Raw genomic sequence first — 72,089 nt, 5'->3', positions numbered from 1 at the left:
TTGTTTTGCTCTCATTTTGTTCTGTTTCAAAAGCTCAACTCTTTTTTCATATTTTCTCAATCTTTAGGTATTGATGTAATCCTAAGTCACCTCAAGCCATCAATAAAAATTAGAATATAGTTGGAAGTATTTTAGGTCATCTTCCAAGAGAGAAAATGTATATAGATTTTAAACCAATTACCACAAGTTAACAATGATTCAAGAATATCTAAGAGTACAAGAAATAGATGTTTATAATTTCATATTTATGTGTAAGGAAATGAATATATGAGATGATGAGCTCAAGTTAGAATTTCTTATGATAATCCTTAAATTCTAGATGTGCAATCACACTTATAATCACAATGGGCTTAATGAAGAATACTTCAAAACCTTCAAAGTGTAGTGAATTATTGAACCCAATGATTACTTAAGTATTTAAGTCAAGTAAATTAAGTGGTGAAAAAACTTCTTAAATCAAATTCATATAAACTCATAAAGATATAGCTAGAGTCTCAAAAGAAATCTGAATAAGAACAGCAGGAACATATGAATACATTCGATAAAATTAATATATATATATATATGTATGTATGTATGTATGTTAAGAAATAAAATTTAACGAATAAAAATGTTTTTGCTGTTTACGTGTCATTTTCTGAGGCCGTTAATTTTATAATTTGGTTTTGCTGCTTCATATTTAAAATGAACTTCAGATTAAAGCACCAGTTTGGCTTTCCCTAAGACATGCACAGGCAAAGGAGGCAATAATCAGTTTGTTGATCTCCTTAATTTATTTAATAATAAAAATAAAATAAAAGATAATAAATAAAGACAATGAAATATGGAAATTAATAAACAAACTGGGTTTCTTGGGGCAATCACATCGTTATCTATCAAGAATCAATCAGCACGCGAAGATAACTAATATTTAACTCGTTGCGTCATAGAAATTTCTCAAATATAATATCAAGTTCAAATCTTATAAATTAAAAACCCATGTTATAAAATTTCCTCTTACGTAAAGCCTGACACGGCTCAATTATAAATTAATTCATTAATTAGCAATGCCAAAAACGCATAATTGTTCTAAAAAAGTGAAAAACAATAATTTAATAATTGTTACTCCATCCATTCAAAAATAAAAAGCATTTTTTAAAGAATTGGATGTTAAAATATATAAGGTATTTTTATTATTTTAAGATATAATTATTTTTTTTAGAGTATCCTTATTGATAATAAATTTATATTTATTGCAAGGTATTTAATAAGGTTAAATATAAAAAAAAATAGAGTTAGTTTGAAAGTAGGCAATAATTTTATTGAGGATGAGATTCAGTTAAAAATATTTTATATTTTTTAATGGAGTGAGTATTTGTTAAGATGTGAATCCTCAATTAATTATTTTTTTTAAAAAAATTGACATTCAAATCTAGTGTAAATATATAGACTTACAGGTATTCCATTGGGGGGGGGGGGGAATCAAACGTGAGCACTAAAGTAGGCATATCTTTTTTAGTTGAATTCAGTTGAGAATGATTGTCCGCAAAATTGTAGTTGAAAATTAAGCATAATATAATTCTATGAAAAAAAAATTAAATTTAAAAACTTACTCTGAAAGAGAAAAGCAGCAATTTTAGCTTGAGTATTGATTACTTTTTATAGTAAAATATCTTTAAAATCAATGAAGGAAACTCTTTTTTCATTGGTCAATATGATGTATAATTTAAAATATTTTCCAGAAAATATATTAATTCAATAATTAATATTCTCTTAGTTTAAAAATGTAAGGCATTTTTAAAAATTTAAATGTTCAAAAATATAAGATAATTTTAATCTTTTAAGGTGTAATCATTCTCTTTTTTTCAAAAGTGTCCTTATTGATGGTGACTTTATATTTATTATAAGATAGTTAATAGGAGTAAATATAAAAAGATATGATTAATTTAAAAATAAATAAGAACTTTATTGATGAGTAAAATTTAATTAAAAATATTTTATATTATTAAATGGAAGGGATAAAAAGATAATTTCTTTCTCGATTGACTTAATAATAGGAATCTTTTATTTTTTTGTACAAAAAACGTAAGATGTGAGATATTTTTCTGGAAAACTAGCCGTTAACATGTTTGTATATATGCATGTGTCTCCCTCTGTTTTTTTTTTTTTTTTTGGGACAAGCTTAGGAATTGATTCCCTCTGTTTCCAAATATAAACAATTTTTTTATGGTATAGTTTCTTGATTTTTTATAAGCAAAATAATACATTTCAAAACAATATTTACGACATATTTCCATTTAATTGTCCTTCGTTAAATGACATTGTCATTAAATTGAGAAAAATATGAAAGATTTAATCACAATGATATTTTAATCTAAGCATTTTAATTTTAAATATGATTATTAGGATTGATCAATTTTTTAAATTGTATGATTTGATTAAAATTTATTTATATTTAAAAACTGAGGAAGGAATGGTAACAGGAAAAAAAGAAAACTATACATATATATATATATATATATATATATAATATTAATTAATTTGCTTGTTGCTGCAAAACTAAGTTGTGGAAACTGCCAAGGCCTTCATATTCTGCAAGCGTGCCACCTGGCTTCATCCTTCATTATTAATTTATTCGTAAGTCTTCGTTATTAATTTCCTATTCTTGTATATTTTTGCAGTTGCTGGATATTTAATTATTATGCCTCCAAAAATTTATACTCTCTTCACTTCTTAATATAGAATAAATTTTGAAATTTTTGCAGTCCTCAATATAGACAAAGTTATAATAAGTAATATTTTTAATTTTACCTCTTATTTTTTATATTTTTTAAATTTCTAGAAAATAATTTATTATGATTTTCAATTGAAAAGAAAGACAAAACTCAAAAGTTATATACTTTTTGTAGTTTTAATGATATAATCACTATTTTTCAATAAATGTGAAATTAGTTAATTTTACGTTATATTAAAGACGGAAAAGAGGATATGCTTTTTATTCTGTTCTATTATTGTCTTGACCAGCAAGGTTTTCTTATTATTAAATCTTGGTTTGGCCCTTCATTAAGCTCAAAGAAATACACCTTCTGTTAAAAAATATAAAATATTTTTTTTATGTTAGATGTTTAATAATATATGACATTTCTAGTTTTTAATGTATAATTGTGGTGTTACGTAAATTAAGAGAGAACATATAATAAAGACAGTTTAATAATGCTGCATGACGTATCACGTTATTTACTGTTATTTATTATAATTTTCCTCTTTTATTCAGGTTCAATGTTGATATAGAAAGTTCATGTGTTGATGTAGGAAAGTTTGAAAATTTTTCAAGAATGAATTTATTATATGTAAACTGTAAAGTAAGATATTTTTTAAAAAAAATTTTAGACAAAAATGGATATTTTAATATGGAATAAGTGAATAAATTACTTCCTAAACTTTAAGTTCAGTAGAATATTCTGAATTCATTTATTATATAAATTATCCTCTCAACTTTTAAAAATGATGTAATCTGGCTTGCTAACAAAAAGTTAAATTAGATTGTTAATTAACTAGAAAGTGATAGAAAATAACCTTATAAGTAATTTTTGAGTTGTTCATAATTTTTTTGGTTCTTTTCAGTAATTTTTAAGCCATTTTTTATTATTTTTCAGTCAACTAATAATTTAAGTTAACTTTTGTTAATGATAAGAGTTAGACATACTGCAGTATTTTCAAAAGCTGATGAACAATTAGTATAATAAATAAATTTAAGGTCTATAATACTATATGACTTAAAATTTAAGGGATAATTTGCTCATTTATTTTTTAATAAAATAATCAAAGAACTGAATTATTGGAGCCTTGGCCGGGTTGATAGTGTTAAGTTTGTTTCTTGCTAATATATATTACGTAAAGACTCTCACTTAAGTTTTTATTTTGTGTCATATTCTTGTGCCCAAATTTTATAATTTGTTGTTTCGTTACGTTGCGTGTTTAAAATAAGCTTCTCATAAAGGAACATTTGGCGTTTACCATGACATATACATAATCCAGCGTGATTATTTAGTTAGGTCACTTTTGGATTGAGAAATTTTAATTTAGATTTTACATTTAAAATTTGATATTTAAAATCTCATATTTTAGATTTATGTAATTATTTTTTTTTACGTAGTGTAAAATGTTTTAAAGGTAGGAGAAAAATGAGTCGAGGATCAAAGCAAAACCAAAATATTGAAAATAAAAACATGCGGATGACGAGAGGATTAAAGTTGCTGTAATTAAAAATAGCAAGCGTAAATAGTAAATTTGAAATTATAATAAAAAATGAATTTAATTTAAATCTATAAATTTTTATATACCCAAATGAGATATTTAGTTTAAATTTAAATCCAAATCAATCTCCACTAATCCGACTATAACATTAAATATTTCAAAATGAAAATATAAAATAAAACAAAATATAGTTAAAGTGTTTTCTTGTACAAATCAAATATCACACTGCTGCCTACGAAGACTAAATTAATAGTGTGATTAGAAAAATTAAGGGATATTTATCACTCAAAAAAAGAAAAATTAAGAGATTTTTTGGATAATAACTAAGGAAAATTTTGTTTAACAGTTACTTTGTCTTAAATTATAAGACAATGTTAAAGATATTTTGTTGAGATAAAATATAAGACAATTTTACAAAATAAGGTTTAATTAATTATATTTTTTTAATATTACCTTTTAAGGGCAGATAATTGAAATGATTATAAATGTAAAGTCATATTAATTGAATGATATTTTTAGATGTATATATTTTTATTTTGAAAAAATAAGTTTATAAAATGTCATTATTGAATTTTATTTATATGCATAATTTTGTCTCAAATTATTTTATAATTTAAACATAAACAATACTTGATTGGATATGATGACGCATTATTTTTTTTAAGTTAATGAGCATCTTAAATTTTAAAATATTGCGCAAATAATATCTTATATCATAAACTTTTACAATATGCAAAAACTCTCCTCAACTTTTTTAATTGTGGGGTCAGGTCGTATGCTAATGTGATACTCATCTTGACTCTTAAAAATAATAGTAATTTTCTCTAAATTAACAACATGATTTTAAGCGCTTATAATTTAAAAGTTGAAAGGCGCTTTTGTATATTTAAAAAATATCACTAAAATCATTTATAAAATCAGCATTCTTAATCCCATGTGACAAAGTCAAACATAAGCATCAGGCCAAGTTTATCTTCTTGTGATTATTAAGTGTATTTAATCATAAATTGAAGCATTTATTAAAAAAATTATACAATATCAATTCTGTCTTATGTCAGCAGTAGAGTTTTTCATCATTTAAATGAGTAATTAAAAGTTCAAATAATACTTAGTCAAGAAAAAAAATTCAAATAATACCTCCTATAGAAATAACTAGTGTTCGTTAGGAATAACAAATTACCAGGCATGCTAAAGACACAGAGTCTCAATTGATAATAAAGGGCTCTTAGGCTCTCTTACCATAGTTTATCCATATGTAAAAGATACGCAAGACTTTGTAGAACAAATGTTTGATTATTACTAAAAGGTTACAAAACGTAAATGGTTATAAGTCTGGAAGGAAAATAAAAAAAACTAAATGATAAAACTAAGAACTATGGGTGCAATGTGCAAGTCTTTCGAGTCATGTTCGTGTCCCTTCTTTTGCAATCTGGTGTTCTATTTATAGTAATAGAGTGATGGTAGCTTCATCTTTAAAATCTAGAATGTTCTTACGAATAATTAAGAATTTTGCAAAACTCATGGCACGGTCTTTATCACTGTTTTCCATTTTTAGTAACTAGCTTGTTTCACCGAGACACTTGGGCACAATGATGCTGTTCTCGTGAGATCTGGGATTATTTGAGATTGTGTCTTTATGTACCAATGGTCTATAGAGTGGGTTTGCAATTGGCGGGATTTCAACATGCTTATCTGGTTGTGGCTTTCCATTGAGCTCGGGGCTGGCCCTTTGTTTAGATTATTAATTGAGCTTGACTTTTCAATTACTCAACCCATATGGCTTTACGGCCTATTCAAATACTTTGACAAGCAACATTTCATATTTAGCTTAAACAACGCCCCCGCGTGCTAGTGGCTGATAAACATAAGTCACGTGGCATGTTTGAAAAAGACTGAAATGTTGCTTTGTCTCTGAGCTCCTTTTTGTCTATATAAATTCTTGTTTTCTTTTCCTGGTCATTCTCCTTGCCCTCCTTGCCGTTTCTTATTGTTCAAGCTTTTGCATTTCTCGCTTTTTTCTTTTCTTTGCTCAACAAGGGTTCTTCTTCTGCTGCCATCGCATCTACTGTTACCCCCTCCAATACTCCTACTGAAAGTTTACCTAATTTCTTGGTCACAATTTGGAATCCTCTTGCTTTGTTAGAAGGATTGATGATGGTATGTACTTTATTTAATTAAGTCCTTCATTTGATGTCTCCCTAATTTTTTGCTTTAGGAGGATTCATCTTTTCATTCCTCTATCATCTTCTGGTAAGCTTCTTGCTTTTTACTTGGTCTTTATGTTTTTAGGCATAAAATACTAATTATTTTTTATCTTTCCAGTACTTCTCTTTGGAGCTTTCAAGTTGCCAATAAGAGTGATGTCAGGTATTTGACCATCTCTCCCGACCTTTTTGAGGCGACTGCTCCCACCCAACCAAATCCATAGTCGTTAACCTCAGTTCACAATTTGATTTTGGCCCAGATGACTTTGACCTTCATTGAATCCTCTTGTCTGAAGCTTCGAAATTGGCCCCGGTTTCTATACGCTTGGTTCAACTAGGTAAAGTACTTGAGACAAACTTATAAACTGTAGTGGAAGGAGATAGGTCTTTATGACCTAATCTAGCTTTCATTGGCCGATATCGACATTTTAGTTAATTTGCCGATGGCCCTTCTAAGTTTTTGGGCACCCAGTTATAACTCCTTTATCTTCAAGTTGAGCCTTATGTCAATCACACTCCACGTTGTGTTCATGTATTTGGGGCTACCGATCACTGGGAAGGAGAACCTTTTTTGCTATCCCTAAAAGGCACGACTCTTATATCACTCTTCCTACCGACCTGGAATCCAAAATTAAGGGTGCTGGCTCCTACACAAAGATCATGGAGTTGTTTTTTGAGAAGCCAACTGACGAGCCTGTAACCCCTGCGGAGCATTTAGTCTTCACGTGGATCTTATTGAGCCAATGAATCCTGGCCCCTGTAGGAGAAAAGCTCGTGCAACTTCACCTGTGAATTGCTCAGTTTATACTCTATGACAACTAACTGGCCTTAGGGACCATATTTCTATGCCGTCTATATGATGGCATGAGGAAGTCCCTACAGAAGAAGCCCTTCAGTAATTTTCATGGGCCTATTTAGTTTTTGAAGTTATGGATGACTGCCTACTTTCCTCTACTCTGTCTGGAACTTTTCCTTAGGGATGATCATGTCGCTTACCCTTTCATGGGCCTATTGGGTGCCCATCTTCTTGATGAATTGAAGAATTTCTTTTAGTTTTTTTGTCAGTAGAATTGGTCTTTTCAAACAACCTTAAAGCCTTTCAACATTTCAAACCGCCGTCTTCCTACTTGGTACAGATTTTTAGTGGATCGAAAGAATAAGCCTACTTCATTGCTAAGGGACAAGGTCTTTTTCTCAGCCACTATTCCTAGAAAAATGTGGCTTCCGTACACCAGCTCTTGCTCTAAATTCTTAAGGATTTATCTAGATTCAGATCAACCCTAATTGGTGGTGGACCAGTTCGAGTTAAGCCAATTCATATCTTGAGGATTGTCCCCCCAAGTTAATGTAGAGTTGCTGGACTAAGAGGCCATTGACTAAGCGGCCATTCCACACACTACTCAAAAGCAGTGTAAGGAGGAACTGGTGGACAGATATACCTGCTTACATTTTAACAAATGGTGGCCTTGGTGCTTCAGACACATCATAAAGAGTCATACCAATAAGTATTGCCTACTATGTTTGCCCTTTTGTTACTGATATATTCTGACTTGTTTCTAATTTTTATAGGCTGTGATTGGACATAGTCAAATGCATTGGTGAATTTCTTAAGGGGCAACATCGATGCTCTTTTTGGAGATCGAGACGGTCCCTTTATTGGGGTCCGTGGTTAAAGAAATTGAGAAAGACGATGCTCTTCTCATGTCTTGGTCTTGAAGAAACTCTAACTTAAGAAGAGTCATCCCTCAAGCCACACGAAACAAGGAAGATGGTTCTGATAAGAGAAAACGGGCTCTGTCCCCTTTGTTTGATCCCAAGAGGAGAAAAAAGACCTTACTCCCTTTAGTGTTTTCTAATCAACCTTCGTCTACACCTAATTCTTAAGGGGACAAGCCCTCACAAAAGTGCCAATGCTTCTTAAGCCCGGTGGCCAACTCTGATGATAGCAGAATGAGCCCCCTTTTCTTGGAGGTTTAGAGGTCCAAGCTCCAGATCCTCAAGGGGTCACCTCCACTACCATTCCTGAGGCAATTTTGGAAGATTTAAAGACTTTCAAAGATCTTATAGAGATTGCCTATAATGTGGCCTAAGAGGTGGCAAAAAGCTTATAAGATTTGGGGGCCTGTTGTTAAGGCTTGGGATGCCACTACTGCTATAGCCTCAAATGGTGCTAGCAATTTAGGGGGCTCGGGGCCTTTGTTGAAGTCCAAGAGGTTTCCTTAACTCCTATTATTGCTCCAGTGGGAGGTACTGAGATCGTAGGTTCAGAAAGACTTGTGGAAGAGCTATCGAGAGCTATCGGTGCCTATTCAATAATTGCTAGCCCTTTAATCTCAGAGTGTGTATAACAGCATGGCTCCCAGCCCCTTACATTGGCGAATGCGGTGCTAGCACGTGTCACCTTACAGGCCCATGTGTGACTTTTTCCATGGTAGTAAATGGGTTATTCCTCACCCCACCAAAGAGGTCTTTTAAAACCTTTCTAGGGATCAAGCCCCTAACCTCTCCTACCTTAGCAAAGTTGTGGCCAGACCTTTACTAAGGTAGGAGATGTTGGGGCTCGATTCTTGGGGAGGTTCCCCTTGTGTGGGAATAACTCATGTACTATTATGAATAAAGTTGGCTTCTACTGTCATGAGGTGGGTGAGCCTAGCATTGCCAAAGCAAGGGTCTGGGTTGCTATTACAACATTTCAATCATCAGGCTTGATTTGCATTCTGTTATCATCTTTTGCACTTGTTGTATCGATATACCCTTAGAGGGTGGTGGTCCAAAATATTATCTTACACCCATGCCTTTTGAACTCCCCTTATATGGCTGGGATGCTCTTTACTTCCTAAAGCTGTGGTCAATATATCTTTTCTGTCAATAGATGTAAAGGTCCCCTAAGAGGTTGCTTTTGTAAGAGAATTTTAGAACATGCAAGCAACCAATACAATTAGTATATTTAAATCTTATAATCTAGATGTTGACTATTAAAATACTTACAATCTTTGCAGCCACTTCTCTAGCCTCAGTAGTAATAAACTCTCCCCTTTTGTTTTTTTGCCCTCTCTTCCACGCTTCAGCACGACTAATAGGAGATGGAGGGGATATGTCTCTAATATCATCAACCCCTGTTGCTTATTTTTGAGCTTCCCACTTCTCCTAAAGCATTATATTGTAAACATTTTTATACCATCATCAAGCCATAGTATGATTGTATGGGTTTTTCTTTTGATGCTCTTGACGCTTTTACTTTTTTTTCTATTAAAAAAAATGAAAAGTATTTATTAAAGATGAGAATTTAATAATAATAATTGAATATATATTTTTTATTTCACTTACTAAAAATTTGAGATTATATTTACTATCGACAAATTTTATCCACATCTCATAATCAATGAAAGGATACTTATCCCATGGTTGTTATTTGCTGCTATCATTGTCACTGCCATCTTCATTTTTACTATTAATCTTGGAAAACACGTAATCTCTAGTAAGTTTGAATTTGAAATCTCTTTATTGGCTAGTGGCATGAAAGCCACTTGTAATTGAAAGTGTCAAATGTATCATAAGTAACATGTAAAATAACAAATGCTAACAATGAATTTAGTAACAATTAATAATTCAATACAACAAATAATAGATATGATATGAAAATAATAAATTTTAAAAATAGATACGAATTTACTAAAAATTAGAGATGTACATGTATAGTGTCCCAAACTTGATCTCTTTCACTTTCTTTTACATTATCTCATTCATCCTCCATAATGCTAATTTTTTGACGTGCTACAAGTTTGACATAACTTTTAAAAGGATTTTCTTTTTTCCATCAATTGGTTCGCTTATCTCATTAAAACCAAAGTAGATCTTCCCATCAATTTATGCCAACTTAGTAAGTCGTGTGGTTCTATTTCTATTTATTTTAGGCTTGTTTTTTTTAGTGCAAGTGCTAGTTACATTCTCCATATTACTCCTAAAACAAATAAGATAATGAGATTAATATAATGTAATAAATTTAATTAAATTATTATAAAAATAAAAGCATCAAGAAATAAAATATTATTCTAATGTTGTAATATTAATTACCATTGTAACTGTATTTTAATTCTCCCATAAACCTTCAACATGATTAGTTCTCACATCATATATGTTATCTTCTTCATCTTCCACATCTAATATAGGCTGGGCCAGCATAAAAGGAGGAATTTTATCAATATCAAAACTTGATTCATTATTCTCATCATGAGTAAGGAGACTTTTTCCCAATAAAACCATAAACATCTTTTTATCTACTGCATCAGTGACATAAAAAACTTTTTTTGCATGAGTAGCCATAATAAAAGATTCCTCATTATTACTTGCCTTATTAAGGTCCACTAAAGTAAAACCCAGCTTATTAGTTTGAACATATTTCTTATCAACCCACCTACACTTAAAAATAGACACCTTAAATTTGAAGTAATCAACTTCCCATATTTCTTTAATAACTTCAAAATATGACATGGATGCTAATGTCGGATGTTTATCTTTGAAACTAAAAAAATATGTTGCTTCACTTATTAGCATTACCCTACTATTTTGTATAGTGCTATTGTTATCTTACTATTTTGTATAGAATGAACCCTCATTAATGTCATATCCACTCTAAGTTTTAACATTAAAGTTAGGACCACTAGCTAACCATCTTAATGTATTAGAAGTATTGGACTTTCCACACAATCCTCCTTTACTTTTGTCCTAAACCAAAGTGAGAAACGTTTGTTATGCTCATTTAGCAATCATTTCTCTATCTTTTTAGGATTCTGAACCTTTAATTCCTCTTGATGTATGGTTAAGTAATCCTAAACTTTATTGGTATTATTTGAGATACACAAATGTGCTTGTTGCACTTTCTCACATGTCATGGGCTTTACTTTCATCCCTCGTGTCCCTTGCCCTTTAATTCTCATCCCCTTGTGGTGAGACTCAGGAACTCCAATGAATTTTACTTCTGATAGATAATTGATACAAAACTCAACAACCTCCTTAGCAACATACCTTTCAACAATAGAAGCTTTTGGTTAATGAGGATTCTTCATATATCCTTTAGAATTTTCATACACCGCTCAAATGGATACATCCAACGTAGATAAATAGGGTCGCACACCTTTATTTCTCTTACCAAATGTACAATTAAGTGTACGATTATGTCAAAAAATGATGGAATAAAATACATTTTAAGTTGACATAAGGCAATGACATTATTATTTTGTAAGTCATCTAATTTATCAAGATGAATGACTTTGTTACAAATTTCATTAAAGAAGACATATAATTTCATAATTGACTTTCTCACCTTTTCCTTTAGTATGTCTAAAATTGCTATTGATAATAATTATTGCATTAGTACATAAAAATCATGAGACTTTATACCTATTAATTTTAAATCTTTTATCGATATAAGGTTCTTGACATTTGAAGAATATACTTGTGGCATTTTAGTACCACATAGATACTCACCAATTTTTTTTAATAATCAGTTATTGATACCACAACAGGCCATTTATGGCTTGTAAAATGGCCTGTCGTAATATCCAATCATTTTCTTAAAAAATTTTATTTTTTTAATAATCAACTTTAGAATATCATGACAGGCCATTTACAAGCCATAAAAAATTTAAGAAAAATAAATTATTAGGGCATCACGACAAGCCATAATGGCCTATTGTGATATCCTAATAATTAATTTATTTATTAAATTTTTTTTATCAACTGTGGATATCACAAGAAGCTATTATGGCCTTTTGTGACATTAACTATTTTTTAATAAATTTCTTTCTTTTTCAATTCTGGTAAGTAGAGCTTTGGGTTTCATTTATTTTTTTAAAAAAATTTATTTCACACGTATGGGATATCAGACAGGCCATTGGCCTGTCATGCAGATATCTTTTATTTTTTTAAAAAATTCCTCTTTTATAAGTGTATCAATATCATTTAATTTATTTAAATAATTTATTAATTTATTTATATATATAACTTAAATTTGAAATACTTCTTACTTAAATTTTTTTTATAATTATAACAATATTTGTTTTATTTAACTGTCATTATAATTACATAATTTCTAGCTTTAATTACTGAAATTGCTATTGAGTACGTTATAGCCACAATTACTTCTATAATAGTGGTCAAAAGTTTGTCATAAAAATTATTTTTTGTACTAGTGTTAAGTAGCTTCAACCATTAGCAGTTGTGAAATACACTAGCCACAATCATCTGCGATTAAAAATGCAAATAAAAGTCCCTGTTTTGATTTGAGCCTTACAGTTAGGCTTGATTTTTTGGTGCTTTGGAGCTAGATTTGAACTTTGCAATCCTTTGAGGTAAGTTTTTTTTTCCTTCCTTTCTACCATTCTACACATTTTCTTTGAGTTTGAGGATGATTTTTAGATTAGGATTTTCCTATGAGGTAGATAATCCAAACTTATGATGATTTATTATATTTGTTGAGGTTGTTGGGAGTATAATAAATGCTATATGACATTTCTTTGAGGTTAAATTTTGAATTTAAGAATTAAGCAAATAATATATATGGAGATATTTGCATTTTGAAATTCTCAGTAATCAAACATAAATTTTTTACATGAAATAAACACAACTTACAAAGTGGTAATAAAAATAGCACAACTAGTCAACTACAAGAAACAAAAAATATAACTAAAGTCTACACCACATTTATCAAATTATATAATTTTGTAATTTCAAAATGACACAAGTAAACAACGAAAAATCACACATACACAACTTATATAATTCCTTGCACTTCTTAGTAATTTAAGACTACATTTAGACCGTTAATGTTAGATTTAGATAGTTTAAGTTTCATTGATTTTTCTAATTTTGAAAGTCTAAATTCAATCAGAGATCATAGAGACGTGTATTAGGGCGAGGGATTCTCCAGCATGGATTTTTTGGGACATCCTAAGATTCCTGTAATATTCGTAAGAGAAAAGAAGAAAGAGACGAGGATGATGATTAGAGTCCACAAGCTCCTCAGGTGATTCTATGTCTCCCTTCTTTGGTCCCAACAACAATGAAGCTATTGACACTCTCACATTTGCTTCCTTACACTCTACTCTGTGTTTGACTGTCGCAAACCTTCCATTGCGTCATAACTACACACATCAACTCCCTACTTTACATTGATTTACATAGAGTCTGAGAAATGAGTTGTATTATTCACTTCATAATTTATAAGTAACAAAATTTGTTTACACACATAGATACATGAAATTTGATCCTCTTAACCCCTCAATTTGTTTCAATTTTAAATTATAGTTTAATTTATCTTTTTGATATATATGTAGTTCAATTAAAATAAGAAATAAATAAATATTACATTCCCTAGATTTAGGAAGGGAAAGAAAACTAACAATTGAAATTTATAATCTAATGAAATAGGGGGGGCACAGATTTTGCATCCCCTGATTTAGGAAGGAAAGAACAAAGTAACAATTTAGATCAATCAACTAATACCATTCAAGCAAGCTTGTGAAAATTATTCATGCTTTCAATAATTTTGATTTGGAAGAACTTCCACTAATAACAAAGGGAAAATTGCAATCAAGGACGAGGGAAAATAAGCAATAAGATTGAGGACCGGAAAATCTTGAAATTAAATCTAAGGACAATGGTCCTTTTTTGGAGTTTAAAAATAATATTTTGACTAAAAGACCCTTTACACTGACTAATTGTGCATCTCAAAAAAAGGTGTTTTACTTAAAATATTATTTTTAAGCTACAAAAAAAGACCATGATCCTTAAATTCAATTTCATGATTTTATGATCCTCAATTTTGATTGCTAGTTTTCTAAGGCCCTTAATTGTGGTTTTTCCAATAACCAAATGTCCAAACAAACTTGTTGAGGCCAAGAGATGCAACTTACATGAGCAATATCACCAAGAATGGCAAAGAAGCTTCTTGGGCAAGGAGGGACATCAACAAATGAACCAGACTCATTATTAATCACTTGAAGCCCTCCAACATTTTCATCATCTTGTAGAATAGCGATGAAGCTTAGGTCTGCGTGCGTTTGCACGCCACATGACCCTTTCGTTTCTGGTGTAAAATCGTATTTGTTAATCCTGGAATAACATGTCTATTTCTTGAAATATCTATTTGCTTCTTTCAAACCCAAACTCTCTGCCATCCTTTCTAATACATCCATCTACAACTCACGTATTGCTTTCCCATATGATTCTATCACTTTCCTGCATGCCACACATCACATATACATACACTTCTTGGAAATTGGATTCAGTAACAGTCAATAACAATCTTGAAAGATCAATAACATGCTTAGTAGACTCAATAGGTAATGAGGCTAGTTTACTTTCTGCTTGTGCATAAACAAAACTAAGGGTATTACGTGGTATGCCCCATCCTTTTTTTTTTTGAAGTAAAAATGGAGAATTTCTTTCCTCAAAATATAGCTAAACAGCACATGGTTTTATACCAAAAAAGAACTAGGCTGTGGGTGAACTATACAATAGAAACAAAAAGAACAAAGGGCGAAGCATCTAATCGAGAGCAGAAAGCTTACGTTTGGTGAGGAGAGAAATCTCGAACCGCGTGACAAGAAACCATGTTGTTGAGTCCCAAGCTCTCGTAGAAAGTGACCGGGAACGCGGAAACAGAATCGTGCTATTTTAGGAACAGAACCCTAAAACAACAAAAATACAAGAACAAAAGAAAAGGGACGAAATTTATGACGAAAATAAAGAAAGGTATGAAGTAAACAATAGGATAATGATCAAGGAGAAGATCCTCTAGAACACTTGCCTCTAGTAACCTCAACCTTCGAAAATATCACAAGAGTTGATCACGCTCTTGATCACGTCTGTTTTTCACACGGGATGCTACCACAAAGCACTAAGGCTCACAAGAGTTATAAACTCTAAAATGAATAATTTCATTTAACTTCTGTGTCCTTTACAATAAGGAACATGCCTAATTTATATAGGCTCATAGAAAAAAATATTTCCTAAAATTAAAACCCTAATTTCCTAATACTAAAAGGAGAAATAATATAAAATAATGATAAAATATTTAGCCACATAATTTAGGAGATATAATCCTAAAATTATGGGATTACAAAATTTAGAAATTAATACTATAATTAATTTTAACCTTTGACTAGACTCAAAATAGAAAATCAAATCAAAGGACCATTAAAATAGGAAATAATTTAGGAGACAATTAAGGGATCATAAAGAATTTAAAATCACGCCACTCTTGACTTCTTTACTAGGGTTTCATGCCTCCTTGCTTGCAAGAGGCTTAACTTGTAGTCTTCCTTGCATTGGACTAAGGTTTACATCTCTTGGGCTTGACTCTTCATGAGTTTGGATCTTAAATACATTATACACGTATAAATGCTCTCCTTTGGGCTTGAGAGGAGTACCCAATGCTCTCTAAGCTCTTGAACTTCTTGCACAAGACTGAACAAGGCTTGCTTCATGGCTTTAGTTTGGATTGAAAATATTGGGCTCCTTCTATGTCACCATACTCATAATTATCATCCTCAAGCTTCGTTGCCATTAATGTCATGTTACCCGTGCTATGGGGTCCATCAGAAAGGATTCCTAGAATTTGGAGGAATTCAGTGTTTCACATCTTGATCTCTACAGGAAGGTCGAGCAGAGATCTCACAGCCTTCTTCATCTCCGCCATGAGACTTGAATCAATACGATGGTTCGTCAATCTGAAACATCCCCACTCCTCGCACGCCTCTCTCAGCTTCTTCTTGAGATTATCTCCAGAATCTTGCAGATCGATCACTGGCATGACGTTCATCTTCACTATTTTCCCCGTCTGTCTGGATTTCTGGTGGCTGTACTGTACATATATAGCCATGAAGAAAGCGCGATGCAGCCACGCATGACTTGTTGCTGGATTCCCGCGCTGATCACATGATGAGCACCGATTTGTTTTAATATTAAATATTTTTACAGTACATATGCGCTCATCAGAGTCCGGTTTTGGGGCTGGTCAATTGAGCACTGAGCAATTTGGACGTCCGGATTTTTTATTTTTATGTTTTTGTTTCATATTTATTACAAAAATTTTGATAATAAATTTATCTTATATCAATATAGACAATACTAGAATTTTACTTCGATGATTCAATATAATATTAAAATTTTTAAAATTTTTATAAATAGATTATCCAGTTATATTTTAGACAGTTAAAAGTGCCAGTTTGAATGTTATTTTTATTTTTATATTATATTTATTAAAATAAAAATTTAAAAATATTTTAAAATATTAATTATTAAATCCAAACAGTTCAAAATACATCTAGATAATTAATTTATAAAAATTATAAAAAATTTTAATATTAAATTGGATCATCTATGTTAAATGTATATTATCTAAATTGATAATGAGATAAATTTATTAAAATTTTATAATTTTTTATAATAAATATAAAAATAAAATTTAAAAATCTGGACTCTAGAAGGTCTAGATTGCTCATCAAGTGATGATCACCAATTTTCATATTTTGTTTTAAATATTTTATTTTATATTTATTAAAATAAATATATAAATAATAATGAACTTATTCTATCATCAATTTGAATAATGCGGACTTAATTTTGATGATCTAATTTAATATTAAATATTTTTATTTGTTATAAATTAACTATCTAAATATACTTTAAACAGTTTAAATTTAAAATTTTTAAATTGTAGCTTTTTTTAATATTTTAAAGTGTCAATTTAAATATTATCTTTATCTTTATTTTTATTATTATATTTACTAAAATAAAAATTTTTAAAATTTTTAAAACATCTTATTATTAAATTCAAATTATTCAGAATACATCTTGATAATCAATTTATAGAAATTATAAAAAAATTTAATATTAAATTAAAGTATTCATATTAAATTGTATTGTTCATATTGATGATAAAATAGATTTATTAAAAATTTATTATTTTTATAGTAAATATAAAATATAAATATAAAAATAAAATCTTAAAATTTAATTTGAACAGTTATAAGTACCAAAACCGAACGCCTTGCTGCTGCTCTCTGTCTAGCACCCGAATTTTGTCATGCAGCTAGTTGTGAGTTTGTAATTGTTTTCTGAAAAATGGCTCAAGTATATTTTAATCTTCTAATTTTATATAAAATTTTAATTTAATATTTTAATTTTATAAAATATTTTTTTATTATTTAACTATAACACTGTTAGTTTTAAATAACTATTTTTTATATCAATAATTATTATTTTTAAAAAATTAAATTGAATATGTCAATATTTGAAAATATTTTGTCAACATTTAAAAGTTTCATATAATTTTTTTTTTTGATAAAACTAACCATGTTAGAAATGAAGGATTGAAAATATACTTTATAAAATTAATCGATCAAAATGAATTTTTGTGCAAAATTAATGGACTAAAATATATATTTTAGCTTTAAAAAATTAATCATTTGTTTCTTATAATTTTAATTTAATATTTGACTCACTAACTCAATTTTAATAGTTTTGATCCGACTGTAAATTAATTGTTGCCATTAATTCTGTTGGAGGCAAGGCAATGGGAATCTCTCCTCTACCCTTACCCTTCGTCTGGATGGAAAGAAACATTAAGAGGAAAGAAAATAAGAGTAAAGAAAATAAAAAGAAGAGAAAACTCAAAAAAAGAAAATATTATCTTTGATTGTGTTTGGATGAATAAAAGAAAATAAAGAGTAAAGAAAATAAATAAATATTATAATAATTATAATGCCTTTATGTCAATATATTATATTTCATATAATTAAACGTGAATAATTTATTAAAATTAAAATAAAAGAATTATAAATCATTTCGCTAAACTGAAATTCAACAGTAAAAGGATCTAGAAAAGGGAAATAAAGTAAAAATTGCATACCAATTTGGCATTAACATTGCACTGTGGATTGTTACCATGAAATTGAAAAAGAAGAACTAAAGTTGAGGAAGAAGTGTGCATGATAATGTCATGGAAGCTGCCTGGGTTGATAAAGAACATGCATCGATAGAATATGCTACTGCTGTTTGGCTTAAAGATGATAAGTCTTCAATAGAGGGGATAAAACTAGCGACGCATCTAGAAAAATAAATTGATAGGGGCATAATTTATTTTAAAATAAACATTAATATTTTATTAAAAATATAAATTTAATTATTTATTAACTTATATTAAAGGTATAATTTAATAAAATTAAGTGCTAAAAACAATACATAAAACATAAAATTATAATAAAAAATTATCTTTATATAAAAAAAATTTACGTCTATTCATTTCATGTTTTTTTATTTCTATTAAATTAAATCTATATACCTCTTTTTTATAGAAGAGAATTAATTTGTGATAAAATTTTCTATAAACAAAATATTTTATTAAATTATTACTCTTCTATTGTAAAGCTATTCCTACTTAAGAAATAGTATATAGATAAGATTTTAAGTTATCAAATTTTTAATGAAATAAGTAAATTTTTTTAAAGAGACAAATGAATTTTTTAAAATGATGGGGGCAATTGAAATTTTTTAAAAGGGGTCACTAAAACATTTTAGGGTCATTTTGTATAATTTTCTCTTGGCTAGTCTATCCATAACGTGGGTACGTCCCTCGGTAAAACAATGGATAAAGAGAGGGAGAGATGAGGGTTTGAGGATGGAATAAAAATTTTACTTTCAAATTTCTCTACTTATGGATAGAAAATTTGAAGAAAAAATGTGATGGGCTTCACATTTCATTTTCTCCTGCACTTTTCTTTTCTCCTACTTTTTTTTCATCAACCAAACAAGGAAAAATTTATTTCTTCCCATATTTTCTTTTCTTTCATATTTTACTTCCATCCAAACAAAACATTAGTATAGTGATAAAGTACTTGTGCAAGAGCGCTCGCTTCTGTTTAAGAAAGCGAGAAGGATTCACTGCTGTGGGAAAGACTCAATGCAGTTGAGTTTCTATTATTTTAATAATTTAAAATTTTAATTCTTAAACCTTAAAAATAAAATTCTAAAAATTAAAATTATGTTTACATTTAAGAACTAATTTTAAATCACTAAAATTTTAAATTGATAAAGATTTAATATTTCTATTTTTGTGTTCTAAAATATGGCAATTAATATTTAAAATGGTTAACATTATTGGGATTGAATTGCAGTGGATTAAAGTTTAAAACCTAAATTACAATTGAGGTAAAACTTTATGAACTAAGTTATAATAAGTTAGAATTTAAATATTGAATTATGAGTTAAAATTTAGGGAATGTGTTAAAACTAAATCAAAATTTAAAAACTAAATAATTAATTTTTCATTTATTATTTTTACTGAAAACGTGTCATGTTTCTATTTAAAAAAAAAAACAAGAATGGGCGCTGATAGGAGGACACAAGGGTTCCCCCAATGTTCCACGTTGCTCAATCTGATTTCCCTTTATAAAAAAAAAAAAAGGAAAAATTGGGATCCAGGTCTTATGGCAGAAATATTATAAAAAAAAACCATAATTTTTCAGCAAAATAGCACTAAAAAAGAGTGTCAGAAGTTAAAAAATAACCTTTAATGACTTACGAGAAAATCACTTTTAAGATTTCATGTAACAAATCTAAATATAAAAAGAAGTCCTATAAAACATAAAATTACTTTGAATTTTCATGTCCAATAAACTGACGGTGTCAATTATTGTGAACAATTAGCAGCAGAATTTTTCTATTGACAACTACATAATAACCATTAACAACGATCCAACAATAATTGCCAATTTCAAAAGACATGAAATTTTAGAATAATTTTATGATTTCACAGAATTGTTTTGCATTTAAATTTCTTGTTCGTGCTAAAAACTTACTAGTTGAAATGGTTCGGAGCACTCCTCAAAATGTGCCAGGCGTGCAAGAGAAGCTATGTTTATCACAATTGTAAATTCTCAAACTCCTTTACCACAATTTCCTTGGAATTGGGGAGGGGGTGGGGAACGCATTTGCATGTTTAACACACAAACATATATATATATATATATATATACATACATATATATATATATATATATATGAGTGCGTGCTAAGAATAACAATTTTCACTATTAAAAATAACTACCATCAAACTCTCATACTATGGATGATTTTGAGTATAAATAGCTTGACGGACTCTAGAAATTAGATATTTATATGAATTAATTCCCTGCACACATCCTTAGTTCTTGAAGACTACATTTAGGCTGTTCATATAAGATTTAGATAATTTAAGTTTCATTGATTTTTTTCATCTAAACTGTCTAAATTTAATCAGAGGCCATAGAGACACGTACTAGGGCAAGGGCTTCTCCGGCATGCATTTCTTGGGATATCCTAAGCTTCCTGTAATGTTCATAAGAGAAAGGAAGAAAGAGATGAGGATGATGATCAGAGTCCACAAGCTCCTCAGGTGCTTCTATGTCTCCCTCCTTTGGTCCCAATAAGAATGAAGCTATTGATACTCTCACACTTGCTTCCTTGCACTCTACTCTGTGCTTCACATTCCCAAACCTTCCATTGCTCCATACCTACACACATATTTGCATTATTCATTTCATAATTTGTAATAATCCCAATTTGTTTACACACACAGTTACATGAATTTGGATCCTCTTAAGTTGCAATCCCCTCAAAGGTTTCAATTTTAAACTATAGTTTGAATTAATTAAATAGTTTAGATTTATCATTTTTTATAGATATGTAGTTCAATTAAAATAAGAAATAAATAAATATCACATTCATTTAGGAAAGGAAAATTGTAACTAGATCCCAAATAAGAAAATTAATTATTTTTTCAATTTATTTCCAAGTCAAATTTTGAATTTAAAAAATTAGATTTCAACACTTAAGGCCTCGTTTCGAATGATGGGAGAGTTTTTAATGGAATCGGAATTGAAATCGAAATTGAAATTGGAATCGGAATCGGAATAGAATTGAGTTTTAAAAGTGTGTTTGATATGAAGATGGAATTCTAATATAATATTAATTTATATAGGTACTTAAAATAGGAAAAGACTAAATTGCCCTTTTTTTTTAAATTAAAAAGACCTATCTTATTATAAATGGACAAAAAAGATGAGGATAGTAGGGTCCACAAATTGAATTCAAGGGAATTGAAGCAATTCCATAGTCAATATGATGGAATTGGATTCTAACATTTTTGATGGAATTGGGATTCTTAAGAATTGCAATTCTTGCATACCAATCATGCCTAAATTATGATTCCATCTTTGATTCCATTTCCACCTTGTCAATTCAATGCTACCAAACATGACTTAAGTGATTGGGATTTACAAGTAACTAATTTTCTTGTATGGGACTCATACGTAATTCTCGTAAATTTGAATTTAGAATCCATATGGAATAGGGGAAACATAGCTGTTGCATCTCCCTAATTAGGAAAGAAAGAACAGAGTAACAATTCAGAATTTCAGATCAACTAACTATTAAAAATTAAAAATTAAAAATCCAGACAAGTTAAGGGAATTGCAAACTAAGATGATTCAAATTCCACAAGTATTATCATTTACGCAAGCTTGTTAAAATTAATCAAACTTTCAATCATTTTAATTTGGACAACCTTCTTCCACTAAAAACATATGTCAAAACCGCACACATTTCAGAACTTGATGATGATCACTTAGGATTGAAGGCCAAGAGATGTAACTTACATGAGCAATATCACCAAGAATGGCGAAGAGGCTTCCTGGGCAAGGAGGAACATCAACAAATGAACCAGACTTGTTCATGACTTGAAGCCCTCCAACATGTTCATCGTCTTGCAAAATGGTCAGGAAGCTTGAGTCTGTGTGGATTTGTACACCAGACGACCCAATTGTGTCTGGCGTGAAACTATACTTATTAATCCTGAACTGACATGGCCATTCCTTGAAATATCTATCTCCTTTTTCCAAATCCAAACTCTCTGCCATCTTTTCTGATACATCCATCAACAACTCATGAATTGCTTTCCCATATGTCTCTATCACTTTCCTGCATTCCACACATCACATGTATATACACTTCAAGCAAAAGCACTCTTTTGTTCTTGGAAATTGGATTCAGTAAGAGTCAACAACAATCTTGAAAGATCAATAACATGCTTAGGAGATCTAATAGGTAATGAGGGTAGTTTACTCTCTGCTTGTGCCTTGTAACACACATAACTATTGAGTAAAAATGGAGAATTTCATTCCTCAAAAAATAGCTAAACTGCACATAATTTTACATAAAAAATGAACCAGACTATGGGTGAACAATACAAGAGCAATAGAAATAAAAGAACAAAGGGCGAAAAAGGATTAATGCAATGTTTAGCTCACGAAAAAGTGTTTTCTACAAAGGAAATAAGAAATGTACCTAGAATTTTTTTTTTGTTTTTTGTTTTTTTAAAGGGGGGATAGGTGCATTGATCATTTGTTTTCCAGAAAGCAGTTTTCTACCTACCAAACATTACATAAAAATTCAACATAACAGTGACGTTAAGAACCTTGGAGGTGTGTTGCACAAGTGCTAGAACTTGATTCAACAATCCATGTTTGGAGAATTAAGCATTAGCAAAAGTCAACTTGTTTCTATTTTCCCAAAATTTCCAACACAACAAGCCACAAGTAATTCTTCAGCTTCACTTCTGCGATGAGGATTAAGATTGGCGACTAACCATTTTTCAAGAGGGAGGTTGAAGAAGTCACTCAAGTCACGGTCCGTTATTCCCCATCTTCAATACACATGCTATATTACGATCTATTTTAATGGCTTCACATTAAATTCATTCAAGTCCATTCCAACTGTCCATTTGAAACCCATATGATCATGTCATTTTCATCCCACCCATCCGTACGTATAATGTAGATGGATGGGATAAACTCCTACAATCCCTTGCTGGATCCATGTCATTTCCAGTGCAGAATATTAAATAAATAAATAAATGTTATGCATCAACTAAAATGCTTTCAGAAACAGAATATCAGACTTTCCCTCTCTAAAGTGTTCTTCTTGGTCTTAAACTTTTCCAACATGTTCTAAAAATTGGTGGTCTCCACAAACAAACAGGCACAGACACAGACAGATTTTTTTTCAGAGTTTGTATGCTTACAAGGAGACAAAATTTTTCCAAAATTAATTGATGATATTTACTTAATGGCAGATAATTGTAAGAAAAAAGGGAGAGAGAGTTACGCTTGGTGAGGAGAAGCATCTAGTTGAGAACAGAAAGCCTGGACGGCGTGAGAAGAAGCCATGTCGTAGAGACCCAAGCCCTCGTAGAGAGGATTCTTAGAACTTGGAGCCATATAGCCACTTCCTGCGATTACTTGTTCAGTGTTTCGCATCTTGATCTCTACAGGAAGGTCAAGCAGAGATCTCACAACCTTCTTCATCTCCGCCATCAGACTCGAATCAATAGGATGGTTCGTCAATCTGAAACATCCCCACTCCTCGCACGCCTCTCTCAGTTTCTTCTTGAGATTATCTCCGGCCTCTTCCAGATCGATCACTGGCACGACTCTGATCTTCGCCATGCCCTTTTTCCTCTTCTCCTCTGCCTAACTGGATTTCTTGTTGCTGTACACTGTACATATATAGCCAACAAGAACGTGCGATGATGAGGACACGGGGGTCCCGCCATGTTCAACTTTTCTCTACTTGATTTCTTTTTCCCCCTCTAAACAAAAAAAAGTAAAACATTGGGATTAGCGCCGAACAAAGAATTAAATGGGATTGAATGTTGACCAAATCCGAGCTCCTATCTCTTTCATACAAAAAAATTGAGTTCGGTAATTTATAATTCAGTTTGGTTCACTAATAATTTAAAAATTAATAACACCAACTTAATTTATAAGATTAGAAAATTAATTTTATGAATTTAATATTCACTTAATTTTTTTATGAGAAACAATAATCCATTCTAATCTCTTATTCTTATTAAATTATTAATAATTTTAAAATATTATTATCAATAATTAATAAATTAATTATAATCATATTAAATAAATTTATTAAGACCAAATTAGATTAAGTGATGTTCAATCTCTTATTCAATTCAATTAAAAAAATAATTTTATCTTTTTGATCTTTTCAATTTTATAAGATCAATTTTTAACAAAAATTAGATAAGATCGAACTTTGTTGAGGTTAAAGAAATTAAGACAATTTGCACCAGGACAAGAAGACTTTCTCCCGTCATTCCCTAATTTATTTAACGTGCAATTTTGTACAGACTACATACGGTAGTTTGACTTTTTACAGGCATGTGCGGACACAATGGTCCCACCATGGTTAACGCATTCAGTTTTTTTAATTAAAAAATATATTAAAAAGTAAGAGAAAGTGAGAATTTCATTCAAAAACCATAGATTTGACATTTTCAAATCAAACTAGATTTTATACCCTGAAACATGCACGATAATATTTTAATTTTAAAAATAAAAATAAAAAAATATTTTAATATCTTTAAAATAAAATATATTATTTTTTTATTTTATCTTAAGTGATAAATTATAAAATAGAGTATTTTATATTTTAAATCAATTAACTTATTCACATTCAGCTTTATATATAAGTAAATTTTAACCGATACATATAATTTAACAAAAGTGGTTAATTTTAATAATTACGTTTAAAATTAAAATTTTTTAATTAAAATATACTTATGATTAATATTTTATTTTTTATAATTTAATGATACTATCATTTAATGAGCAATAATGAAGAAAAGATATTATAAATACTTTTTGAAATTTTTTTTCTTATAAAAAATAACAACAAACCATATGAAAATTATGCTTACATTTAAAAATTGAGGAAATATATAATAAAATTTATCAATGAATTATATATGATAGAACTATAGTAATTTTATAAGATATATTATATTTGGATTTAATGACCGATACAAATCCTATTATTTAATAAGTGTCACATGCAATATAATAATAATTATTGCATAATACTATCTAGTTTTTATTGTAAATTTGGTTGTAAATGTTAAATTCCAAATGCGTAATAAAAATGAAAATTGAAAACTTATAATAAAATTATAAATTTAATTCTTACAGATTATAAAAATTCAATTCTACATCCATTGAAATTTAAGTCTGCATGCATAGGAAAATGAATTATAGAATAAAAAAATTTTATAAAATAAATTGCTTATTTATATACATAAGATGTATTCTTAATTTGTTATCCTATACGATAAATTTTAAATTAAAATAAGTTGGTGTTCACATATTTAATATCTACTGGTAATGAATTTTAAAATAAAGTACATTGTTCATTTTTAAAAATGAAATGAAACTTTAAGTCCCTCAAATTTTCTTAATTATTAATTTATTTTCTCAAGTTTAATTTTTATTAATTTAATTTCTTATGTCTTCTTAAATTTTTACTTTAATCTAATAGGTTTTGAAACAAAAATTGACCCTTAAATTAAATTGACATATAAAGTATGTTGATAATCTGACATATTACAAATGGATAAATGAGAATAAATTTGCCTTCAAGTCAATTTGATTTTATCATTAATTTATGTGGCTATCAATTCAATATTTTTTTTATCTATATTGACAAATTTTAATAGCATTTTACCTCTTCTTCAAACAATAAATTTGCAAGATTAAATTATTATTGAGGCAAACTTAAAAGACTAAATTATTATTAAAGTAAATTTTATCATCTCTTTGTAAATATGCATTAGATAACAAATTATAAAATAGAATGAATTATAATCTATATTGAATGATAGTATTTTTAACATATTATTTGTTTGTGTATATTATAATTTAATTTTTAATTTTAAAATTTTAATAACAAAGAGTAAGGGTAATAAATTTTGTTCATAAAATATCATTTATTTTTTTAATATATAAAAAATAACAAGTTATATAATAAAATAAGTTGACAAAAAGGTGAAAATTTCTATAATAAAAAATTGTGTAAATGCAAAAATTATTTGTGAAAGATTTATTTTAAATTTTGTTAAACAATACTCAAATTTGACTTAATTAAATAATCATATAAAAAAAGTGTGTTATTCACATTTTTTATATGCACAAGTATAAGAAATTCTTAAATACAATAATTTATTATTTATATTTATAAGTAATAAATTTTTAACTAAAATATATTTTTTAAATTTTAATTTATGTGGAAATCACATATAAAAATGTTTTTATTTTTATATTTTATATTTTTTATATGAACATGATATCATATTTTAAAATAATTTGTGTAAGAATAAAACAAATTGTTATATATTTTTCATGGCTAATAAATATTCTTCTATCGGAAGTAATTCTAGTTGAGGTATAATTAAATATTAAATACAAACACGTCTAAAAAATAATTTTGATCCTCCTTTTGTTATGTATAGCCCATATTAAAATAAAATAAAATGTTCATACAATTTAAAAAAAATTCTAAAACAAGATATGCATTTTAAATTTTCTTATATTATATGTTTTAGAATTTTAATTTACATGGATATAACAATTCATATATTTTAATTTTAAGTTATTTTCTATATTTGATTATATATGGGATAAAAAATTTTATGAAAAAAACAAGTTATTGTTTATTTCAATATTTTTAATCATAAATATGCTAGAAAAATAAAAAATATAGTTGCTCTCTCCATTTAAAAATGTAAGGTATTTTTAACTGAATCTCACCCTCTAATAAAGTAGTTATCTATTTTTAAATTAACTCTATCTTCTTATATTTATTCCTAATAAATACCTTACAATAAATATAAAGCAATTATCAATAGAAATATTTCTGAAAAAAGGTAATAATTATACTTCAAAAGAATAAAAATATCTTACATTTTTTAACATTCAACTTCTCAAAAATACTTTACATTTTTTAATAGAGGGAGTAATTTTTATTATTATAATTATTTATCTATAACCACATATTTCACATTTTCTATAAAGTATTATTTCTATAAAATTATTGAATTAATATGTACTCATAATTTAACTTCTAATAATATTTATGACTTGTTTTGGATCAAAGAAAATGATTGCAAGGTGGGATCTTAAACTTTGGTGACCTCAATTTTAAAAAAAATGGAGAATTGTGGTTATAAATTTTTTAATTTATTTCTTTTACGTCTGTCAAATAAAATTTTATAACATATTATATTTGTCTATTTTTCTAAAAGAACAAACTCATTAAAATACTATTTTTATTTTTTTATTTACTTTAAATAAAAAATAAAGATTAATATTCCCATACATCGCGCGGGTGTAAAATTTAGTTTCATTCAAAAGCCATAGATCTGACATATTTTGAAATCAAATTAGATTTCTTGTGTGATGCACAGAAATATTTTAATTTTTGAGGATAAAAATAAAAATAAATATTAAAAATTATTTTAATATACTTAAAGTGAAATATATTATTTTTCTCTTTATTTTATCTTAATTATAATTATTTTTTTAAATCTATAAAAATCTCTCTTAAAATCAATATTTAATATTTATATAATACAAATATGGCTTTTAATTTTAAATTTTTATTTTCACCCATCTAATAATTAATTGATAGTTACTATTCTAGATATACTCTTTTAAATTTTTATTTATGTTTTAAATCTATTAGTCATAAAACCTAATTTATTTAGTAGTTTTTAAAAAATTATATACATACTTCATCTTTTAAAAAATATGAGATATTTTTAATCAAATTTTATCCCAATAAAATAGTTAATTGTCTTTAAAATAACACCATATTTTCATATTTATTATTTAATTGGGTATTTTACTCTAAAATAAATGTAAAATAATTTATTCATTATGAATTTTTTTAAAAAGTCAATAATTACACCTCAAATACTAAAAATACCTTATATTTTTTAATATCCAACCCCTAAGAAATAACATCTTACATTTTTTAACAAAAGAATTAAGTTTACTAAAATAATATTTTCAAACACGTACCTGCAGGAAAAAAAATTAATGAAATAAGAGATAAATTAGTCAATATAATTTATGCTTATGTTTATTTAAATTTTATAATTTTTATTAATGAGACTAAAATGTAAGTTTTAAAAATAAAGGAGTTTTTATAATTCTAACAAAATAAAAGGGAAGATAGTGTATTTTACCTATAATTTATGAATTTGTGCAAATTAAAATCTAAAGAGTATTTTATTGTAAAATTTGTTATGTTCATACATATTAAAAATATAAATAATAAATTATTTTATTTTAGAATATATTGTCCTATGTAAGTTGATATCTATAAGGAGTAGCTTCTATTTTGCAATGTGCTACTCTTATACATATTAAAAAATAGCATTATTTTTTAAAATTACTTACATCTTGCAATTTGAAATATAATCTAGCTTGTTCTTTTCAAAATGTGTTACCCCGTCTATTACATTAAGAAAAATAAAATATATACTATAAGGAATTGTACTATAATTTATGTGTAACACACCAAAATTTTTTTTAAAAAATAATTTAACTCAATCATAGTTGGGTTACAGCCACCCAACACATTTTTATATCAATAATTTTAATATAAAATATTTTATAATTGGCTTCAACTCACACACTATAACATTTCAGATAAATTTTTACCTCCCATATGCCATTAGGCTAAATCACATTTGTCTATCCTTATACTCCCAACAAGTAAAATAAGCAATTTAGTTAATTTTTAACACAAGCCAGTTATTTGGCCTTATAATTATGCCATTTTAACCAATCCAAAGTAAACCAAATATTAAAATTACAGTAATCCAAATTGTACCAAAAATAGAAATAGTTTGAAAGGCATGATTACATTTATATATTCATATAATTGACAATAAACAAAAAGCCCTAATATTGACAATATAACACATTATAAATCATAAATTAAATACCCAAAAAAGACAGTGGATTTATACCACTAAGCCTTTGGGACTCCTCCACGTGTCACTCGTGGCTCTTCTCTTGAAAATTATTAACCACATAATGAAACTCAAAAGTCCCAGTAACCAAAGCCAATTTATGATAGTGTATATAAACAGTTAAGTGTGTGCTTACTAAGTGAGAATTAAATATAATATAATTCTAACAAATATAAGAAATATTACAACACACACAAACAACCATCCTTATATTCCTCCATTAACCTCGAGCCGTAGCCCTCACTCGATGCTAAATTACCTGGCCAAAGGTAGATTAGCTCGAGCCCTTACAAGCCACCTATTGAGCTCCAATAGGGGCGTACCACGTGGCACATAAATATAACAACAATAGCAAGTCTCCCAACACCTCCCACAATAATGAAACAAATTCATAATAATATTACACAATTATACAATATTACAAAATTCATAATTTTCTCAATAATCACCCAATTAACATGAAGTAACACTAATCACAAATTAAAAGCATGGTTACCTTGTGGCTTTTTTAATAAATTATTCCTTAAAATTTTTCTCTTACCACAATCTTCACCAGTAATACAATCTACAAATAACATATTATTTATAAATATTAGTTTCAATTTTTGAAACTAATAAAATAATTCTAATAATAGAATTAAAAATATAACATAATATCTAATCTCAATCTTAATACAAATCTATAGTTAATACTATTAAGTAAAATTTTTAACTCCTCTTTTAATTATCAATAAACATTAATAATCTAAAAATCAAATTTTAAACTAATTTCTATTATCAAAATTTTCTTTTTATTTTATAAATTCGCACATAAAATATTCAAAAATTAAAAATTGAGTCTCTAGCTTAGAATCATAATCCTATAACCATAATAATTCATTTCTCATCCCAAATAATCATCTAAACCTCAATAAATCAACATATATTTTCAGATCTAGTTTAAAATTTGATCCATAAGCCATAAATTCAAAGATCATCAACAAATTTATACTCTAGAATATTTATTATACTACTGACAACCTCAAAAATCATATTTATTCAATATAAATTCATCCCTCTTCCAGATCTTAAATTTTTTACCACTACAAACTCAGAAACCAAAGAAGAAGGATGACTAAGAAAATTTTTTAGAACACTTACTTAGTCTTGAAAAGCTTAAAATCACACCCTAAATATTCTATTAAAAACTCTTACCTTAAAAATTTAGATATTTCGCACCGGCGACTCGCATTCTCTCTGCCTCAGCGCGCACGAAGGAATGAATGAAGAAACAAAGGAACATGTGAGTTTTTATAAAAATTCAGTGGGTCCCACATTTTTTTTTATTTCTTCTTTCCTCTCTCCCCTTTTTTTTATTATTATAATATATATGTAATGATGGCACACGAAAACGTCGAAAGTCTTCTTGTTCTTCTCGTTTTGTTTTTTTTCCATGCCTTTTCTCTTTTTTTATAATAATAATAATTTAATAATATTTTTTTTTAAATTTTTTTAATTTATAATTATATTCTAAGTTAGATTTAATAATTATATCTTACTAATTTTCTTACCTCTAAATATCTTTTAAAATTTCTATTAACCAAAATTAACTATTAACATTTAAATTGGGATGTTACATTATGTGATAATATGATTTATAAATCATAATTATAATAGTTCTAAATCAAGAAAATAATATAAAGCATGTTTTACTACCATTTATCAATCATACATATGAGCATTACAAATAATATAATGATTCTTAAGAACAAATTAGGTATGCAGTGGAAGATATATTCATTAATATTATATAATTAATTTGTAGCCCGTAATTTGTGTTGCTCAAACTTGAGACACATAATTTCATTAATATTTTTTATGGGTATTCAAATTATAATCAACTTTTATATATGAATAATAGAATAATAGATTTTTATTCCTCATTCATTTGAAGAATATAAGCAAAAACTTATTCTATATACGCTCACATAAATTATTTTGATTTGTTACTCTATGTTAAGAATAAATATATAGAAAATTCTTTGTATATCTAACACTAGTCCCTCTATTTAAAAATGTAAGTATTTTTAATTAAATTTTATCTTTCAATAAAGTAGTTATTATTTTTAAACTAATCTTATCTTTTTACATTTATTCCTATTTAATAAAGCATTTCATCTTAAAAAAATTTAAAAGTAATCTATTTAATAGGGGCATGTAACACCATTAAATTTACAAACTGATTTTTTCACAAATTATTAATTTAACAAATTATTTTTTTCATTAAACCCTTATTATACCCTTATCATGGTAAAAAAATTTTTACTATGATACATCTAAGACAATATACCACAGGTCTTAAAATATCTCAAAAAGCAATTAGAACCATGAGAGACAGACAGGATCCTCATGGCATGATATTCAAATCAATTTATGAATCAAGAGGGACAAACATAATCCTCTTGGTCATATAAATGCATTTAATAAAAAGGATTAGAGTTTACATATTGTCAAAATAAGATATGTCCTAGGTTGGCACAAGATACATTGCATAATACAAAATGAGAGGCAACGTAAAAGATGGTGTCTCATATACCAAAGTTATGCCTTTGGTACTTTCTCGGTCGGACTCGCTCCTGTAAAAATGTTAAACACGAGGAATGAGACTTAAACGTCCCAGTAACCAAAAATTAATATGTAATGATGCATGCGGATATAACTAATCATGCGATTGCTAAGTGGGCACACAAAACATTTAACCGAGTAATATTTTCAAACAAACCGAACAAGTATTTAATTGCATGACTACACCTTATATCCTCCTTTCGCCATGCTCGGATGCCAAATTATCTGACCAAAGGTGAGTTGGACCAAGCGACATCCCACTCATTGGGTCCAATGAGGGCTTACTACGTGGTAATAATTAATCGAACAGAAATTTTCATTAACACCATATATTAAAATACCCTGACAAGTCATGCATTATTCAAATATCCAAACAGAAATATATCCGAACAATAATATCTCATCATGATAAATAAAAATAAATTTTTGACCCACTTGGCAATAATTTCAAATAAGTATATAACAGTATTTATTTTTAATAATTCATAATTTTTTCAAACAATAAAACAACACATAACCATTCACAAACACACTCATCACAACACATTAATAATGGTTACCTTGTGTCTTGAATAACAAGTTTCCCTTCACAACTTCCCTTTCACCACTATTTTTGTCAACACAATCTACATAGTTATTTCATAATACTATATATTAATTTTACATTAAAATAAATAACTCTAATTTAAAGAGTTAGAAAGTCTTAGATCTATAATCGATATTAACACTAATTTAAGATTTATACCTCATTTAACTTTTCAAATTCTTTTTTAAAATTCTCGTACCCTAATAAACTATTTTTAAGCCTCAAATCACTTTTAGTATCACAATTTCATCCTTTTATATTCTAAAAATTCGTTCAAAGATAAATTAAAAATTTTAGAATTATTCTGAAGCCTCAAATCACCTTTCTATAACATCAAAAATACCTATTCATACTTAAATAAATATTTAATAATCACAAGTTCATCCCTACATCTCAAAGTCAATATAAATTCAACTATATAGATCTAGAGTTTAACTCAAAAATTCTAAAATATGAGTTTCAACTTCAAAAAATATTCTATAATATTTATTATATCCTTAAGAACTTCAACCTATCTTTTTAATCCATCATATCATCAGATTAACTATCCTATAGAAAATCCTAATCAGAATATTTGCTCTATTCTACAAAATAATCATATCACTAGAAAGCTAATACTATTTAGAAAATAACTATAAAATTAATTTTGTAATTAAATAATTTTTTAAATGCTAATCTAAACAGGAAAGTTGGAGCATACCTGAAGAAAAAGAAAATAACCCCCCTACGAGAACACGCCGAGGAACGTGAGAGGAAAAGAGAAAAATAATATAAAAATAGGGTTGTCGGTCCCACAATTATATTAAAAAAAAATATAGGTTTGAGTTTAATTATTCAAACTCTTAGGCCAAAAGTTACAATTTCCTCCAAATTACATCTTAGCCCTTCATGCTTTCTAATGCACATATCCCCTCTTTTTTATATATGAAGGCACATCTTCTCTTCCCACATCTAACCAATGTGGGACTTAAAAATAACAACCTTCCACCCTTTTTTTTTGTTCCTTCTACCTTTTCTTTTTTTTTAACACACACATAAAAAAACATATTTATATATTATATCTTAACTAAATATTGCTTATGTGGTTTTAAATTTAAGTTTTTAATTCATAATTAAATACCTAACTATAATATTATTTCTAAATAACCTCAAATAATATAAATTCCTATTATTATCATTTTTTTATCCTCAAAACCTAAATTCCACAATTTCTTTATTATATAAAAATCAAGATGTTACAGGGCACTTTTGAAAAGAAAGATAATGATTACACTTTAAAAGATTCAAAATACTTTGCATTCTTAAACATCTAACTCATCAAAAAAATGCATTACATTTTTGAATAGATGGAGTATTGTTTTACTAAGAATCTTATATTTACCATCAATTTTTGCTATAAAATCCTACATGATCTCTCAGAATATAAAAATTTTATTATTTTTTACATCTTGTTTAAATTTTTAAAATATATAAATGTACATCCAACTCACATTTTTTAATAGTGGGTCTCACACACCACCTTTTTTAAACTACATTACTTCAATTTTTTAAAAATCAAGTTTCATAAAATCTTACATGCCCTCTATTACTCTTAGAGTCTCAATTCATATCAAGTTTAAAATATTTGAACATATAAAAAATTTATAGTTGAGCTTGACTCTTAACACTTTTAGCTTTTGAATTTATTTAGCATAGTTTAACTAACCCAAATTATTAAAATTTATTTTGTTTTATTTTTTATTTTCTAAGCCCATAAATTGCATCTTTGAATATTTTTTTGGCCAATTTATACACTTAATTTTTTAAAAAAGTTACAGAATGAATACATTCAAATAATAAAAATTAAATTTTTGCTAATTTAAAAATTCTTTAGATAATATTTATATTTAAATGAGGATATTTTAGTTCAACACACGTGACTTAATGGTCAACCAATAGTTAGGTGGATTAAAATAAAATCTTAAAAATAAAAGAGAGGCTTATATTTTATAACTATGTGTATTAAAAAAATTTATACAGGTTTCAAAAAATAAAAAAGAGGTATCATTAATTAAGATAAAAATAAATAAAATATTTTACTCATTTTAATTATAAGTTTCATATTAAGAATTTATTTTCTGTAAGTCACACACATTCCTCTTTCACTGTAGGGGCCACAATACTATTTTCCTTTTTTATTTACTATATCAAATTAAAAATATTTATAAATAAAAAACAAGAAAGAGTTGATGTACAGTACAAAAAAAAGAAACAAAATGTGGTGTAACAAAGTTAAAAAAAAAAAAGAAAAATTCAGATGGTACTATAGATCTACAGTACTAATCAATACAATACGCATATTTTTTTTTAAAAGAAAAAAAATGTTGGGCGAGCACTGATCTACAGTACCCATCCATAGAAAAAATAAAAAAATAAAAAATTCAGATGATATTGTAAATCGAGTACTATAGATCTATAGTATCATCTGACTGTATTTATAATTTATTTTTTTAAGTCTTACATGTAATTTTTTTATTATAGGGCCCACATTATTATTTTCCTTTTTATCTACTATATCATACTAAAAAATTAATAAATAAAAATAAAAAAAATAAAAATTTGAATGTACAATACCTATCTAATTTTTTTTTAAAAAAAAACAAAAAACAAAACGTTGCCTAACAAGATAAAAATAAATAAAAAGGTCAAAAGGACTATAGATCGGTACTGTAGATGTACAGTCCCAACCAGCATAGTATCCATCAGGAAAAAAAAAAGAAAAGAAAAAAAAATTTGATGTCCATCCATAACAAATTAAAAAAATGAAAAAATTTGGATGGTATTATAAATTTACAGCACTCCATCCTTAACAAATTTTAAAAAATAAAAATTCGGATGGCTGTAGATTTACAATACCATCCGACAGTGTATAAAATTTATTTTTTATAGGTCTTATATGTATCTTTTTTAATACAGGATCTGCATTATTTTTTTTTCTTTCTAATTTGGTATATCATATTAATAAATAAAATTAAAAAAAGAAAAGTCAAATGTACAGAACTCATAAAAAATAAAAAGGAAAACGCTTCATAACAAAGTAAAAAAGAAAAAAAAAGTCAAACGGTATTGTAGGTTGGAACTGTAGATCTACAGTACCATCCAGTACAAAAAATAAAGAAAGAAAGCGTTGGGTGGCCCATAAAAAATAAAAAATAAAAAAAATACTCGGATGGTACTATGGATCGGGTATTGTATATTTGTATATCTACAACGCCATCAGACAGTGTTTACAATATATTATAAATTCAAAGCATTATTAAAATTTACTGTAAGATGTTGAATTTAAATTGAAATGAAATTATAAAATAATATTCTTCTGCAATATGTTTTAGAGTATATTGTAGAATGTGTGCAATATGCAAGTGTTGTCAATTTATTTTAGATTCTTTGACCTTTTGGATTGTGTTCTTACCATAACATTTTTATTTATCTTTTTCAGATTTTGAGCCTAATAATATAGTCATAACCTTTATATAATCTAGAATTCAGACTGACATAAGTTTTCTTAGTTTGTTTTTATTAAATTCTGTAATATTTTGACTTTTTAATGTCCTAAGCTCATTAATATTCTTTATGTGTTTTTAGATTCTTGAGACTTTTGTTTAACTCACTGAATTGCTTGGTGGGTATTCAATAGTATAATGTAAAATGTAGAGTAAATAATGTTTTATCAGTTCTTTTAAGATTCTTTGTCCTTTCGCCTGTTAGTGTGCTGATCTTCACATGATTCTTATCATTGTCCATTGATTTTGTCATTGTTGTTTCTTTATAATGTAGAATGTAAACTGAGATAATTTTTGGTTCCTTAGGCTTACTAGTGTTCTGGCTTTAGAGTCTTGAGACTTTATAGTCTTGAGTCAATTTACTTTGTCTGACTGTGACTCAATTTATTGAATTATTTGGTGTTTATTTAGTGTTTCCCTCCTATGTGACTATTCATTATTGATCTTGTCTTACTGAGTTTTCCGGCATTATTCTTTTTAGATTAATGGCAGTTCTGAAAAGTAATATACATACATACATACATACATATACATACATATAATATCTGTATATTACATTGTATTTTTTTTTCAATTAATTTAACATTGTATAAAATGTTGCAGGTGCCTGCTAATGACAAGCAACTTGTGGAGATAATGCAAATGGTACATAAAAAACTAGGGGAAGATCTTAGGGAGATTGGGAATGCCATAGTGTTTTCTAAGAAAGAAATCACTTAAGACCCAAAAGTGAAAGCCATGGTTGCACATTTGCATGAACTTTTGTTGAGTCTTTTTTATACTTTAATTAAATAACTTTTAAAATAATTTCATCTAATCCCTTTTGTTGTTTTTTTTTTTTAAACTAGAGGGGGCAAGCACAAGCTTTTATGATTCAGCTTCTGGGGAGGATTATGAGGAGATATCCACTGCAAAAGTAAATCTTAAACTTTGTCATTCAGTTCTTGCGAAGGATTGAGTGAACAGGTTATTATCCTAAAGTGTGATTACTTGCTAGTGAATCTTATGTGTTATTGACAATGACGGAGCCATAAATTTTAATTAGGCCAACCAATATTACAAAGTAAAAGTATTCATATCAGGAATTTCAATAAATAACTTTTTCTGAAAAAACCTTCCCAACCTTAATATTTTAACTTTTAAACAAGTGATGTTGTGGTAAATATCATACACATAGAATTCAAGGTATCTTAAGATTTTTGTTACAATACTTGATTGAGTTTGTTAGTAATTTTTATAATTTCTTTCATCAAATATAAAATGAAAGTAAAATTAAATGATATTAATATTTTACAGGCATATGTAGCATTACCTTGTTGAAAATAAATAGATAAAGTGACAATTATATTTTTAGAAGCTAAAGCAGTCGCACTATCTATGCATACATAAAAGATTATATATACATATATATAATTGAAATGATAACATCGTCTAATGTATCCAAGTCATTGTAATGTATTAATTTAACCCCTTTCTATATGAATCTCATTATTTTCAACCAAATTAGCAACTTGAATTGCAAAATATCTTATAATCCATCATTATGCTTATAAGAAGAACACACAATATTAATAATCATATTCAAGCCTTAAGAGAATGAATGTGCATCAACTATTTCTTTACCTACACTATTCATAATTGATAAGCTAAATAACACATGTGATGGAAAAAATTAAAAATATTTTAGGGGGAAACATGTCCCCCCGGTCCTCCCTTCTCTCGACCACTAATTATCAAAAAATGTTTGTTTTTTCTAATTTTTTTTAGTTGTTACTTAGGAAGAAGATAGTATATTGTATTCTCTATGATGATGTAGTTTTAATTGCTTGTAAAAGACACTCAACGAGATGATCATAAGCAACCTCCTGTTTTTTTTTTTTTTTTTTGGCATTTTGTACAAGTAAACTATTAGGAGTTGGGCGCTCATACTTTTTGGGTCATAAAAAAAATAAATACTAAATGTGAGCATTTTTTTTAAAAAGGATTCAAACTAAATTGAGATTATTTTGACAAGATGATTGGTGGTAAAATTTGGTAAATAAATTTATGCTGTCTAAACAAGCATTGGGCAACCATGGCCCATCCCCCATGCAATTGGAATGGCCTTTTAATTATATTACATATATTTTTTTAAAATAGGAGAGATACCGTATCTATTTATTTATTTCAAATTTTTAAAAATATTTTTTTCATTTATTGAAGATCTATATATTTTGAAAATATGTAGTTAAAAATATGAAATGTATTTTAACATACATTAGTTAAAACGCTCTTGTGAAAATTTAAAAAAGAAAAATTGGGTTATTTGGGCTAGGCCCAAAAAAAAAAGTGAATCAGAATAAATTGTCATTCACTGAAACCGAAAACAATTTCTTTCACAATTTTTACCCAAGAAAATTTTTCTCTCACAATCTACTAAAAATATTAATCTCACAAAAAACAAAAGAAAGGAAAAAAAAAAAAGAAATAACAGCATGCTTGGTATGTCAGAAAATTTTTAAAGGAATGGAAAGCAGAATGAATTATAGAAGTATAAGTAATGGAAATAGATAAATATAGAAAGACTAAAATATCCCTAATAATAAGTACTAATCACAAAGCACTAAAAAGAAAGGAATTTTGTATCAGATATGTTGATGTGCAGTTATGAATTGATAATAATATGTTCAATATGTTCAAATGAGTGGATTTGAATTTTAATTAGTTAAATATAGTTAAAGACAAATAAAAATATATATTAAATTTAAAAGACATATATCTGGTAACCACTTTATTTTGTGTATATATAACTTCATAGAAATTTCATCCAGCCCTAACAATATTAAAATTAATTAGGTATTTTTTATTTGCCATGAGTTACGAGTTATGGGTACTTATTACTTTTTTTAGATTAAATAGCAATTTGATCCTTAGATGATAAATTCATGAGTGTTTGCAATTTTAAAGTTATTTTTTGTGCAATAATATCCTTCAACTTTTGAAAACAGTACAATATACCTTTACTATTTACAAAAGTTAATTTTAACCTTAGTTAACCATAAAATGATAAAGAAAGACAAAAAAAAAATTACAGAAAATGATAAAAAATAAAGTTAACTTTGTGGTGCAATGTTTGTCCTTTTATGTTATTTTTGGGTCCTTATTTGTAAGTTTGGATCCATTTTCATAATTTGCTTGGTTCTTTTATGTAATTTTCATAATCAACGAACTGTTAAAATAAATTTTTATTAATGATAAGATTACATTGCATGATTTTTAAAAGTTAAAAAAAAATTACACACAAAACAAGTTTATGATTGTAGACGCCCCTAGACTTATAATTTAGAGATCAAATTACTTTTTTAATCTTATTTTTTAAAATATATATTAAATAAATATGCATATATAGTCAAGTTAAAATAAGAATTATATAACACTACTGAAATTTTATGATACTACTTAATAAGAATTATGTGTAATATCCAATTCAACATTCAAAAATGAAACGAAACAATTTTTGAATCTTGATGAAGTATATGCCCTAGTTAAATAAGATAAAATAATTGCATAATCTAAAAACACAAAAAAAACGACACTTCTTATTTTATTTTATTTTTGAAACTAAACCTATCTAAAAAGTAAATTTATTTTATTTTATTATTGCAAACAAACATAAAATAATTTGACCACTCCTTTTAAAATGAATCGAATTGAATTTCAAATGCTTAAATCTAATTAATCAAAAAAAAAAAATACAATTGATAACCACTCCTTTATGCATGACTCACCATCCATGCAATTAGATCAGCCTTTTAAATTCACCTAAACTTTTTAGCATATGAAAAAGAGATACCTTATTTATTTATAGTTTGTTTAATTTTTTTCATTTATTGAATATCTATATATTTTTTAAAAAAATTAAGGTGCATTTTTTTTCTTAAAGTATTCATAGAGGAGCACTTAATATTCTAAATTATTAGCTAAAGCAATTTTATTTTTAAATAATTATAGCGTAGCATTTTTACACTTATTATTAAATTCTCTAACATTGGCCATTAACTTTAAATAAGTTTGACCCAAAAAACCATGTATCACGCCATGTGGATTTGAAAAAGCCACGTGTCATATCCTAAGAGGATGAGACCCCCATCAACTCCCCTTACTTCATCTATTTCAATTTCTCTCAACCAAACTTATCTTCTTCTTATGAATCTTGTCTCTTCTCTCTTCACCACCGCTAATGGTTTTTGATCTCACCTATTGTCATGGTCATTCACACTAATGCTTTCCACCATGAATCTCGCAAAATTAAGGAGATTTGCCAGTCTATTTCTTAATCCAGAATAATAGTTTAAGGTACTTTGTGTTCCTTCATGAATATTTTAAAAGTAAAAATATACCTTAATTTTGACAATATATAGTCAAATTTATGTAAAGTATTTTAACAGGCATTGTTAAAGGGCTCATGTGATAATAATAATAAAAAAAGATTGGGTTGTTATGGCTAGGGCCTAAAAAACAAAGTGGACTGGAACATATTGTCACTCCAAAAACTCAAAAGACAAGAGTTTAAAATTTCTCTCACAATCTACCTAAAAAAATTCTCCCACAAAAAAAACAAAGAAAAATAAATAACAACATGCACTAAATATCTCTAGTAATAAATACCAATCATTCGGCACTAAAAGGAAAGGAATGTTGTTTGAGATACATAAGTTAGGCTATAATAATCTTTATGCACAAGCATTTACATGTAAACTGTTACCTTTTGAAATAACGGTGTTCATGGAACAGAATGGAACTAAATTTTTGCTCCCTTATTCGATTCCATCATGTCTCAAAAGTCATCTCATTTTATTTGGGATCAAGATGAGACCACACAAATCGAGAAATCCTAGTAAAGAAGATAAAAATCGGGGAGGAGAGAAAAGGAAAAGTAAGAATTAAGCAAATACTATATATCAAGATATTCATATTTTCAAATTTTGAGTAATCAAACACACTTTTTTTTTACATGAAACAAATACAACTTACAAAGTGGTAATAAAAATAGCACAATTAGTCAACTACAAGAAACAATATATATATATATATATATAACTAAAGTCTACATGACATTTGTCAAATTATATAATTTCGTAAATTCAAAACAACACAAGCAAACAACAAAAAATCACACTTACACAACTTGTATAATTCCTTCCACTTCTTAATAATTTAAGATTACATTTAGATAATTTAAGTTTCATTGATTTTTCAGATTTTGACCTTCTAAATTTAATCAGAGGTCATAGAGATGAGTACTAGGATGAGGGATTCTCAGGCATGGATTTTCTGGGACATCCTAAAATTCTTGTGAGATTCAAAAGAGAAAGGAGGAAAGAAATGAGGATGATGATCGTAGTCCACAACCTCCTCAGGTGCTTCTATGTCTCCCTTCTTTGGTCCCAACAAGAAAGAAGCCATTGACACTCACATTTACTTCCTTGCACTCTACTCCGTGTCTCATAGTTGCAAACCTTCCACTGCTTCATGCCTACACACATCAAGTCCCTACTTTACATAAATTTACATAGAGCCTAAGAAATAAGTCGTATTATGCACTTCATAATTTTTAACTAACAAAATTTTTTAATGCACATAGATACATGAAATTTGATCCTCTTAGGTTGCAATTCCCTCAATTTGTTTCAATTTTAAATTATAGTTTCATTTATCATTTGGATAGATATGCAGTTCAATTAAAATAAGAAATAAATAAATATTACAATCCTCAGATTTAGGAAGGGAAAGAAAACTAATAATTTAAATTTAAAAGTGGGGCATAGATTTTGTGTCCCTTGATTTAGTAGGGAAAGAACATAGTAATAATTTAGATCAATCAATTATTACCATTCAAGCAAGCTTGGGAAAATTATTCATGCTTTCAATAATTTTAATTTGGAAGAACTTCTTCCACTAATAACAAAAGGGAAATCACAATTAAGGACATGAAAAAATAAGTAATAATGATTGAGGATAAAAGACAATGGTCCATTTTTGGAGTTTAAAAATAATATTTTGACTAAAAGACCATTCACACTAACTAATTGTGCATCTCAAAAAGGGGTGTTTTACTCAAAGGATTATTTTTCAGACTATAAAAAAGGATCATGGTCCTTAAATTCAATTTCACAATTCTATGATGCTCAATTGTTATTACTAGTTTTCTAAGGCCCTTAATTGTAGTTTTTCCAATAACCAAATGTCCAAAAAAACTTCTTGATGAATTATGATTGAATGCCAAGAGATATAACAACTTACATGAGCTATATCACCAAGAATGGCAAAGAAGCTTTTTGGGCAAGGAGGGGCATCAACAAGGGAACCAGACTTATTGTTCATCACTTGAAGCCCTCCAACATTTTCATCATCTTGCAGGTGACGAAGCTTGAGTCTGTATGCATTTGCACACCACACGACTCTATTGTTTCTAGTGTGAAATTATGCCTGTTTATCTTGAACTAACATATCCATTCCTTGAAATATCCATATGCTTCTTCCAAACCCAAACTCTCTACCATCTTTTCTGATACATCCATCAACAACTCATGAATTGGTTTCCCATATGACTATCACTTTCCTACATGCCACACATCACATAGATATATATATATATATATATATACATTTCTTGGAAATTGGATTCAGTAAGAGTCAATAACAATCTTGAAAGATCAATAACATGCTTAGTAGACCTAATAGGTAATTTTGGTAGTTTACTTTCTGCTTGTGCCTCGTAATACACATAACTATGAATATGCCGTGGTATGCCCCATCCTTTTTTTTTTTGGGAGTAAAAATGGAGAATATGATTCCTCAAAAAATAGCTAAAAAGCACATGGCTTTATATTAAAAAAGAACTAGGCTGTGGGTGAACTATGCAAGAACAATAGAAACAAAAGAACAAAGGGCGAAGCATCTAATTGACAGCAGAAAGCTTACGTTTGGTGAGGAGAAGTATCTAATCGAGAGCAAAAAGTTTGAACGGCGTGAGAAGAAACCATGTCATCGAGTGCCAAGCTCCCGAAGAAAGGATTCTCAGAACTTGGAGGAATATAATCAGTTGCTTTCAGAAGTTGTTCGGTGTTTCGCATCTTGGTCCTTACAGTAAGGTCAAGCAGAGATCTCACAACCTTCGTCATCTCTGCCATGAGACTTGAATCAATACAATGGTTCGTCAATCTGAAACATCCCCAGTCCTCGCACGCCTCTCTCAGCCTCTTCTTGAGATTATCTCCAGACTCTTGCAGATCGATCACTGGCAAGGTGCTCATCTTCGCCATTCTTCCCTGTCCGTCATGATTTCTTGTGGCTGTACTGTACATATATAGCCATCAAGAAAGTGCAATCCAGCCACCCATCACTTGTTGCTGCATATATGTTTCTTATCGACTGGGTCTGAGTTTTAATCATTATCCCCCTAATTTTAACTCAATCCTGACAGATTAATCATGATAATTTTGACTTGATTCTAAGTTGATTGGTGCCATTAATTTTGTTGGAGGCAGGGCAATAGGAAATCGCTCTTCTCTATTCCTAGTGTAGTGATTCAGTACTAGTGCAAGTGCGCTTATGTCAGCTCGTAGCCACCAATAATTAAATTATAGTCTTCGTGTGATTCAATTTTTATAATTTTAATCATTTAAAATATTAATTTTAAATTTTAGAAAATAAAATTTTAAAAATTAAAATTATGTTGACATTTATGACTAATTTAAATTAGTAAAATTTTAATTTGATAAATATTATAAAAATTTTATCTTTCTAATTTTATTTTGTAAAATATAGAGAATGATTTTTAAAATAATTGAAATTGTAAAGACTGAGTTACATCGAGTTAAAATTTAAAAATTGAGTTATAATTAAGTCAAAATTTTGAGGACTAAGTTGCAATGAGTTAAAATTTAGAGATTGAGTTATAACTAAATCAAAACTATAGAAATCAAATGATTAATATTCATTTTTTTAAGTGAAAATGTGTGCTGTTTTTATTCATAAAGAATGGGAAGAAAGTCCGATGATACTAGGACGTTTGGGTTCCCTGATGTTCAACGTTTCTCTCAGGAGTGTTCAAGTTTATAATTGTCTCAATTGGATTGTACCTGTCCTGATCATGTTGAGACGAGTTTGTCCTAATCTAAAAGATATCAAGACAGGATATTTGTAGAATGAGATAGAAAAGGGGCTGCCTCAAGCCGGGACTCGAGATACCCTTTGGGACATCCCATCCCGTCCTAATATTATAGATATATATATATATATATATATATGTTTTTTTAATATATGTATTATTTATTATGTAATTTTTATTGTTTATTTGTTGATGTTTTTCGTCTATTCTTACTTTATTTAATTTTACATTGTTTTATGATACTCAATCTGGCTAACCAAGTTGTGAGATTTCATAATTATTGATATTGATTTGAGGAATTAAAAATGCAAACCTGAATTGTTACCATTCAAGTAATATAATGAGTTTATTTTTTGAGTCTATGCTTAGTTGTTGTTGTTTATTATAATTATAATATAAGTTTATAATAAACTCTAACTAAATAGCATGCACATCCAGAGGGGCTCTTGTATTTGGACTATATGTCTTTATATCTATTTGTTTATATGTTGAAACTCAATTGATTAATCATATATCTAAAAATATGGTTCTTTATATATGTTGGTTGAGTATTACTTGTCATTTGAAGATATAAGGTGATTATTGAGACATCCCTGTCCCGTCCCGACCCCTACTGGGATAAGAGGGGATAAAATTTGAATCCCAATCATTTTTTAGGACGGGACACGAAATGAGGGTATCCTAGTCCAGTTCCATGAAGACCCCTAGTTTCTCAAGTTGACTTCTCTTTTTTCCAAAAACAAAGAAAAGAAAAAATTGGGATTAAGGTCTTATGGCAAAAATATTTTTTTAAAAAAAAGTACCCAAAACTTTCTTGTACAAAAGCACTGAAAAAGAGTTCCAATGACTTATGGGAAAATCTCATTTAAGATTTCATATAACAAATCTAAATATAAAAAGAAGTCTTATAAATTACTTTGAGTTTTTATGTGCAATAAATTGGCATTGTCAATTATATTGAATAATTATTAGTAGAAATTTTCCATTGACAACTACGTAATAACAATTAACAACTATCGTATACTAATTGACAATTTTAATAAAAGAAATGAAATTTTAGAATAATTTTATGATTTCATAAGATTTTTTTACATTTAGATTTCTTGTTCATGCTAAGAACTTGTTAGTTGAAATGGTTTGGAACATCCTCTTAAAAGTGTGCCGGGCTTGCAAGAAGAGCTATATTTACCATAATGGTGAGTTCTTAGATTCTTTACCACAATTTTCTTGGAATTGGTGAGAGGGAGAACACATTTACATGTTTAATACACACACATGGGCGTGTGCTAGTAATAACAATTTTCATTATTAAAAATAACTCAACAAAACTTGATATACATAGCTGTGGATGCTTTTGAATATACATAGCTTGATAGACACGAGAAATTAGATATTTATCTGAATTAATTCCCTGCACACGTCCTTAGTTCTTTAAGATTACATCTAGAGCATTTACGATTAGACTTAAATAATTTAAACTTTATTTATTTATTTATTTAAATCTAGACCATCTAAATTTAATTAGAGGCTGTAGAGACATGTATTAGGGCAAGGGCTTCTCCAGCATGCATTTTATGAGATACCCTAAGCTACCTATAATGTTCATATATAAGAGAAAAGAAGAAAGAGACGAGGATGATGATCAAAGTCCACAAGCTCCTCAAGTGCTTCTATGTCTCCCTCCTTTGGTCCCAACAAGAATGAAGCTATTGATGTTGATCTCACACTTGCTTCCTTATACTCTACTATGTGTTTCATAGTCCCAAACCTTTCGTTGCTCCATACCAACACATATTTGTATTATTCATTTCATAATTTGCAATAATCCCAATTTGTTTACACACGTAGTTACATGAATTTGGATCCTCTTAAGTAGCGACCCCCTCAATTGTTTTCAATTTTAACTACTGGTCAAAATAATTTTGCTTTTAAAGTAATTATAGTATAGCATTTTTTCCCTTGCTATTAAATTTCTTGACGTTGGTTGTTAACTTTGAAGAAGTTTGATCCAAAATGCCACATGTCATACCCTATGACATGACCCCCTATCATCTGCCCCTCCTTCGTTTTCTTCAATTTCTCTTCACCAAATCCTATCTTCTTCCTACAAATCTCCTCTCTTCTCTTTTCTCCACTCTAATGGATTCCAATCACACCCACTGCCATGCTCATAAATTTGCATCAACAACAATTTCCATCATGAATTGGCAAATTTGAGGAGATTGGCCACTCTATTTCCTTTTCCAAAATAATAGTTTAAGGTACTTGATGCTCCTTATTGAATACTTTAAAGATAAAAATGCATCTTAACCTTAAAAATACATAATTAAATTTATGTAAAGTATTTTAACATACATTGATTAAAAGGCTCACGTGAAAAAAAATAAAAAGATTGGGGTTTTTGGGCCAAGGCCTAAAAAACAAAGTGGCCCAGATCATATTGTCACCTAAAAAACTCAGAAGACGAGAGTTCAAAATTTCTCTTACAATTTACCCAAAAAAATATTTCTTTGAAAAAGAAAGAAAGAAAGAAAGAAAGAAATAACAAGTTGCATTAAATATCCCTAGCAATAAGTACCAATCGCCTAGCACTAAAAAGAAAGGAATGTTGTTTGAGATATATAAGTTGGGTTAAGATAATCTTTATGCACAACAAACATTTCTATGTAAATAGCTATCTTTTGAAACAACAATATTCATAGGACAAAATGTGTAAAATCTCCCTTACTAATCCACATTATCTCCAAAATTTCAAGGTAATTAAGGAATTAACTCAAGAGAATAACCAAGTTTTTAAAATTTACAAAAGTGGGATCCAAGTTTTTTAAAATTCCAAAATATTCCAAAATACTACTATAAGTCAAAAATCATAGTAGAAAGTGTATGAGGATGCATGAGATTTCAAAAAGGATCAAAGCATTTTCATTATAGTCGAGAATAGCAACATGGTGTAGGAAAACATAAGTGTATTGCAGCATGTAACATGTGCGCTATAGCATGTTCCTCTTTATACCACGCACTATAGTTTAGAAGCCATGTGCCACAGCACATTGCACATTTTTTATAATAATAGAGTTGTCAAATGATAGCTCGTGAGGTAAAATTTTGACATGCCTTATTTCTCCATCTGATGTTCGATTAAAGTAATTTAGGTGTTTACAAAAAGCTTTTTCTTAACTCTAGCCGATGGCAGTAATGTCACTCATATATCATATCTCAATAAAAAGTTGGACATCTATTTGCAAACTTACTCTTTTTCAAATTCAAAAATACACTAGGGTGTCCTATTTCATTTCCAAATGCCATAATTCACACAAAACTCTTAAATCATACTCAATGGACTATAACAAACCTGTGTAACATACCATGATAACCAAATCATATATACATCATATTTCTAATTCTCAACCCCTAGAATACAAAAGCAGAAGGGGGAGCCTCAATAGCATAAATCATTCATTCATCATCATTAATCACATAATTTGCTTATCTCTCATTTGCACTAGCATTTTAGCCCTTTTTAGATTTTAGAATTAATACATATAAACCCTAAGGTCCAAAATACTCAACTTAGTTCAACAATTATATAGTGCAAGTAAGCAAAAACATGTAATCTCCTAGTTGGCAATATCATGCAAAATATACACATAATACTTAAAGTAAAATGAGGCCTGTAATAGGAAGGATATTCTATACCTCAAGCTATTTCCCTCAATCCTGACTAGATGAGCTAGACCTTATAATATTGAAGAGAGAGGGATTAGTATAAGAACTTGGTAACTAAGGTACATCTAACTGATACTAATGCATACCAATTGATCAAAAAACAAGTAGCATATGATGTCATGCTCACGACAAAATAAAAACTCAATCATCCAATCACATATAATTGTATTTCATATCATTCATCACACAATTTATATAACAATTTCTCAAAAGCACCTTTTCACACTTATATAGGGCTAATCATATGTTTTTACATAATTACATCACAAAGGACATAATACAAATAACCATGTGCCCTTATCAATAATATGTATGATCGTACCTCCCTCATATCTTCCTTGTATCTCCGACATGAAATCATAGGTTATTACACACTGGGATTGTCCTTGTGATGAGATACCCTAGCCTTTCATACTTGTGGATCACGGCTTCCCTAACTCTCATGCTATAGAATGTCATTCTTCTAAACTAGCTTTCTTACTAAACAAGTAAAAACTAGAGTAGGTTCTAGTACCTTAATACATAATGGATAGTCCCTCATCGAATATGTGGGATAATATATAAATCCAAGCAAACCATCAAGCTCCAATGGCAGCCTTACCACGTGAATTTTTAACTTTCCTCTTTCTAAGCAAATTCTTGCTTCACATGATCATGCAATGCATAAATGCAATATCACATAGCATACAAATTACTCATTATATAGGCATGCTTAACATCATTATTATAATCACATCATCTATGATAATTACATAATCACATAACAATAAATAATTGAACTCCATATCACATTATATCATTAAACTCCTCACCAAAAATATTCATTGAAATCCATTAAACATCATATTGTTGAACTTCTTATCATCATAAAACTCCTTAATTTCAACATTTAATTCATTACATAACAAATATACAAGCATATCATTTCAAGATTTCCCAACATCATCAAAGGAACATTTAAATTTCATGTTCCATACTTGCATTATAGCAATTTCACAATTGATATTAACAATTCATAATTCAAATAACTAATTAACACACAAGAGTATAAGAAAATATTTCTCGCTTACCTCAAACTTTTAAGAAATCAAAAGTTTATCCATTAAATACATACTTTCAAAGCTATTCCAAGCTTAAATGATGTCAAGTCGTAATCCCTCTACATTTATTCACATCAACAATTTGTCAATATCATCTTTAGGATAATTTCTAGCATTTACTCAACATTTCCAATTCTCAAAATCACAATTCCTTTATTTTTAATCATGCCCATTAGTTCACTAACTCCCATTATATTACATTAATTTTATTGAACTCCCAAACAACCATTAATGACATTTTCAACTCCCATCCATCTCATTTATGAGAGATTTTTTTTATATTAATGGCTCCCAGCCACTAAAAATGAGTAAAGCAATAAATGCTAGGTTTAAATAACTTAAACAACTCTCATTAATTCTATTTAAGTCAATATGTTTAGACTCATAGTTTTTATAGATCGAAAATCATCTTTTCTAATAAATCCTAACTTCCCAACTCAAGAAAAATGGAAGAAGTAAGAGGATAAACACTTAGAAAACTTACCTTTAGTGTTTAGAAGCCTCAAATACCTCTTAAAATTTGACCCAATGTGTGCCATAACAGAGCTCTTGAGTTCCTCTCTTCATTTTTCTCCCTTTCTTTCTTCTATTTTTGAACTTTGATTTAGATTTATTTGAATGAAAACTATCTATTCGTCATAGTGTATGCCACATGCATCATGGTGTATGCCATATGTGCCACAGTATGTAGTACATAGAAGCTGGATTCATGTTTTGATGCCTTGTGTGGCACGGCATCTTGTGCACATGCCGCGCAACATGTGTCATAAAGTCCTTTCTCCTTGTTTTCCCCCCATTTTATGGTCTGAGTGGTCCAAATTCACTCCAAATTCAATCCATAGGCTGAAATCACAACTCATAACATCCATTAGCTCTTTGTAATCACACTATATTTATTCACTTAATTTTTCTAGGATGTTACAAAATGGAGCTAGATTTTGTCCCATCTTATTTGCGATTGAGAAAAGACCATACTGATAGAAAAATCTCAATAATGATGATAAAGAAGGGAGGAGAGAGAAGGAGAAGTAAGAATTAAGAAACTAATATCAATGATATTAGAACTAGATTGGCTATTAAACCAATCAAGGTACTAGTCTATAGTTCAAAGGTCAGACCAAGGTTGAACCATGGTTGGACAATTTATGATTAAATTAATATATTTTAAATATTATATATTAAAAATTATAGATAAATTGATAAATCCAAGAAACTTATTATTGATAAAATAATAATCCCCATATATTTCAAACTTCAAAGCCATACCAACACAAATTCAATAACATAATCCAATTACATACTAACAATATAACATTGAAATCTAATACAAATTAAACCAAACAACATAGGGTTATCCATATTCAAAGTGATTCGTGCACAACACGATACTTTCATACGATCAAAATTTGTAGAATTACAATAACATTTAGCAACCAAAACAAAATGATTGAATAATAAATATTATTTAAGAACAATGAAAAGAGGAGACTAGCATAACTGTGGAAGAAACCCGACTGAGATGACACTAAAGGCTGGAAGAAACTCAAAGCCAAAGAGCAAGGGCCATGAGCAAGACTATGATACTGAAGACTGGAAGAAACTTGAAGCTAAAGAGCATGATCCATGAGCACAATTGCGATACCAATAAGATCAAGGAACACTAAAACATAGCACACGATGCCAATGAGATTGAGTGACACTAGAATAGACATAAGTTTGACACTGATGAGCCCAAATGTGACGGTCGAATACTCAAATGAGATGAAGATGAGGGCATAGGGTTGGATATTAGCTGTAGGAGGTTTGGTTTTAGGGCTGAATTTGTGTGAGTTTTCCATTTGTTATCCCATTTGAAATTTAGGGAAAGAAAAAGAATTAAAAGGAAATCGTCTGAACTATCGGTTCTCTTAATTTTGCCTAATTCACCTCCAATTCAAATGGTTTAGAGGAAGTTCCCTCTGCCTCCATTTTTTACCACTTTTGGACTAACTACCTTGCTGATTCTCAGTTGAACTAATTGAACCGGCCAATCCAGTCCGATTCTAATAACGTTGAGTAACATACATGGAGTAGGTATTTGCATTTTCAAATTTTGAGTAATCAAATACACTTTTTGTAAATGAAATAAACACAACTTACAAAGTGGTAGTAAAAATAGTACAATTAGTCAACTATGAGAAGCAAAAAAAAATATAACTAAAGTCTACACTAAATTTATCAAATTACATAATTTTATAAGTTCAAAAAAAAAACACAAGTAAACAACAAAAAATCACATGTACATAACTCATAATTCCCTGCACACGTTCTTAGTTATTTAAGACTACATTTAGACTGTTAATATTAGATTTCAATAATTTAAGTTTCATTCATTTATTAGATTTGAATAATTTAAGTTTCATTCATTTTTCTAATCTTGACCATTTAAATTTAATTAGAGGTCGTATGGACGCGTACTAGGGCGAGGGATTCCCCATCATGGATTTTTCGAGACATCCTAAGATTCCGATAATATTCATAAGAGAAAGGAATAAAGAGACGAGGATGATGATCAGAGTCCACAAGCTCCTCAGGTGCTTCTATGTCTCCCTTCTTTGGTCCCAACAAGAATGAAGCTATTGACACTCTCACATTTGCTTCCTTGCACATTACTCTGTGTTTTACTGTCACAAACCTTCCATTGCTCCATACCTACACACACACGTCCCTACTTTACATAGATTTACATAGAGTCTGCAAAATGAGTTGTATTATTCACTTCATAATTTGTAACTAACAAAATTTGTTTACACACATAGGTACATGAAACTTGATTCTCTTAATTTGCAACCCCCTCAATTTGTTTTAATTTTTAAATTATAGTTTCACTTATCATTTTGATAGACATGCAGTTCGATTAAAATAAGAAATAAATAAATATTGCATTCCATAGATTTAGGAAGGGGAAAGAAAACTAACAATTTAAATTTGTAATCTAAATAAAATAAGGGGGCATAGATTTTGCAACCCCTTATTTAGGAAGGAAAGAATAGAGTAACAATTTAGATCAATCAACTATTACCATTCAAGCAGGCTTGTGAAAATTATTCATATTTTCAATAATTTTAATTTGGAAGAACTTCCACTAATAACAAAGGGGAAATCACAATTAAGGACTTGGAAAAATAAGCAAAAATAATTGAGGAGCACAAAATCCTGAAATTAAATCAAAGGACAATGGTTCCTTTCTGGAGTTTAAAAATAATATGACTAAAAGACCTTTCACACTAACTAATTGTGAATCTCAAAAAGGGGTGTTTTACTCAAAAGATTATTTTTAAAAATATAAAAAAGGGCCATGGTCCTTAAGTTCAATTTCACAATATTATGATCCTTAATTGTTATTACTAGTTTTCTAAGGTCCTTAATTGTAGTTTTTCCAATAACCAAATGCCCAAACAAACTTGTTGATGACTTAGGATTGTCGGCCAAGAGATAAAACTTACATGGGCAATATCACCAAGAATGGTGAAGAGGCTTCCGGGGCAAGGCGGGACATCAACAAGGAAACCAGACTGATTGTTCATCACCTGAAGCCCTCCAACATTTTCATCATCTTGCAAAATGGTGATGAAGCCTGTGTCTGTGTGGATGTACACACCACACGACCCTACCGTTTCTGGTGTAAAACTATACTTGTTCATCCTGGAATACCATGCCCATTCCTTGAAATATCCATCTGCTTCTTCCAAGCCCAAACTCTCTGCCATCTTTTCTGACACATCCATCAACAACTCATGAATTGCTTTCCCATAAGACTCTATCACTTTCCTGCATGCCACACATCACATATATATACACATCAAATAAACCCACCTTTTTGTTCTTGGAGATTGGATTCAGAAAGAGTCAATAACAATATTGAATGATCAACAGCATGCTTAGTAGACCTAATAGGTTACGAGGGTAGTTTACTTTCTGCTTGTGCCTTGTAATACACATAACTATGGGTACGCCGTGGTATTCTCCATCTTTATTTTCTTTGGCGTACAAATGGAGAATTTTATTCCTCAAAAAATAGCTAAACAGCACTTGGTTTTATATCAAAAGAGAACGAGGTTGTTGGTGAAGTATACAAGAACAATAGAAACAAAAGGGCAAAGGGCGAGGCATCTAATCGAGAGCAGAAAGCTTACGTTTGATGAGGAGAAGCATCTAATCGAGAGCAGAAATCTTGAACGGCGTGAGAAGAAACCATGTCGTAGAGTCCCAAGCTTTCGTAGAAAGGATTCTCAGAACTTGGAGGAACATAGCCAGTTGCTTTCATAACTTGTTCGGTGTTTCGCATCTTGATCTCTACAGGAAGGTCAAGCAGAGATCTCGCAACCTTCTTCATCTCCGCCATGAGACTTGAATCAATCCGATGGTTCGTCAATCTGAAGCATCCCCACTCCTCGCACGCCTCTCTCAGCTTCTTCTTGAGATTTTCTCCAGACTCTTGCAGATCGATCACTGGCACGATGCTCATTTTCCCCATTCTTCCCTGCCTGTCTGGATTTCTTGTGGCTGTACTCTGCATATATAGCAATGAAGAAAGTCCGATCCAGCCACCCATCACTTATTGCTGTCTCTGTTTTTCTTTAGTGCCCGACTTTTGTCATGTGATTGGTTGTGAGTTTGTAATTTTTTTTTTTTTGGAAAAATTATCCTATTCTTTTTAACCCTAAGTTATTGAACTTTAACTTACAATAATTTAACTTTGATAATTTTAAGTATATTAATTACTGTCATTAATTCTTTTGGAGGCAGACCAATAGGAAATATCTCCTCTATTCTTAGTGTAGTGATACAGTACTAGTGCAAGAGCACTTACTTCTCTTTAAGAAAGATAGAAGGATTCACAGTTGTGAAAAAGGCTTTATTCAAATTTACTATGGTCTTGGTAATTTAAAATATTAATCTTTATATAAAAATAAAATCATAAAAATTAAAATTATGTTAAAATTTAGGAACTAATTTTAAATTGCTAAAATTTTAATTTGAAAAACATTATAAAGATTTAATCTTTCTAATTTTATTTCTAAAATATAAAAACTAATATTTAAAATGGTTAAAATTATTGGAATTGAGATGTATTGAATCAAAATTCAGAAACTAACTTACAACTAAGTTAAAACTTTAAAAATTGAGTTATAACAAGTTAAAAATTAAGAATTGAATTATAATTGAATCAAAACTATAAAATAAATGATTAATTTTTCTTTTAGAAAAATAGTAACCAAACCTCAATACCAAATTAATATTAGCCAATAACCAATTAAATTAAAAATTATAATTTAATCCCTTAATTCTTAACTGATATTAATTTGCGAGGTCACAAGACCAAATTATTCCTAAAAGTAAAAAAAAAAAGTCAACTCCCCACTATTGCCTATGCCAACCGCTAGACCCCTGTCAGCAGGGAAGTCAACAAAGCCCCTACCACAGTGGCCAGCCACCGAAACTCCAATGCTAACAACATTTTTATTCAATGAATATTTAACGTGTGCACTTGGATAGATGAGACAATCAATTCTAAAAGACCAAAATTAGGAGTTTGTAAAAATATATCAAAACACTTGTATTATATGACAAAATTAATTGTGAACAAAAAATATTGTTTCTTTACAAATATCCAAACACTCCTATTCATGTAAAAACCAATTATAAACCTAAAACTATTATTTATAAAATAGAGTTTATACGTTTTTGAATAAATTTTTTTAAAAAGTATAATTTAAAAGTTGGTTTGAAAAGTAGGTAATGATGACTTTTGAGATAACTATAATTCTGTGTTCATAATTGATTTTGACATATATAAAGGTGTTTGAATAATTTTTTTTTAAAACAAAATCATAGTTTTGAGCTTAAAATTAATTTTAGCATGTATGATAGAGATATTGTTTATGTATATATACATAAAAAAAAATATATATATATATATATAGGGTTAGGTTTTTGTTGTTTTGTTGCTTTTTTTTGGTTTTGGGATTCTTTTATTATTATTTTTTTTTGGATTTTTTTTTTTGGGTGTTTTTCTTGTTCGCTTTATTTGCGATTTTGATGAGCCTCTTTGTTAGACTTGGCATGAAGCCCAAAAAGCCCTTTTCACCGCCACTTTTCAGGTCCAAAACCCCACTCCTCTTACCCTTGGGCCCAGAAGCTTTCCCTCCACTTCTGTAGCCCAAAAAACTAATTGCCTGGTAAACTCTTGCAAGAATCTAACATTCCTAAATTTCTTGAGCAAACCTTTCACCTCTCAGGATGATTTCTTGCATGCAAGAAGAATAAAGATAAGTTATTTCATAAGATTAGCAATTCAATTTTTTTTTTTTTTTGAATGGGGAAGAGTTACAGAGTCGAACCTGGCAAGTTAAGAAATCATAAGAGTCATCATTTTTTCACAAATGATTGTCATCACTCTGTTCTCTACTAGATCTCCATGTATGGAGAAGAGTCACAGCACTGCAATTTTTTTTCTTTTTGAATGGAGAAGAGTTGCAGCATTGCAACAAAAGAGAGGATTTTGCTTCACTTCATCTTTATTGATTGCTTTAACTTCATATTCTTATAGCTATAGGACAAATTCTGGGGTCTCTCCATCATCAATGAACATCTTTGTCATCAACAAAATAGATTCTTCTTACAAATATTTCAAGTCTTTAACCAGATTAACACCTGTCATTTTGTCAAGTGTTTCTTTTTAATTTTATCTTTCTATGTAATTGTGATATTGTATGGACTTTATTTTGATCTTTTCACTACTATAGAAATGAGATTTGGTAAGATGCATTTTATAACAATTAAAAATGAAACGCCACTAAAACGAAAGTCGAGGTACATTAAGTGATGTATTTTTATAAAATGTCACTGCTTATCAATTATTTTTTATTTACAATTTTAATAAAATAACAAGAGGTGGCCTTATCTTCACAAAATGCCAAAGGTTATTGTTGCTGTACAATTTCGTGGCATTTCAAAATAAAATACCACCTAATAATTATGATAATAGAACCAAAAAAATAATTTTATTTATTATAATTATTATAATTAATATTATACTTATTAATATGAATATTATAATTTAATTTTATTCTTATTATTTTACTTATTTTTATTATTGATATAATTATTTTTATCAATTAATAAAAAAATTTAATTATATTTAATTAAGAATGATTTATATTATAAATATAATAATTACTACAATATTATTATTAATTTTAGTGTTAATTATAATATAAATTAATTCATTAATTAATAATCGTTATTAATATATCACAATAATTTAAATCTAAAAATATAAAATTATAAATATATTTTTCCAACAATCATTTATTAATAAATATAATATTTAATAAATATTTTATTTCATTAATTTTAGGTGACGCTTCCTACATGAGGAAACACCACCCAAGAGTTTTAATTTATTTTTATCTCATAGTTAATTATTTCATTTAATTATTTTTAATAAATATAGTATTTAATTTTATTGATGTTAGGTGGCGTTTCCCATTTAAGAAAATATCTCCCAATAGTTTTCATTTATTTTTTTAATGATAGATTATTTTTAATAACTATTTTATAATAAATATAATATTTAATAAATATTTTATTTTATTAATCTTAGGTGTCCTTTACTGCATGAGGAAACGCCATGTAATGGTTTTAATTTATTTTTTTATAGTTAATTATTTTATTTAATGATATATTATTTTCAATAATTATTTTGTAATGAATATAATATTTAATAAATATATTATTTAATTAAAATTATGCAGGAAATGTCACTTAATAGTTTTCATTTATTTTATATAAAAATATATATTTTTATTAATTATTTTATAATAAATATAATATTTAATAAATATTTTATTTAATTAATCTTATGTGGTGTTTCCTGCATGAGGTAACACCACTTAATGGTTTTAATTTATTTTATTTAATGATATATTATTTTCAATAAAACATTTAATAAATATTTTATTTAAGAGTTACAAAGTCGAACTTGGCAGGTTAAGAAATCATAGAGTCATCATGCTTTTGCAAATGATTGTCATCGCTTTGTTCTCTACTAGATCTTCATGTATGGAGAAGAGTTACACCATTACAACAAAAGAGATGATTTCACTTCACTTCATCTCCATTGCTTGCTTTAACTTGATGTTCTTATATCTATAGGATAAATATCAGGGTCACTCTATTATCAGTGAAGATCTTTGTTATCAATTAAATACATTTTCCTCGCTTAAATTCGATGTCTTTAACTACTATGATTAACACCTATCATTTTGTCAAGTGTTTCTTTTAAATTTTCTCTTTTAATTTTACCTTTTTTATGTAGCTATGGTATTGTATGGACTTTATTTTAATCCTTTAATGAAAAAAGAGTTCAACTATGGCTTTGTTTCATGCCTACTCTTCCCTCGTTGCATTATCCTGTTAACCTATATGAACAGTTTTTATGAATTCACAACACATTTTCATTGTGATTTGTATTATTTGTTAACAAAGTATTAGCAGTCCCCAATCTAAGTACTCCTCTAGTCCCCCTTCACTTCAGAAGCAGACCAAGGAGCTCCCTGGAGGGTTTCTTGAACAATCAATCCACAGCAATGGCAAATAAGAAAAGCATCCTTAATTGAGTTTTTCTGATTATCGTTTTAATATTTTTGTTTGTATGTTAATGTATGATATATGTAGAATGTATATTTACTAAAATTTTGTCAGTTTAATTTTTTAAATTTTTTGTTCCTCTCTCCTTTTAGATTCTTCTCCAGATTCTTTGATCATTTTTTACCTTCACATTATTCTCTCTCTTTTAGATTCTTTTGTTTTCATTGATCTTCTGATTCTATTTTTTTTAAAAAAAATTGCTTGTTCTTTATCTTCCTATTCTTCGAAGCTTCACATAATTTATATATCATATGGCCTTTTTTGTTAGGTAATGGAATGATCTTTTAATTATATTACATATATCCTTTTTAAAAATGAGATACCGCAGTGATTTATTTATTTCTAATTTTTTTTAAAAAAAATTCATTTATTGAAGATCTATATATTGTTGAAAATATGTAGTTAAATTTATGAAACATATTTTAACAGACATTGGTTAAAAGGCTCCCGTGAAGATATATATGAAAAAGAAACAATTGGGTTGTTTGGGCCAAAGCCCAAAAAGAAAGTGGATCAGAACAAATTGTCACTCGCACAAAGCCAGAAACTCAATAAAATTTCTCTCACAATATTTACCCAATTTTTTTTCCCTCAAAATTTACTAAAAAAGGTGTCTAAAAAAAAAAGATATAACAGCATGCTTGGTATGTTGGAAAATTTTTGAAGGAAGGGAAAGCAGAATGGAATATAGAAACATACTCCTTTCTTCCGTTAAAAAGTATAAGGTATTTTTAATCGAATCTCACCCCTAATAAAGTAATTACCTACTTTTAAACTCACCATATCTTTTCATATTTACTTCTATTAAATATCCTATAATAAATATAAAGTCATTATCAATAGGGGCACTTTAAAAAAAATGATTACATCTCGAAATACTAAAAATGTCTTGCATTTTTTAATATTCAATTCATCAAAAAATACTTTACATTTTTAAATGAAAAGAGTAAATAATGGAAATAGATAAATATAGAAAGACAAAAAATATCCCAAGTCATAAGTACCAATCACAGAGTACTAAAAAGAAAGGAATATTGTCTGAGATAAGTTGATGTTCAGTTATGAGTTGATAATAATATGTTAAAATGAGCGGAACGAATCTGATTTTTAAATAGTTAAATATAGTTAAAGACAAATAAAAATAATACATTAAATTTAAAAGACATATATCTGATAAACACTTCTTTATTTTATATATATAACTTCATAAAAAATTCATCCAACCCTAACATTGAAATTAATTAGAAATTTTTTATTTGCCATAAGTTGTGAATTATGGATACTTATTAAATATTTTTTTGATTAAATAACAGTTTAACCCTCAAATCATAGATCCAAGAATATTTGCAATCTTAAACTCATTTTTGCACAATAATACTTTTTAAATTTTGAAAACAGTGCAATGTTGTCCTTATTATTGATAAAAGTTAATTTTAATTTTAGTTGATCAAAATATTTTAGAAAAAGATAAAAAATTACAGAAAATGATCAATAATAGAGTTAACTTTGATGGTGCAATGTTGATCTTTCTATGTTATTTTTTAGGCCTTTGTTTATAATTTTTGGATCCATTTCTATAATTTTCTTAGTGAACAAACTGTCAAAGTAAACTTTCATTAATGGTAGGAGTTACATTACATGATTTTTAAAAGTTTAGGAAACATATTATACACAAAATGAGTTTAGAATCACTTATTTCCTAGACTTATAATTTAGAAATCAAATTACCTTTTAATCTTATTTTTTTTAAATATACATATTAAATTAGCATACAAATATAATCATGTTAAAATAAGAATTACACAACATTATTGAACTTTTATAATATTACTTAATAAGAATTACGTGTAATATCAAATCTCAACATTAGAAAGTGAAACGAAACAATTTTTGAATCTTGAATAAGTAAATTAAAATAATTGCATAATCTAAAAACATAAAAAATAAATTTTATTATTGCAAACTAACATAAAATAATTTGACCACTCCTTTTTAAATAGAATTGAATTTCAAATAGTTAAATCTAATTCAATGAAAATAAAAAATATACAATTGATAACCGCTCCTTTATGCATGACCCACCACCCATGCAATTGGACAAGCCTTTAAAATTCACTTAAACTTTTTTATATATGAAAAAGAGATGCCGTATTTATTTATAATTTGTTTAATTTTTTTATTAAGTAAATATCTAAATATTTTGAAAATAGAATTAATGTATATTTTTGGCCTTAAAATATTCATAAAAGAGCACCCAATACTCTAAACTATTATGCAAAATAATTTTATTATAGTGTAGCATTTTTGCTATTGCTGGTAAATTCTATAGCAGTGGCCATTAATTTTGAACTAGTTTGATCCAAAATGCCATGTATCATGTCATGTGGATCCTAAAATGCCATGTGACATGCCCTGTGACCCCCATCAATTCCCCTTTTTTCACCTCCTTCAATTTCTCTCTGCCAAACCTATCTTCTTCCTATGAATCTTCTCTTTCCTCTCTTCTCCATTGCTAATGGATTCCGATCACACCCATTGCCATGGTCATTCGCACCAACAGCACTTTCCTCCATGAATCCCACAAAGTTGAGGAGATTAGCCACTCTATTTCCTTTTCTAAAATAATAATTTAGGACATTTGGTGCTCCTTCGTGAATATCATAAAGGCAAAAATGTACTTTAGCTTTGAAAACATGTAGTTAAATTTATGTAAAGTATTTTCATAGATGTTGGTTAAAAGGGTCAAGTGAAAAAAGATTAGGTTGTTTGGGCAGGGTCAAAAACACAAAATGAACCAAAACATGTTGTCACTCAAAAAACTAAAAAGACAAGAGTTTAAACTTTCTCCCACAATTTACCCAAAAAAAATCTCTCACCCATAAAAAAAAAAAAGAAAGAAAAAGAAATAATAGCATGCACTAAATATCCATATTAATAAGTATCAATCACCCAAGTGTTGTCTGAGATATTTAGACTGGGCTAAGATAATCTTTGTGGACAACATGCATTTTCATATAAATAGAATAGAATTGAATTAGCCACTCTATTTCTTTTTCCAAAATAATAATTTAAGACATTTGGTGTTCCTTCGTGAATATCATAAAGGCAAAAATGTACCTTAGCTTTGAAAATATGTAGTTAAATTTATGTAAAGTTTTTTAATAGATATTGGTTAAAAGGGTCACGTGAAAAAAGAAGATTAGGTTGTTTGGGCCAGGGTCAAAAATACAAAATGAACCAAAACATGTTGTCACTCAAAAAACTAAAAAGATAAGAGTTTAAACTTTCTCCCACAATTTACCCAAAAAAAATCTCTCACCCAAAAAAAACAAAAGAAAGAAAAAGAAATAATAGCATGCACTAAACATCCCTATTAATAAGTATCAATCACCCAAGTGTTGTCTGAGATATTTAGGCTGGGTTAAGATAATCTTTGCGGACAACATGCATTTTCATATAAGTAGAATAGAATTGAATTTTTTTCAGTGTTCAGTCCCATCATGTCTTGAAAGTCTTTCCATATTGTTTGGAATTGAGATAAGACCAAATCAAGAAATCTCGATAAAGAAGATAAAAAGGGAGGAGAGAGAATGAGTAAGAATTAAGCAACTAATATACATGGAGATATTTGCATTTTTAAATTTTGAGTAATCAAATACACTTTTTTACATGAAACAAACACAACTTACAAAGTGGTAATAAAAATAGCACAACTAGTCAACTACAAGAAACAAAAAATACAACTGAAGTGTACACCACATTTATCAAATTATACAATTTTGTAAGTTCAAAACAAGTAAACAACAAAAAAATCACATGCACACAACTTATATAATTCCCTGCACCTTCTTAGTGATATAAGACTACATTTAGACCGATAATATTACATTTAGATAATTAAGTTACATGAATTTTTCTAATCTTGACCGTCTAAATTTAATCAAAGGTTGTAGGGCTGCGTACTTGGGAAAGGGTTTCTTCAGCATGGAATTTCTGGGACATCCTAAGATTCCTGTAATGTTGATAAGAAAAAGGAAGAAAGAGACGAGGATGATGATCAGAGTCCACAAGCTCCTTGGGTGCTTCTATGTCTCCCTCCTTTGGTCCCAACAAGAATGAAGCTATTGAAACTCTCACGCTTGCTTCCTTGCACTCTACTCCATGTTTCGCTGTAGCAAACCTTCCATTGCTCCATACCTACACCCATCAAGTCACTACTTTACATTTATCTACTTAGAGTATGAAAAATAGTCGTATTATTAGCTTCATAATTTGTAACTAAAAAAATATGTTCACACACATAGATACATGAATTTGATCCTCTTAAGTTGCAATTCCCTCAAATTGTTTCAATTTTAAATTATAGTTTAATTTGTCATTTTGGTATATATGTAATTCAATTAAAATAAGAAATATATAGATATTCATTCCCCAGATTTATGAAGGGAAAGAAGAATAAAAATTTAAATTTATAATCTAAATAAAATAAGGGGTTTTGTGGGGGCATAGATTTTGCATCCCTGGAGTAAGGAAGGAAAGAACAGAGTAACAATTTAGATCAATCAACTATTAACATTCAAGCAAGCTTGTAAAAATTATTCATACTTTCAATAATTTTAACAAAGGGGAAATCACAATTAAGGACTTGAAAAAAATAAGAAATAATAATTAAGGACCACAAAATCTTGAAATTAAATCTAAAGACAATGGTCCTTTTTGGAGTTTAAAAAAATATTTTGACTAAAAGGCTCTTCACACTAACTAATTGTGCACCTCAAAGAGGAGTATTTTACTCAAAAGGTTAGTTTTTTAAACTATAAAAAAGGACCATGGTCCTTAAATTCAATTTCACAATTTTATGATCCCCAATTGTGATTATTAGTTTTCTAAGGTCCTTAATTGTAGTTTTTCCAATAACCAAATGGCCAAACAAGCTTGTTGATGACTTAGGATTGAAGGCCAAGAGATGCAACTTACATGAGCAATATCACCGAGAACGGCAAAGAAGCTCCCTGGGCAAGGAGGGACATCAACAAGGGAACCAGATTTATTGTTCATCACTTGAAGCCTAACATTTTCATCATCTTGTAGAATAGTGATGAAGCTTGGGTCTATGTGCATTGGCACACCAGACAACCCTATCGTTTCTGGTGTGAAACTGTACTTATTAATTCTGAAATGACATGCCCATTCCTTAAAGTATCCATCTGCTTCTTCTTCCAAACCCAAACTCTCTGCCATCTTTTTTGATACATCCATCAACAACACATGAATTGCTTTTCCATATGCCTCTATCACTTTCCTGCATGCCACACATCACATATATATACACCTCAAATAAAACCACTTTTTTGTTCTTGGAAATTCGATTCAGTAAGAGTCAATAACAATATTGAAAAATCAATAACATGCTTAGCAGACCTAATAGGTAATTTTGGTAGTTTACTTTCCGCTCGTGCCTTATAATACACAAAACTATAGGTATGCCGTGGTATTCCCTATCTTTCTTTTTTGAGTAAAAATGAAGAATTTCATTCCTCAAAAAATAACTAAACAGCACATGGTCTTATATCAAAAAAGAAAGCTTACATTTGGTGAGGAGAAGCATCTAATTGAGAGCAGAAAGCTTGAACAGCGTGAGAAGAAACCATGTCGTAGAGTCCCAAGCTCTCGAAGAAAGGATTCTCAGAATTTGGAGGAATATAGCCTCTTGCTTTACCAACTTGTTCGGTGTTTCGCATCTTGATCTCTACAGGAAGGTCAAGCAGAGATCTCGCAACCACCTTCATCTCCGCCATGAGACTTGAATCAATACGATGGTTCGTCAATATGAAGCATCCCCACTCCTCGCACGCCTCTCTCAGCTTCTTCTTGAGATTATCTCCAGACTCTTTCAGATCGATCACTGGCACAGCGCTCATCTTCGCCATTCTTCCCTGTCTGTCTGGATTTCTTGTGGCTGTACTGTGCAGGTATAACCATCAAGAATCGTTTGGTAAAAATTAAGCTTTTGGTTGATTGGTTCTATACTTTTTATCTCGAACTTTGACTTATGGTAACTTAATCTTGGTAGTTCTAACATGGATATAAATCACAGCCATTAATTCTGCTGGAGGCGGGGCAATACGAAATCTCTCGTCTGTTCCGTCCTCGGTAAGTGAGATACTTTTGCTTGCTTTCTTGCTTTCTAATTCTGAACAGTGGACTCCAACTTTTTCTTTTTCTTCTTCGATTTTTCTCCTATTTGACTTTTCTTGATGTGCACCTTACACGTGATGTTTGTGCAATTTGATATACTCTATGCTTTTTCTCCTATGATTTTTCTTCCATTTGATATACTTTATTCTTTCTCTCCTTTGATTTTTCTCCTATCCGATTATTATTACGTCTATCATTGATACAACTTATCTGATTATTTTGTGATTTCCGTGCTTTGTTCATGGATAATGCCAAACATGTAGTACATAAAAAATCTATTGATTATTCTTTTCTGGTTCTTTTCTGACTGTGCTTGTTATTTATTCATGAAACTGAATCTTTTGTTCTTATTTGTGATAATTGTGGCTTAATTATTTATCAATTTGCATTATGCTTTTTGATTATTTTATTAGATGGGCAAGGAATTAAATCTAACATGATGTCTGCTACATACAGAAGTTCTTAATCCACCAGAGGCAAGATCAGAGAGTAGATAAACAGATTCTCCATATCGTCCTCTATGAAATGGAGATTTTTAGCTATCGTCAATAATGTGTGTATTTGGATAGATGAGACAATCAATTCTAAAATAGCCAAATCAAGAGTTTGAGAAAATATATCAAAACACTAGTATTATATGACAAAATTAATTATAAACAAAAAATATCATTTTCTTACAAATATACAAACAGCCCTATACATGCCAAATTTAATTATGAGCCTAAAAATATTATTTATAAAATGGAGTTTATATGTTTTTGAATAAATTTTTTAAAAAATAAAATTTAAAAAGTTGGTCTGAAAAACAAGTAATAGTAACTTTGAGATAGTTATATTTTTGTATTCATAATTGATTTTAATATATATATATATATATATATAGGAGTGCTTGAATAATTTTTTTTTAAATCATAGTTCTGAGCTTATAATTCAGAAATCATAGAGTCATCCTTTTTTCACAAATGATTGTCATCGCTTTGTTCTCTATTGTATCTACATGCATGGAGATGAGTTACAGCATTGCAATTTTTTTTTTTTTTGAGGCAATGAGATGAGTTACAGCATTGCGACAAAAAGAGAGGATTTCGCTTCACTTCTCCTTTATTGCTTGTTTTAACTTGATGTTCTTATAGCTATAGGATAAATACAGAGGTCACTCTATCATCAATGAAGATCTTTATTGTCAACAAGATAGATTCTCCTCACCAAAACTTGAAGTCTTTTTAATACTTATCATTTTGTCAAGTGTTTCTTTTTAATTTTCTTTTTTAATTTTACTTTTTTATGTAACTGTGATAGTGTACGGACTTTATTTTTATCCTTTAATTTAAAAAAAAAAAAAGTTCAACTATAGCTTTGTTTTATGCCAACCCTTATCTCGTTCCATCATTATGTTAATCTATATGAACAGTTTTTATGAATTCACAAGTCACAAAACATTTGCATTGTATATCATTTTAATAATTTTTTTTATTTTAAGGTATGATATATTTAGAATGTATATTTACTGAACTTTTCTTGGTTTAATTTTTTTAATTTTTTGTTCCTCTCCCCTTTTAGATTCATCTCCAGATTCCTTGATCATTTTTTAGCTTCACATTATTCTCCCTCTTTTAGATTCTTGAGTTTTCATTGATCTTGTGATTCTTTTTTTTTAAAAAAAAATTGTTTGTTCTTTATCTTCCTATTCTGATAAACTTCACGTAATTTATGTATTATTCGGACTGATGCAAGTTTGTTCACTTTTTTTTATATTCTTTGGAGTGATGCATTGGGCAACCATGGCCCATCACCCATACAATTGGAATGGCCTTTTTTTTTTTTTGTCCTTAACTTTTTTGGGTAATCGAATGACCTTTTAATTATATTACATATATCTTTTTAAAAAATGAGATACCGCATTTATTTATTTTTTATTTTTTTTTTAAAATTCTTTTGTTGAAGATTTATATATTTTGAAAATATGTACTTAAATTTATGAAACAAATTTTAACAGTAAAAGGCTAATGTGAAGATTAAAAAAAAGTCTAAGAATGGGTTGTTTCGGTCAAAGCCCAAAAACCAAAGTGGATCAAAACAAACTGTCACTTGCAGTAACTCAATAAAATTTCTCTCACAATTTTTACCCAAAAAAATATTTTTCCTCAATTTACTAAAAAATTTTTCTCACAAAAAGAAAAAGGACCGGGGGGGGGACAACAGCATGCTTGGGATGTTGGAAATTTTTTGAAAGAATGGAACATAAAAATTGTTTACACCCAAATTTTAAATTTAGAGGCTCAAATTTAACTCAACTTAATTGATTTTAAAATAATTAAAAGAAAATATTTATGAAGTTTTAGTCACTAAATTATCTATACTCCACTCATAATGAATAACCACGATGGAAGAAACGATTCCTAAATTTAAGAAAACGGGCAATTATGGGGCTTGGATATCAAATCAGGATTATTTATAAATAGAGGAGCTCTCTCAACTATTATCATCAGCATCAATAAATTATTAGTCTCAAACTCCGCATCTGTTGCTTCATTTTATTTTTTCTTTTATCATGTAATTTTAGTTTTTATTTTTTTATTGTACGATCAGCATAACCCGCTACCTCTTTCTTTAATTAATGTATCTCTACTTTCTTACATCTATATTAATTTTCTTCACTTTACATTCTTACATCCAAGTAAATTGTGGTAGGGGAGCTTGGGTTCCCCACATTTGATTAAAAATCAGGTTCTTCCATCCTTTTGAGACTCCCACATCTCTAGTATGCCTCATGACATCTCTCTTTTATTTTTTCCCAACAGAAACATAAGTAATGGAAATAGATAAATATGGAAAGACAAAAATATCCCTAGTAATAAGTACCAAATTACCAATCACAAAGCACTAAAAACAAAAGAAATTTGGTCTGGGATAAGTTGATGTTCAGTTATATGAGTTGATAATAATATGTTCAAATGAGTGGATCGGATCTAAATTTTAATAGTTAAATATAGTTAAAGACAAATAAAAATAATACATTAAATTTAAAAGACATATATTTGGTAACCACTTGTTTATTTTGTATATATAACTTCATAAAAATTTCATCCAAGCCTAACATTAAAATTTAACTAGACATTTTTTTATCTGCTAGGAGTTACGAATTGTGGGCACTTATTATTATTTTTTTTTGTCTAAATAGAAATTTGACTTTTGAACCATAGATCCAAGAGTATTTACAACTTTAAACTCATTTTTGTGCAATAATATTTTTCAACTTTTAAAAACGGTACAATAATTTTGACTATAATTGATAAGAAAATAATAGAAAAAGATAAAAAATTACAAAAAAATTGTCAACAATAAATTTAACCTTGATGGCGCAATGTTGGTTCTTTTATTTTATTTTTTGAGCCCTTATTTATAATTTTTGGATCCATTTTTGTAATTTGCTTTGTTCTTTTTTATAATTTTCTTGGTCAACTAACTGTTAGGGTAAATTTTTGTTAATGGTAAGAATTACATTATATAGTTTTTAAAAATTGAGGGAAAATATTAGACATAAAATAAGTTTAAGATCACAGATGTTCCTAAATTTAAATTTAGGGATCAAATTATGCTTTAAATTTTTTAAATATACATATTAAATAAGTATACAGATACAGTCATGTTAAAATAAGAATTATACATAACATTATTGAACTTTTATAATATTACTTAACAAGAATTACATGTAATATCAAATATCAACATTCGAAAGTGAAACGAAACAATTTTTGAATCTTAATTAAGTATGCTCCTAGTTAAAGAAAATAAAATAATTACATAATCTAAAAAATAAATTTTATTATTGCAAACAAACATAAAATAATTTGACCACTCCTTTTTCAATAGACTTGAATTTCAAATAGTTAAATCTAATTCAATGAAAATAAAAAAAATATACAATTGATAACCACTGCTTTATGAATGACCCACAACCCATGCAATAGGATCAACCTTTTAAATTCACCTAAACTTTTTAGTGCATGAAAAAGAGATATCGTATTTATTTATAATTTGTTTAATTTTTTCCATTTATTGAATGTAAAGATAAATTAAAAATAAAATTAAAGTGTATTTTTATCCTTATAGTATACACAGAAGAGCACCTAATACTTTCAACTATTGTTCGAAGCATTTTTGTTTTTAAAGTGATTGCAGTGTAGCATTTTGCCATTGCCGTTAAATTCTCTAATGTTGGCCATTAATTTTGAATAAGTTTAAACCAAAATGCTACATGTTATGTCCTATGACCCCTATCAACTCCCCTTCCTTTGTCTCCTTCAATTTCTCTTTGCCAAAAACCTATCTTCTTCCTATGAATCTTCTCTTTTCTCTCTTCTCCACTGCTAATAGATTCTGATCACACATATTGCCATGGTCATTCGCACCAACAACAGTTCCCTCCATGAATCCCACAAAAGTTGAGGAGATTAGCCATGCTATTTCTTTTTTTAGAGTAATAATTTAAGGCACTTGATGCTCCTTTTTTAAATATTTTAAAGGCAAAAATGTACTTTATCATTAAAAACATGCAGTTAGATTTATGTAAAATATTTTAATAGATGTTTGTTGAAGGGCTCAGGTAAAAATTTAAAAAAAAAAGATTGGGTTGATTGGGCCAAGGCCCAATAAACAAAGTGGACGAAAAAGATATTATCACTCAAAAAACTCAAAAGACAAGAGTTTAAAATTACTCCGACAACTTACGAAAAAATAAAAATAATAAATGACAGCGTGCACTAAATATCTTTAGTACTTAGTTCCAATCACCCAAATGTTGTATAAGATACATAGGCTGGGTTAAAATAATCTTTAGGAACAACAAGCATTTCCATGTAAACAGAATGAAATTAAATTTTGGTCCCATGTTTGACCATGTCGTGCCTCAAAAATCTTCCTATTTTGTTTGGAATTGAGATGAGACCACACAGATCGAGAAATCCCAATAAAGAATAAGAAGAATTAAGCAACTAACATATATGGAGATATTTGCATTTTCAAATTTTAAGTAATCAAACAAACTGTTTTTACACGAAACAAACACAACTTACAAGGTGGTAATAAAAATAGCACAACTAGTCAACTACAAGGGAAAAAAAAAAAAGCCTAAAGTCTACACCACAATTATCAAATTATATAATTTCGTAAGTTCAAAATAGCACAAGTAAACAACAAAAAATCACACATACACAACTTATATAATTCACTTCACGTTCTAAGTGATTTAAGACTATGTTTAGACCGTTAATATTAGATTTAGATAATTAAGTTTCATTGATTTTTCTAATCTTGACTATCTAAATTTAATTAGAGGTCGTAGGGACACGTACTAGGGCGAGGGATTCTCCAGCATGGATTTTCTGAGACATCCTAAGATTCCTATAATATTCATAAGCAAAAGGAAGAAAGAGACGAGGATGATGATCAGAGTCCACAAGCTCCTCAGGTGCTTCTATGTTTCCCTCCTTTGACAAGAATGAAATCATTGACACTCTCACATTTGGATCCTTGCACTCTACTCCATGTTTCACTGTCGCAAACCTTCCATTGCTCCATACCTACACACATCAAGTCCTACTTTACATAGATTTACATAGAGTCTGAAAAATGAGCCGTTTTGTTCACTTCATAATTTGTAACTAACAAAAATTGTTTACACACATGTATACATGAAGTTTGATCCTCTTAAGTTGCAATCCCCTGAATTTGTTTCAATTTTAAATTATAGTTTGATTGAAGGCCAAGAGATGCAACTTAGATGAGCAATTTAAATTTATAAATCTATGTAAGGGAAAGAAACCTAACAATTTAAATTTATAATCTACATAAAATAAGGGATTTTTTTTTTTGGGCATAGATTTGGCATCCCCCAACAAAGAAAAGAACAGTAACAATTTGGATCAATCAACTATTAACATTCAATCAAACTTGTGAAAATTATTCATACTTTCAATGATTTTGGTTTCGAAGAACTTCTTCGGCCAATAACAAAGGGGAAATCATAATTAAAGACCTGAAAAAAAAAAAGAAATAATAATTGAGGACCATAAAATCTTGAAATTAAATCTAAGGACGAATGGTCCTTTTTTGGAGTTTAAAAATAATATTTTGACCAAAAGACCCTTCACACTAACTAATTGTACATCTCAAAAAGGGGTGTTTTACTCAAAATATTATTTTTTAAACTACAAAAAAGAACCATGGTCCTTAAATTCAATTTCACAATTCTATGATCCTCAATTGTTATTACTAGTTTTTTAAGGTCCTTAATTGTAGTTGTTCCTATAAACAAATGTCCAAACAAACTTGTTGAATGACTTAGGATTGAAGGCCAAGAGATGCAACTTACATGAGCAATATCACCAAGAATGACAAAGAAGCTTCCTGGGTGAGGAGGGACATCAACAAGAGAACCTGACTTATTGTTTATTACTTGAAGCCCTCCAACATTTTCATCATCTTGCAGAATAGTGACTAGACCTGGGTCTGTGTGGATTGGCACGCCACACGACCCTACCGTTTCTGGTGTGAAACTGTACTTGTTAATCCTGAAGTGACATGCCCATTCCTTGAAATATGCATCTACATTTTGCAAACCCAAACTCTCTGCCATCTTTTCTGATACATCTATCAACAACTCATGACTGGCTTTCCCATACGTCTCTATCACTTTCCTGCACGCCACACATCACATACATATACTTCAAATAAAACCTCTTTTTTGTTCTTGGAAATTGGATTCAGTAAGAGTCAATAACAATCTTGAAAGATCAATTACATGCTTGGTAGACCTAACAGGTAACTTTGGCAGTTTACTTTCTGCTTGTGCCTTCTAGTACACATAACTACGGCATGGGTATGCCGTGGTATTGCCCCCCTTTTTTCCCGAAAAAATGGGGAATTTCATTCCTTAAAAATAGCTAAACAGCACATGGTTTTACATCAAAAGAGAACTAATTGAGAGCAGAAAGCTTACGTTTGGTGAGGAGAAGCATCTAATTGCGAGCAGAAAGCTTGAACGGCGTGAGAAGAAACCATGTCGTAGAGTCCCAAGCTCTCGTGGAAAGGATTCTCAGAACTTGGAGGAATATAGCCAGTTGCTGTCCTAACTTGTTCGGTGTTTCGCATCTTGATCTCTACAGGAAGGTCAAGCAGAGATCTCGCAACCAACTTCATCTCCGCCATGAGACTTGAATCAAAACGATGGTTCGTCAATCTGAAACATCCCCACTCCTCGCACGCCTCTCTCAGCTTCTTCTTGAGATTATCTTCAGACTCTTGCAGATCGATCACTGGCACGACGCTCATCTTCGCCATTCTTCCCTGTCTGTCTGGATTTCTTGTGGCTGTACTCAACATATACGGCCATGAAGAATCGCTTGGTAAAAGTTAATCACTTGGTTCCATACTTTTTAACTCGAACTTTGACTTATGCTAACCTAATCTTGGTAGTTTTGACTCGGACATAGATCACAGCCATTAGTTCTGCTCGAGGCGGGGCAATAAGAAATCTGTCCTCTGTTCTTAGTGTAGTGACACTGATACACCACTATTGGAGAAGCGCTTACTTCTCTTTAAGAGGGAAGGATTCACCGCTGTGACTTGGTAAAATTTGGTTCCAATGTTTTAATTATATAAAATATTAATTCTTATATTTTAAAAATAAAGTTTTAAAAATTAAAATTATGTTTACATTTAAAATCTAATTTTGAATTAATAAAATTTTATTTTGGTAAAAAATATAAAGATTTAATTTTTGTAATCTTATTTTTTAAAATATATGCATTAATATTTAAAATAGTTAAAAATATAATAATTGAGTTATTCTGAGTCAAAATTTAAAAATTTAATTATAATTAAATTAAAATTTTAAAAAATAAAATGCAACAAGTTAAAATTTAAAAATTAAATTACAATTAAATTAAAACAGTAAAATTAGAGGGATCAAATGATAATTTTTTTTTTTTTGAAAAAACATGTCATGTTTCTGTTTTTTTTTTTAAAAAAAATACAAGAAGAAAGTGCGATGATAGGAGGACACATGAGTACCCCATGTTCAACGTTTCTCGACCTGATTTCTCTTTTAAAAAGGTTAA

General features: G+C 28.7%; 6 protein-coding genes across 8 annotated transcripts; all 6 read right to left on the bottom strand.

The window, feature by feature from the left end:
- Positions 1-13,321: 13,321 nt before the first annotated feature.
- LOC129314867 (2-oxoglutarate-dependent dioxygenase DAO-like) lies at positions 13,322-16,323 on the bottom strand. The gene is made up of 5 exons (XM_054958380.1): positions 16,096-16,323; positions 15,011-15,130; positions 14,647-14,678; positions 14,354-14,552; positions 13,322-13,480 (listed from the first exon to the last, which is right to left on the bottom strand). The coding sequence occupies exons 1-5, from the start codon at positions 16,321-16,323 to the stop codon at positions 13,322-13,324; spliced, it is 738 nt and encodes a 245-aa protein (XP_054814355.1).
- A 4,252-nt stretch (positions 16,324-20,575) lies between these two features.
- LOC129287399 (2-oxoglutarate-dependent dioxygenase DAO-like) lies at positions 20,576-24,025 on the bottom strand. Its single transcript, XM_054923542.1, has 3 exons — positions 23,646-24,025; positions 22,139-22,460; positions 20,576-20,995 (listed from the first exon to the last, which is right to left on the bottom strand). The coding sequence occupies exons 1-3, from the start codon at positions 23,984-23,986 to the stop codon at positions 20,735-20,737; spliced, it is 924 nt and encodes a 307-aa protein (XP_054779517.1). The 5' UTR covers positions 23,987-24,025; the 3' UTR covers positions 20,576-20,734.
- Positions 24,026-41,184: 17,159 nt separating this feature from the next.
- Positions 41,185-43,467, bottom strand: LOC129309544 (2-oxoglutarate-dependent dioxygenase DAO-like). Of its 2 annotated transcripts, XM_054951192.1 has the most exons (3): positions 43,063-43,467; positions 42,382-42,646; positions 41,185-41,614 (listed from the first exon to the last, which is right to left on the bottom strand). In XM_054951192.1, the coding sequence occupies exons 1-2, from the start codon at positions 43,443-43,445 to the stop codon at positions 42,562-42,564; spliced, it is 468 nt and encodes a 155-aa protein (XP_054807167.1). In that variant the 5' UTR covers positions 43,446-43,467; the 3' UTR covers positions 41,185-41,614; positions 42,382-42,561. The 2 variants fall into 2 exon arrangements, with proteins under 2 accessions (XP_054807167.1, XP_054807245.1); XM_054951270.1 differs by lacking the exon at positions 42,382-42,646.
- Positions 43,468-50,364: 6,897 nt separating this feature from the next.
- Positions 50,365-53,649, bottom strand: LOC129294422 (2-oxoglutarate-dependent dioxygenase DAO-like). The gene is made up of 3 exons (XM_054932795.1): positions 53,253-53,649; positions 52,563-52,887; positions 50,365-51,768 (listed from the first exon to the last, which is right to left on the bottom strand). The coding sequence occupies exons 1-3, from the start codon at positions 53,633-53,635 to the stop codon at positions 51,508-51,510; spliced, it is 969 nt and encodes a 322-aa protein (XP_054788770.1). The 5' UTR covers positions 53,636-53,649; the 3' UTR covers positions 50,365-51,507.
- Positions 53,650-61,372: 7,723 nt separating this feature from the next.
- Positions 61,373-63,966, bottom strand: LOC129293150 (2-oxoglutarate-dependent dioxygenase DAO-like). Its single transcript, XM_054930957.1, has 3 exons — positions 63,361-63,966; positions 62,749-63,073; positions 61,373-61,968 (listed from the first exon to the last, which is right to left on the bottom strand). The coding sequence occupies exons 1-3, from the start codon at positions 63,699-63,701 to the stop codon at positions 61,708-61,710; spliced, it is 927 nt and encodes a 308-aa protein (XP_054786932.1). The 5' UTR covers positions 63,702-63,966; the 3' UTR covers positions 61,373-61,707.
- Positions 63,967-68,963: 4,997 nt separating this feature from the next.
- LOC129322858 (2-oxoglutarate-dependent dioxygenase DAO-like) lies at positions 68,964-71,781 on the bottom strand. 2 transcript variants are annotated; one of them, XM_054969296.1, is made up of 4 exons: positions 71,433-71,756; positions 70,970-71,339; positions 70,343-70,667; positions 68,964-69,551 (listed from the first exon to the last, which is right to left on the bottom strand). In XM_054969296.1, exons 1-4 carry the CDS (start codon positions 71,458-71,460, stop codon positions 69,297-69,299), a joined length of 978 nt encoding a protein of 325 aa, XP_054825271.1. In that variant the 5' UTR covers positions 71,461-71,756; the 3' UTR covers positions 68,964-69,296. The 2 variants fall into 2 exon arrangements, with proteins under 2 accessions (XP_054825271.1, XP_054825281.1); XM_054969306.1 differs by lacking the exon at positions 68,964-69,551 and adding an exon at positions 69,920-70,006 and having other exon boundaries at positions 71,433-71,781.
- Positions 71,782-72,089: the final 308 nt, after the last annotated feature.

Source organism: Prosopis cineraria, unplaced genomic scaffold, assembly GCF_029017545.1.
Source record: "Prosopis cineraria cultivar Desert tree isolate PC_DT_omini unplaced genomic scaffold, ASM2901754v1 PC1, whole genome shotgun sequence".
Taxonomy (NCBI): Eukaryota; Viridiplantae; Streptophyta; class Magnoliopsida; order Fabales; family Fabaceae; genus Prosopis; species Prosopis cineraria.
Note: the sequence above shows the minus strand (reverse complement) of the source record. Positions and strands in the feature narration are given on the sequence as shown.

Coding starts and splice junctions, on each gene's coding strand:
- LOC129314867 (XM_054958380.1), bottom strand. CDS start 16,323: ATGGCTATATATGTACAGTACAGCCACCAGAAATCCAGACAGACGGGG. Junction 14,553..14,646: donor ATCATATGGGAAAGCAATAC/GTGAGTTGTAGA, acceptor ATGTTATTCCAG/GATTAACAAATACGATTTTA. Junction 13,481..14,353: donor TTCTTGGTGATATTGCTCAT/GTAAGTTGCATC, acceptor GGACCAAAGAAG/GGAGACATAGAATCACCTGA.
- LOC129287399 (XM_054923542.1), bottom strand. CDS start 23,986: ATGGCGAAGATCAGAGTCGTGCCAGTGATCGATCTGGAAGAGGCCGGA. Junction 22,461..23,645: donor GATGCTTCTCCTCACCAAGC/GTAACTCTCTCT, acceptor TGTGGAATGCAG/GAAAGTGATAGAGACATATG. Junction 20,996..22,138: donor TTCTTGGTGATATTGCTCAT/GTAAGTTACATC, acceptor ATATGTGTGTAG/GTATGGAGCAATGGAAGGTT.
- LOC129309544 (XM_054951192.1), bottom strand. CDS start 43,445: ATGTACAGTACAGCCACAAGAAATCATGACGGACAGGGAAGAATGGCG. Junction 42,647..43,062: donor GATACTTCTCCTCACCAAAC/GTAAGCTTTCTG, acceptor TGGATGTATCAG/AAAAGATGGTAGAGAGTTTG.
- LOC129294422 (XM_054932795.1), bottom strand. CDS start 53,635: ATGCAGAGTACAGCCACAAGAAATCCAGACAGGCAGGGAAGAATGGGG. Junction 52,888..53,252: donor GATGCTTCTCCTCATCAAAC/GTAAGCTTTCTG, acceptor TGTGGCATGCAG/GAAAGTGATAGAGTCTTATG. Junction 51,769..52,562: donor TTCTTGGTGATATTGCCCAT/GTAAGTTTTATC, acceptor GTGTGTGTGTAG/GTATGGAGCAATGGAAGGTT.
- LOC129293150 (XM_054930957.1), bottom strand. CDS start 63,701: ATGGCGAAGATGAGCGCTGTGCCAGTGATCGATCTGAAAGAGTCTGGA. Junction 63,074..63,360: donor GATGCTTCTCCTCACCAAAT/GTAAGCTTTCTT, acceptor TGTGGCATGCAG/GAAAGTGATAGAGGCATATG. Junction 61,969..62,748: donor TTCTCGGTGATATTGCTCAT/GTAAGTTGCATC, acceptor TGATGGGTGTAG/GTATGGAGCAATGGAAGGTT.
- LOC129322858 (XM_054969296.1), bottom strand. CDS start 71,460: ATGTCCGAGTCAAAACTACCAAGATTAG. Junction 71,340..71,432: donor GTCAAAACTACCAAGATTAG/GTTAGCATAAGT, acceptor TGTTGAGTACAG/CCACAAGAAATCCAGACAGA. Junction 69,552..70,342: donor TTCTTGGTGATATTGCTCAT/GTAAGTTGCATC, acceptor TGATGTGTGTAG/GTATGGAGCAATGGAAGGTT.